Below are 71,600 nucleotides of genomic sequence, written 5' to 3'. Positions count from 1 at the left end.
TTTATTTGATTTGTTTTGTTTGTTAGCCCTGCTATCTTCTTTTCTCCTCCTTGTCCAGTTTTGTAAAAAAAAAAAATTAAGGACATACTGGACACCAAATTAAGAATCAAGCTTTTGGGGAATCATCTTGTTGGTATAAAAATGGTCTTTTTTGCATTTTTGTAGATTCAGCTATTTGTGTGACAGGCTGCTAGTTAGGACCTGAATCAAGTATTTAAAATTGGTTCATCCCTTCAGTTAGGTGCCCTTTTTCTAATTAATTAATTTGTTTTTTTGCTATTGCACAACAACACTTTAAAATAAATTAAAATAGGTCTTGTTCCTTGGAAGCAAAACATAAAGTACAGTAGCTTAGCATAAAGAGTGGTGTGGCTTTTTTGGAGGACAACAAACAAACTCAATTGTGGGGTTTTTATTATATATATTTAAAAATAAACAGCTACTCTGTTCTGGTAAAACAGCTTGGATTTTGATTTGTGAGCAGCTTGGTTGAACAAACAGAGCTTAGCTAATCATCTCTTCTTTCTGTAAATGTCTGCAAAAAAATCTAACTGGATGAATTTCCAAGATGTAACTGGACACTTTAATGTGTCCAATGTCTTTTAAAATAGGTCAGTGTCACTATTTCTGAATTGTATGTTATCTTCAGCAGTCTTTATCACGTTGAGAGGAATGTAGCTACAACATACCATTTGGCAGTTCTTGCAGGGAAAATCTAACACTGAAGCGGCCCGTCGGCCTCCTCTCATTCTCACCCTCTTCCTCCTTCTTCCTCTCTGTTCTCTGTCCAGCTGCCATGTGTGTGGTTTCCAGACGGAGCTGAATGCCCAGTTTGTCAGCCACATGTCGCTCCATGTGGACAAGGAGCAGTGGATGTTCTCGCTCTGCTGCAGCGTCTGTGACTATGTGTGCATGGAGGAGACCGACATGAGGAACCACATCAGCACTGGGCACACAGGTACAGATAGCTGGCCTGACTTTTGGTGGTGACAGCACTGATGAGAGAGTCTTTGATTTTTATTTTTGTTTGATTGTTTGTATGTGTATTGTTGGAGTGAGCTGATGATCAGTTTATGGAAGAAAATGTTAGGAAAGTTCTGCAAAAAGAAAAAATACGCTCCAACTCATCAGCAAAGCATCAAATATTCACACAATTTGCTTTTTGTTTTGTTTTTTTTCTGTTTTTCCTAAACAGAAAAAGCTCACCCTCTGGCGAGGCTGAAATATTAGACTTTACTGTTTCAGCCTCCTGCTCTGTCTCATTAGCTGTTGGAAGGCTAATGTTAGCTGCGTGTTAGCATACTGCTGCCACGCTACTCGCAGCTTTTTGAATGATTCACATTTCACCGTTTCCCTCCTCGTCTGCTCTCCTCGCGTCTAGTCCCACCCACAAGAGGACGCAAGGAGTCCAGGCAAAAAGCGTCCTTGAATCTGAACCTCATTTTTAAAGCGACTGGTTATGTGTGACATGTGGCAGAGATGCTTGGCCTTCCCGCTGTTACACTGTTACAGCCTACTGTTGGATAGCAGATGTCAGATGAGACTACCGGCGTTCAGGAAGAGCTTTTATATTTCAACTTAATAACTCAACATTTCATGTTATTTTCTTATTACTTTGAATCTTGTATTTAATTAAAAAAACAAAACACTTTTGGCTTCTGAATGGCAAAAAAATGACTTGAATTGATGAATTTCTTTTCAGCAGCAGAAACAAGCTTCTCATAGATGCACTTAATGGATAAGGAGGAAGACTTAGTTGTAGAGTCCTCCTCATACCATGGGCCAGATTTACTAAAGGGGGGGAAGGCGCTATACTCCTGTGGTTAGTTTTACGGGTGATTTACAGATGTTGCGCTCTAAATCACTTGCGTCTTTTTTTGAATATCGAGCGCGAAACATGTCTTTTTTCCATCTGAAATGTTGGTGTAATTGGCAGTAAATCAAAGTTTTTGTGCATGATTTAAATATTCCCCTCCAGATATTATAGAAAGGAACTAAAAGAAATACAAATATAATAGGCACAATCTTGTTGCTGCACTCTCTTTTTTTTTTTAAATACAGTCAATATTTTCTTTTTCACACCTAAACCTAATTTGGTGTAAAACGTATAGGTGTTATCTGTGTCTCACGCCTCTGTAATATGTCATGGGTGCAAACGGTGCCACAGAGGATACATCTGCGCACCCTCAATCAGGCCTCCTCCCTTCGTTCCTGCCTCCTCTCAGTGCGTTCTAGGAAACGATAGATGTTTCAGAACGGCACACCAACATGATTTCCCGGTCACAGGTAGGAGGAGATGAGGAATCACGTAAACTCGATGGAGAACTCTTTCCCATATGGGCGGGACTTAACCGCACTCCGCGTCTTTTAATCTCCTTTCCGCTCGCTGTTGTTTCTGCGGGTCCTCAGACCTGTTCTGCAAAAGTACCCGATTCAGCTCCCGCAGAAAAAGAGATTTATGGAGTTATTTTCAAAATTACTCTCGCATGGAAGAGTGGGTGGTAGCTTACACATTGTGGCTCTTGGTCGCAGCTCAGAATATAAATACAGTGCGGTATTTGGACAGTGACACATTTTCTATTATTTTGGCTCTGCACTCCAACACATGGAGTTTAAATTTAAACAACGGGTGAGGTTAAAGAGCTCTCCCCCCCCTTAGCAGCGCAGATAGGGCGAGCAGGGCAATCGTAGGGCTCCTCCTCTGCTCACCTTGTCTGTATGTGAACAACTTAAAGGTAAAGTGCTCGGTAATAAGCATTTGAGTTGGCTGGCGTATGTGCGTTTTGTGAACAGATATCAAATTTGAGAGAAATAAAAAGCATAATCACAGCAATATAAACTCTGCCACTGTTTAAATATTTATGGGCTGCTTTTGTGTAATTAAAGGAAATCACTATGGGCTGTTTTAAGCAAAAACATCTTAATGTAACCCTTGATAAAAACACATTTCCGAGGACAGAGGGAAAGACGAGCGGCAGAGCTGGGTTTCATAAACAAGTCTCCTCCAATCGACCTTCTTTGGACTTTTAAAGCTGCTGGTCTGAACCTCTGGTGGTCGATATGACTGTTTTTGTCTAAAACAGCTTTGTCCAGTTTATTGCTGACGTTGTGCTCCTCTGCTAGTGCTCCTTGTTTGTGTGTGTGTTTGCTCCTTATGTGTGGGTGGGAGGGTGGGATTGTCCGGCCCAGACAGCTGAGGGGTCTTTCAGAGGCCACGGCAGCCTTGTTTATCTGAGAAGGTTGGCCCTTATCGTGCCTGAGGGGGGGAAAATCAATAGGCCTCGGGTCCTTTTGGAGACGAGCTGGGTTTACGATGCCACTTTGGCCATCTTTTAAGTCTCTCAGCGTCTCTTGGCATTTATCTCAGCTTCGCACAAGATGGACACCAGTGGCAAACGCACAAACGGTGGCGGGAGGGGGTACGAGCGACTTCAACTGTAGAAACGTGCATCCCGCCTTTTTTCGTGAGGATGTTTTAATGATTTGTCAAAGGTCCTGCCCATTTTTGGTGAAGTGTCAAAACTTCAGGTGGTCGGAGAGGGTGGGCTCAGCAGCCTGTCAGATGTTTGGACACACCCAGGCGCGAGATGGCAGAGAGCTCACCGGGTGTTTGAGCCGACCCCCTCCGGTGAAGTTTGCAGTGAGTGGGGGTTGGCGGGGGCTTGTGTGGGTGGGATTTCATAAGAAGGGAGGAGTGAAAATTTGCCTCTTTATTTCTCTTTATCATAAATGTTGCTGGACAGTCACAGAAAAGTTATTCTGTGAAAGAAAATTAAATATTTCTCAGTTAAGTGTGTTTTAAGGTCGAGTCTCGGTGGCTCAGGGCATTCCCTCCCCGCTTGCATCTTTTGCCATTAGCCTTTGGGATATTATAAGAGAAGGCCAGCAGATGATAAATACTGCAGCAAAGGAGACAGAGGCACGCTGTATTTAAAAGCTGCTGAGACCGTGCTGTGAATGACCCTGGTATATTTAGATTTGATTGAAGGCGCTTCGTCATCTTGTGATACCAGGCAGGGGGAGACGCATGTGCGCTGCATGTGCACATTCCTGTACATTTTGTGTGTGTGTGTGTGTGTGTGTGTGTGTGTGTGTGTGTGTGTGTGTACTAGGCTGTTATTAAAAAGGTAGGTCAACCATTTCAGGATCGGTGCAGGCTTTTCCTCCCTCCTTTTTTTTTCTTTTCCTCTCCCTCCTGAGTGAATGCCCTTTGTTGAGCTGTGCCCTGAGATGCTCCCGCCATCTTAGCTCCTTTGGCCATGACCCGAGCTCCTCGCCCCTCCCTCCCTGCCGCCCCCTCCGCTCTTTATTCCCTCTCTTTTCCTACTGAATTGCAGACTTACAGACGGGGATCAATAAAAGCACACTGCATCTTGATTGGACTGGCAGCAGGGCCTCAGTCAGAGCTCAGGACCATCGAGCCTGCCTGTTTTCATTCTGTTTGTGTATGTGTCCGCGTGCGTAACAATGGGGATCTAGAAAACCGATGATGTGTCGCTCACAGATTGTGTAGATTTTTATTTTCTCTTCACTGCCCCTGCAGTTTCTCTCCCCTGCTTATTAGATCCTACCAACAAACGTTTCTTTCTCTCTGTGCTCCGCCCTCCGGCGTCCAGGTCTGAACTCGAGAAGTCCCCTCAGCGAGACCAAGAGCACCTCATCCTCCCTCTCGGCCCTCAGCGACTCGCTCAACAGCTCGGAGGGCGGAGACCTCACCCACGGTAACGAAGAACTCAAGAGCCTGTTAGCCCCGCCCTCCTCCGCCGGCAGCCAGTCCAGCTCCGGAAGCCACTCGGGATCGGGAACCGAGGACAAGTCTGACAAAGGCAAGGGACTGTGGGAACTGTTGCACCCAAATACACTTTCAAAGCCCCTGAAATCTCCACAAACTGAATTATTCATTTCTAAATGAGCAAGAATCAGAGTTTAGGTGTTCTGAAAAAGTTGTTTAAAGTGACCAAACAAGCAAAACTGACATGTTTTTGAAACCTCGCTGGGGGGAAGTTGGTCAAACTGATCAACAAATCTCTTGGCTAAAAAGTTTGAGGGTACTCCTCTGATTGAGAAAGTGAGTATTAAAGAGATCCCGTCTCCATAATTACCCTTGTCTTTTGAAGATCTATTAAGACTAAATGCTTTGGTCAGGAAGGTGCACGCTGGGCGACGGGCTCAAGAAGATGGGACAACGCCCCCAAACCGATTCTGTCCTTCAAAAACACACTCATTAATTCTCAACCAAGCACAGCCAATGAGTACATACTAACTTGATTCACTTAATTGTATTCATATGTGGTCTCATCGAGGATGCTGTGAATTGTTGTTGTTTTTTTCCTTTTATTTGGATGCTCTGCAGATTTTATCCATGAAGGTTAGTTTACTCTAAATGAGAGTTTGTGTACAAAAACCATGTCCCGTGTTCTGAAGTCTGTCTGTACTGTAGAACAGAAAGAGGTTTTGTTACAGAGCGGTAAGGGGTCATTTTGTTGCAAGAACTGCAGGGTCGTGTGTTTTTTAAAGAGCTCGAGCCCTTTTTTGGACTCAGTCAGGATATTACAGCCGCTGCTGCATCTCCTTGGACGTCCACTTTCACGATCGGTCTCTCGTGAGCCCCTTTGCTTGAACAGAAGTGCAGAGGAATTTTACTCCTGCAGCCTAAGAGGGCATTATTAGTACACCTGACCTCTCCCTGTATCTGAACTCTCTCTCTCCCCTTAGCAGATGGGGAACCTCTGAGATTTCGTCCAAATGCAGATCAGCTTTCTACAAAAAAACAAACCCGGTCTTAATACTCACCGTTCTCCTCCTCCTCTTGCTCTCTCTCCAGGTTTCGAGTGCGTCTTCTGCAATTTTGTGTGCAAGACGCGCAGCATGTACGAGCGCCACCTCCAGATCCACCTCATCACACGAATGTTTGAGTGCGACGTTTGCCACAAGTTCCTCAAGACGCCCGAGCAGCTGCTGGAGCACAAGAAGTGCCACACCGTCCCCTCCGGAGGGCTCAAGTAAGGAAAGCAAGTACAGACAGAGGTTCCTAACTCCGCCCGTCCTTCCCCTCCCTTCCCCCTCTCAATTCACTACACACAAAAATCACATACTGTATATACACACTCATTAGAGTACCTCTTGGGGTGTGCTTGTAACTTATTATAAATGCAACATTTTTAAAAAATGCACAAGCATATATAAGCATTATTCATTTAAATAAGAGCTGATTGTAACCAACGCGTTTTTTAATTTGAAGATTATTTGGGCCGCATGCCTTTAATCGCCTAACCTCCCTTTTAATGGTTATTATCTGCGGCCAGCAAATGAAATGATACTTGATTCAGTTTTTCTCAACAGCCTGTCTTGGCAAGTCCAACTTATTAGACAGCGGTCTGTGGGTCTGCAGTGGCTGTTGTGAACAGAAGGGAGAGTGGAAAGGAGATGGAAACGGGCTTCCCCTCAGGGTCTGTTGTTCCTCTGCCCACAGCTAACAGGCATGCCAAGGAAAAAATATCTTAGGAAACCTGCATTCCACAAAACTACTTCCCTCCCTCCTCAAAATAACAGACACATGGTGCACTCTGCTGTTGATTATATAAAATTTGTTGGCACACCCCTAAAAGATAATCAAGCGCGTTACAGGCACCCCATAATCACAAATGTCTAAATCACTCGCAGTCTGTTCAGTCTAAATGCATGCAGTGGAAAGAATGAACAGCCTTTAAATACCAGTGTGAACAAACACACATGCACACTGCATATGGTTCTGTTATTTTTAATGTATTCTGATAAAGCAGCCTTGTTTTTATTATGCTACAGTCACACTAGAAGAAAACGGCAGTCGGAGACCGCAGTGCGACCAAAAGTATTGCGACTGTGCGCAATCAATTTGAAGTTGTTAAATTTTTAGAGACTAAGTCTGCAACCGCTTGTGGTCAGTTTTGCCTTCAAAGCAACTTTGGCACATCAAGATGGAGATAAAACAGCAATAGGCTGGAGTCGGTCGGCTATCCGTTTCAATCTAGCAATCAGTCAGCTAAATTGCAAATCTGTTGTCGTCTACATGCACAGAATTTCATGTTAACTACTTACGTTCAGAGTCCAGCGAGAGCCTCAGAAATATCTCCACAAATAGTGACGTAGTTGCCGCAGGACAAATATTTGACTACAAAGTGACATAGGCGCTCTGCGACTTCTGTGGCTTTTATAGGAATATAATGGAATGCAGCCAGTCTGCAACCAGTTGTGCTCATGGTTGCAGACTGACTCTGACTGATTGTAAGATATTGGCAGTCTGTTGATAAACTAATCAGCAGCTATTTGTAAACCTTCACCAATCTGTCTGAGAGTCGCTGCACTCAGACCATGAGTGTTTTCAAACCGGTTGCCTCCCACTAGGAGACCTGTGCGATCAAAAGTGGTCACAGAGAGGCTGAGAGTTCTGCGCACTCAGCTGCCGAATGTGGAAAAAATTCAGCGCAAACACCGGACAACCACCAACTTTTCCTCTAGTGTGACTGAGCCATTAGCACCGACTGTGTGTACAGCTCTCGTCTCCTCACGCTTCCCTCTCCATCACCATACTCCAGTCCCACAGGAGCCTTTGTTGTACTGTGACACGTCCTTGTGACATTTCAGGCCTGTCAAGCTAACATAAAACTCATCTGCTGACCTCAGCACCCCCTCACAAACACACACACACACACACACACTGATAATGTACCAATGTACTTAAACACACCTTTAGCTTCGGCCATGTTAACGCCACTCTGGATACAAGATTCAAGCTTCTGTATGTGTCTTAAAAAGTAAATGCAGATGTTTTGTGAAGATTCATTTCAAGCAACATGAGCCATGTTTTGTTTTGTTCTCGAGTCTCTCACACAACTCCAGTCCCGTGCATGTGCAGAACCATCGAATATCATTATGAATACCGCCTCATCTTGTCACGAAAGACCTGTGTTGTACATTTTTTTGTTTTTTGTAGTTTTTTTTTTTTTTTTTCTGTTCAGCCATCAGTGAAGTTCTCAACATTGCTATAAATGTGTGGAAATGGTAGCATTTCACTGAATGAAAACAGGAAGCTGCTTAACAGAGTTGCACTGACTTTTATCTCATCTGAAAATACGAATGCAAAAATGACACAAGAAGCCCCTTCATAGCTCGAAGACCTGCACGGCGTCTTTTAGTCGTTACCTCGACACGTTGCTGCTAGCTGTAGTGCGAGCGATTAAATGTAAAGGACTTCTTGTTTAATGATTTAACTGTTTGTCTGGTGTACGTTTCTGAAGCCAGATTGATTTTTTTATGGTACAGTATACAAATAATATAGACCTGGATAGAGGACATTTTAAACGGGAAGAACAGAGCTCTTTTGATGTCTGCGTATTCAATTCGCTCCAGCTCGACTCGTATACCTTACTGTTAACATCTGCATATGTGACCTTCTGCCAGACTCTTACTTTCTTTAAGCCACTTTGATATTTACTAATAAAAGCAGGCAGAATTAAGCCAACTAGAAAAACGTTAAAGAACCTTCGGGGAAAATTGCTTTTCGATTGCCTGCATTTTCTTACCCCCTTTTGAGCCCAGATCAATACTTTTTTTTTTTTTTTCTTCACCCTTCCCTCCCCCCTCCCATCCTGTGTGTGCACACACACATGTATGCACTCGAGCAATGTAAAGTGTTTCTGTATATGTAGGAGTGTGTAGAGAGGGAGAGAGGGCCTTGACCATTTCGAGGTTTTTCTGAGGTAATTCTGTTCTGCAGGGTTTGTGAAGCGCTTTGGGGCCCAGAGCAGATGAAAGGTGCTATTTAAATGTAAGTGCCACTCCATTCCTTCATTTCCCTTCATGTCCTACTGCTCCAATCTTTTTCTCCTGCCTGTCATCTCCCCTACCCCACACTGCCTCACCTTCCTCCTTTCCCTCCCCTCCCCTCTCACACATGCATACCTGGTCACTTCAATTCTTTCACCATTAAACTTCCACACATACCACCACGTGCACACAGAACTGTACATTGTACTCAATTTTCCTTTATCTGTCCTCCTCCTCTTCATCATTCTCGTGTTATTAAGTTTCAAGGTGTCTTACATGGCTGTGGACATACATGTTCCTTTCAGCTGTCTTTTGCTTTTGTGTGTTGTGTCCTCCCTCCCTGCCCCCCTTCCCTTCCTCCCTCCGTCCTTCCTTCCATTAACCAGGTGCCCTTTTTGCATCTACTCCACCAATCGTCCAGCGGCCATGGAGTGCCACCTTAAGACGCACTGTAAGATGGAGTACCGCTGCCGCATCTGCCAGGGACTGTGGCCCGACCAGGCCTCGCTGGAGGCCCACATGCGCAGGCACCGCCTGGGCAACCACTACAAGTGTGAGCAGTGTGGCTACTTGTCCAAGACGGCCAATAAGCTCATCGAGCACGTGCGCGTGCACACGGGCGAGCGGCCCTTCCACTGCGACCGCTGCTCTTATAGCTGCAAGCGCAAGGACAACCTCAACCTGCACAAGAAGCTGAAGCACGCGCCGCGCCAGACTTTCGGCTGCCAAGAGTGCCCTTTCACTACCACACACCCCTTCGTCTTCAGCCGCCATCTCAAGAAACACCAGAGCGGGGGAACGGGGGGGATGGACGGAGCCTTAGGGGGAGGAAGAGGCGGAGGAGAAGAAGAGGAGGAAGACGAGGAGGCGGTAGGGGAGGAGCTGCCGATGGAGACGTCACCGGGTGGCTCGTCGTTGCAGAAGAGCCAGGAGAACTTCCTGTTTGGCGGCGGCGGTGGTAGCAGCAGCGGAGGCAGCGGGAGCAACAGCCCTCTCATGAGCCTCACGGCATCTCAGGCGCTTCAGTCCGTCGCGCTGTCGCTCACGCTGGGCAAGTCCCAGCAGCTGGACCCCGCCGGCCCCCGGCACGGTTTGGTTAACGCCAACGGCGTTGGCGGCGCCGCCCCAAGCGACCCCAGCGGAGCGAGCGTTGCCGGCGACGGCGGCAGCCCCTCCCTCTTCCTCCCTTCCTCCCGCCACATGTTGGAACAGTACAGGAACTGCGACCGGGCCCACCTCATCCCCCTCACCACCCTGTTCACCCACAACAGCCGCTTCACATTCCACTCCCAGCTCCACTCCAGATGGCGGCCGGCCACGTCTCCTCTCCTCTTCTCCTCCAACTTGGCGTCCCCCTCCCGCTCTTTCCCCTCACCCTCCTCCCACAAACACTCCTTCCTGGCCTACCTGGGACTGATGGAGAGGGCCAAGACTGTCTGACCTCACCCGCCACTCCTCCTCCTCCCCCGCTTCCTCCTCCTTCCCCTTCCTGCTCTTTCCCCTCACTCCTCGGACGGTGGTGTGAATGACACTTGACCACTGCGGCGGGAGCAACCCTTTTTTCCAATCAGACCAGCAGAATAAGCTGGACCAGAGAAAAAAAAGAAAAAAATAACATTTATAAGAGAAAAAGGCTGTACATGCTAAAATGCATTTATATATAAAAAGCTGCTTTTCTTATCAGTTCTATCAATTGAATTATTACTACTTCAGCATCAATTACTACTCTCTTTACCTGTGTTTTTGTTTTTTTGTTTTTTAATATTTTGTTTTTGTTTGTTGTTTTTTTCCCCTGTTTTTAAGCATCTGAATGACCTGGACCCAGCTGCATTACCTGACGGAACTAACGTCTCTCACTTTTATAGCTAATTTTTCGTTAGTCGTTTCGAGGAGACAAAAAGACGAAAAACAAAACTCGCAAGTGCTACAATTTTAGTGCATTTTTGTCTATCGCTATTATGCATCGGAATAGCATGCCTGTTTCTGTGTTTCAAACTAGCTTTGACGTCATTAGGAAGCGAAATTCGAGATATCCTTGAAGTGTTAGCGGTGCAATTGTGGACAGAACCAATGAAACGGAATGCTTTTCAAAAGCAACGCCTCAAACCACGCACTTACTTATTTATCAATCTTGTACATAGTTTTATAGCCCTCCCCCTTCCCATCTTTTTTTTTTTTTTTTTTTTTTAACTTTTATTATTATTATTATTTTTTAAATTTGTTTTTTTTGTTGTATAATGGTGAAACGGTATTGTGCGTAGCTGCTGGCTGATATCGATTCCATCTCAGAGTTAGTAGTTATTTCTAAGCTCAGAAAAAAATATATGTAAGCTGTGACGATGTAAATATGGAAAATCCGACCTGTCATCAATCAATCTAAATATGAAATATTGCAAAAAAAAAAAAAGTTACAAACATCCGTTAGTCTCTCCTGAGACGGGATCGATGTCAGAGCAGCGTCACATGCAGAACTATGTATCACGCACCTATACTTAGAAGAGATATGAGATAACTGTTTTGTGGAGGTGACCCGCTCTCGGGTTTAGCGAGCTAGCCCGCAGCAGGCGTCACCACAGGCCGATTCAATGGTGCTTTTTGGAGCTTTTGTAATTTTTTTGTGTACAAAAAAAAAGGAAGAAAAAAAACTGTTCCAAAATGACTTGAATGAATGTATTTTTGTTTATGTACATGGAGAAAAAAAAAGGCGATACAGAAGTGTGAACAGTCAAGAGACGTCTTCAGTGCTGGTAAAGGCGGGGAAAGTTAGTGTTTGGTGGCCTTTCTGTGTCCTCGTTTATTTTTATTCTCATTTTTTTGTCCTTTATTTTATTTTTAACTGAGCCTTTTACATCATAATAAATCTTTTCTACTAGCGTTCATAGAGAGCCCGTGACGAGGCAAAGCTCCTGTAGGTGCCACGATGAAGCCAAGCCGGGCCTCTGTTAGGCCGGCAGACACGGTACTGCTTTTAGTCCCCCCGCCTCCTTCCCTCGTGTCAACCTTTTGAGTTTTAATTGCACTTACTTTAGTTACACTTCAAGCCAAAAGCACTTAAACCTTTTATTTTACACCCCCCCCCCCCCTTTTTTTTTTTTTTTAAGTGCAAACTTAGATCCACCAAGTTAGCATAATGTGAAGTAGGCAGTAGTTGCTGGAAATGACTCAATCAACACCCCTTAGTTTCACATTTAGATGTTTCTGGCGGTGCAAAAGGGTCTGCCTCTGTGAAATCAGAGAAAGCAAATGAATACAAATTGCATGAATTAGACAGTAGAGGTCAAGCTCCCCCTGGGAACTAAAGGTCCCAGGCTAAATTGTGATAGCCAATTTTGCACAGTGCTGCACTTTTTGATTATGAGACTATGTATTTATCCGCGAGAATGCTCGAAAACAAGTCTTTTTTTTGTTTGTTTTTTTTGCAAAATGGAGCGGCACAAAAAAAGAGCTTTACCCGTCATCGATCGCGTTTGTGTTTCCTAAGTGGTCTTTAAGCCAAAATCCCTTATTTGTAAAGGGGTTGTTTTCCCTTATTATTTCCATGTGTCTGTTTTTACTTGTGCATTTTCTTTTTTAAAAAATGAAATATTGTTGCATGTTTATTTTGGGGTTTTTTACTTCACTTATGTAAGGTAAAAAAAAAAAAAAAAAGAAGAACGCATCGATTGGACAGAGAACGTAAATCGTCAAGACCAAATTGTAACTCGTGGCAGGACGTGATGTTAGGATGGAATCCGTCACGTCCTGCTCTGGAGTGATGCCTCGATTGTCTCCCCCCCTCTTCCTCTTCTTTTTTAAATTCCCGTTTGTTCCTTTTTGTTCTGTCGACGTCTGGCATGCTGTCTCTGGAGTAAAGGGAGCATCTCTCCAGCACACACACAGACACACATACACACACTTTCCTTGTACTATCTATGTTATCTTTTATACTCTAGTGCCACTTGGTGGAAGGAAACCACCTGAGACTTCTGAGAATGAGTCAAACTAATTGTCAGGGTCCAATAGAGGAAAAAAAACAGAGATAAATAATAAAAGAAAAAGAATGTGTCTCCTCTTGACACCTTTTTAAAATGTCTGCCTTTTTAATACAGCGTAATCATGAATGGCTGCACTTCTTTACATCCTCCCCCCTCCCTGTCTCCCCCCTTTAGTTTGAGTGTAATGTTTAAAAAGGCAACAGGGCTCTCTCCTTTTGAAACCCAGTACTCTTAAGCACTTATTCTCTTTATTTTGCCCAACTGTAAGCAGCACAGTGACCTTTTTTTCTTTTTTTTGATGCTTGACTACCTTTTTGAGCACTTCAGAGTATGCATGACATTGTCCTCTAGTTCTTTAGCACTTAATTGTGTTTCAAACTAACTCCCCCTCGGTTGCATTTAGTTAGCATCACACTGCACTGTCTGCAATCAGTTAGCTTTAAGTTTGGCTGTATTTTATGATTAGAAAAGGCTCAACTATCTTAACTTTTGGCACTCGGTAAAGATTGGTATGTGCTGTACAAAGCTTTTTTTTTATTACTCCATTGTTAAGGCTGTACAGGGTTGTGATGATAACTGGTAAATAGATCATTTGTACTTTTTTTTTTTTCTTTTTTTTTGGTTTTGTATTTGTTTTTCTTTGTTTGGCATTATTTTATGTTCAACTTGCCAGATCTAAATGTAACAGGATTTGAAAGTAAAGCTTACATCAGATATTATGTCGGCTGTCTTGTCTTTTTCTTTGCGATATTGTTGGATTTCGACGCTCACTTAACCGCACAAAACATCTTCACAGATGTAGGTTTTGGGAGCTTTTTTTCCCAATCAGAGACGATGACCAAGACTTTTGGCTGATTTCCCCAAGGTTGTCACCACAGCAGACCAATGTTGCGTGTTTGATTTGGTGACACTAGATGTCCTCCCATTTGTGTGGGCTTGATACCCAAGACCAGAGTTGGATTAGCTTGTGATCCAACGTTTTTCATACGCCACTTTGCATTCAATCATTAGTTATTATTCATCTCTGGCTCTCTTCCACAGTGTCTCTTTCCGTTTTCTCTCCCCGATGGCTCTTCTTCCTGTTAAAAGGGAGTTTTTCCTTCCCACTGTCGCCAAGTGCTTGTAGCAGGGTCATCTCATTGTTGTTTTCTCTGTTATTACAAGCTCTTAGCTTACAACATAAAACACCTTGAGGTGACGTGTTGTGATTTGGCACTACATAAATAAAATTGACTTGAATGTGTGTCTTCAAAAAAAAAATCAAACAAGGGGAACCTTTTGCCTGTGAGGCAGATGTGTTAAACACTACAGTTCAGAGCCATGCCAACAAAGTAGTTTAAATTATAAACTGGTTTCAAATCTGTTTAGAAACTGTGAATAAAAATTAAATTAAAAAGACATTAATACAGGCAGATATAATCCATCTATTTTTTTTCCAGTTACCTTATTTAAATTTGCAGGTGGGCTGGAGCCTGTCCAAGCTGTCATGGGCCGAGCATACACCCTGGACAGGTTGCCAATTTATCACAGTGGTAACCGAAAGAAATGAGAGAGCCCATTCACTCACACATGCATACCTACGGAGCATCCAGAAAGCATTCAGAGCGCTTCACTTGTTCCACAATTTGTCATGTTACAGCCTTATTCCAGAATGGATCAAATTCATTTGACACCTCATCGTTTTCCACACAATAACCCATCATGACAAAATAAAAAGCCTTTGCTTGCAATTCTTTCAAATGTATTAATACAAAACAAAAATAGAACACGTACATAAATATTCACAGCCTTTGCTCAACGCTTTGTTGAAGTGCCTTTGGCAGCAATTACAACCTCAGGTCTTTTTGAGTGTGATGCTACAAGCTTGGCAGAACCTCCATCAGGTTGGATGGGGACCACTAGTGCACAGCTATTTTCAGATCTCTCCAGAGATGTTCAAGTCCGAGCTCTGGCAGGCCACTCAAGGACGTTCACATAGTGGTCCCAAAGCCACTGCTTTGTTATCTTGGCGATGCGCTCAGCATCGTTATCCTCTTGGAAGAGGAACCTTCGCACCAGTCCAAGGTCCAGCGCACTCGGAAGCAAGTTATCATCCCTGTACATTGCTGCACTCATTGTTCCCTCAACCCCTCAGTTTCTGCTGCTGAATAACATCTCAGCATGATGCTGCTACCGCCATACTTCACTGTAGGGATGGGATTGGTCAGGTGATGAGTGATGCCTGGTTTTCTACAGACATGACACTGGGCAAAGACTTCAATCTTTGTTTCGTCACACCAGAGGATCTAGTTTCTCGTTGTTTCAAGTCCTTCAGGTGCCTTTTGGCAAACTCCAGGTGGGCTGTCATGTGCCTTTTAGGTGTTGTTCTTGATATCCTCCCTGAATAAGGTCCAAATAAGGTACCCCAATCGGGCAACCAGCTCTTTCTGTACCCTTCCCTAGATCTATGCCTCGATACAATCCTGTCTCTGAGGTCTACAGACAGTTCCTTGGACTTCATGGCTTGTTTTGTGCTCTGACATGCACTGTAGACTATGGGACCTTTTTATAGCCAGGTGTGCACCTTTCCAAATCATGTCGAATCAACAGAATTTATCACAGGTGGACTCCAATTTAAGCTGTAGGAACTTCAGTGGAAACAGGATGAATCTGAGTGTCATGGCAAAGGCTGTGAACACTTCTGTACATGTTGTATTTTAGTTTTTTATTTTTAATGACTTTGCAAGAATTTCAAGCACACCTTTTCTGCTTTGTCATCACGGAGTTTTTGTCTGGAAAAAAGATTGGGGTGTAAAATGAATTGAATCCATTTTGGAATAAGGCTCAGATTCAAACCCAGGACCTCCTTGCTGTGAGGAGATCTGAATAACCGCTGTGCCATCCCATTTAAACCATTATTTAATTTTGAATAGCATAAAAATAACACAGACTTTGTTTCAGCATGTGATGTGGGTGTGTGTGTGGGGGGGGGGGGGGGGGGGGGGTGTTTCTCATTTCAAATTTCACAGCAACAGTATATCTAAAAGGGAAAAAAGATTGGGAGAAGATTACCACAGTGCTGCATTACTTCATCTTTTGGTTCATTTGGGAAGAGAATGATTGCTATAGTTCTGAAAATGAAATGTTTTTCCCCTTTTAGCTTAATTTTATTTATTTATTTTTTAATATAGAACAAAACCAAGTGATAAAATTCAAACCAACAGCAAACTGCTCCTTAAAGTTCTTCAAAAAGTTTTCTTCAGGGAGAAAAAAAAATCCATCAAAGATATATTTAATAAAACGAATCCTTTGTGTTCATTCAAAAGAAACTCTGTGGTTTCGAACTAAATTATTCTGAATGGCTTTCTCGTGTCCTCTGTGTAACATTTGGTTTTCCCATTCTTATCCAACTTAGGATTTTAGCCTCCCAACAGTTTGGCGTCTCATTTGTGGTATTTTTGTGTTATGTGAGTGGGTAGCTGGGTTTTATACAGGTGACAGATGTGGAACGGACACCTGTCAGCCTGCACTGTGGAGCAATCCTGCTGTAATATGTACTTAATGTGATTTGGCATCATCTTGCTGAAATAAGCAACGCCTTCCCCGAAAAAGACGTCATCCGGATGGCAGCGTATGTTCCCAGATGTTACCAGTTGTTGCCCATGTCGTGGGCACTAATTTAGTAATTCTCTGAACCATCACTGATGCGAACTCTGTTCCCGACCAGCTGGTCTGTCTCCTGTTAGGGCCGGGGGACACACGGCCCACGGTTTCCAGAGAGACTTGAGGCTCAGAGAAGTGGAGGATCTGGATCTAGTCAGTTTTTTTATTTAGTCTTTGCATGTCAGTGTTTTAGATTGCATTTGTGGGATGCAGGGACACACTGTGTTCACTGATAATGGCTTTCTGAAGCTCACAACTGATACATTTCTGTTTTCAATGCAGCGCCCCCCCGGGCCTGAAGATCTTGGCTATTCAGCACTGCTTTCTATTCTTGTCTCTTTTTTCTTCCAGTTTTCTGAATCATTAAATGACATTATGTACCACAGATGATGAGATCCACAAATTCTTTTCAAATTTTAGGCCGAAAAGTTTTTTTTTTTTTTCGTGTGGTGAACCCCTGCCTGTTTTTATTTGTGAATTACTCGGCCTCTCAGGGATGCTCTTTTGTTGTCCCAACTTTTTTTGAAAGATGTTATCGAATTCAAAGTGACAACACATTTTTCAGTGGATGAAATTTCTCCATTTCAACATTTGCTGTTATCTTTGACCATTTTCATTTAAATAGAGGTGTCACATGGCTTCCATTCTGCGTTTATTTTCATTTTATACAGCAGAAGGTAGTAAGTGAAGTGGACTTGAGATGAGTTTGCTGAATTACAACATGACAAAGGCAGAATAATTAATCACTGTGCCCACAGTAGAGGTCATTTCAATACATTCTCATGTTCAAGAAGCTAGTTTGAGATGATGTGAGCTGTGTGACATGGTGTGTTGTCCTGCTGGAAGCTGCCATCAGAAAATAAGCACACCGTGGTCATAAAAGGATGGAGATGGCCAGCAAAAAGATTCAGGAAGGCTGTGCTGTTTAAATGTTGCTCAGTTGGTACTAAGGAGCCAAGAAAATGGACTATATTGCCAAAAGTAGTCACTCATCTGCATTGAAACATGTGAAATTGAGTGACATCCCATTCCTAATCAATAGGGTTTAATATGATGTCTCCTCACCCTTTGCAGCTATAACAACTTCGAGTCTTCTAGGAAGACGTTCCACAAGGTTTAGGAATGTGTTTATGGGAATGTTTGACCGTTTTTTCACAATTGCACTAATGTTGGACCTGAAGGCCTGCTTCACAGTCTCTGCTCTTATTCATCCCAAAGATAAGAGGGGTTGAGGTCAGGACTCTGTGCAGACCAGTCAAGTTCTTCCACACCAAACTTGCTCATCCATGACTTTATGGACCTTGCTTGGTGCACTGGTGCACTGTCATGTAGGAACAGGAAACACTTGTCCCCAAGCTGCTCCCACAAAGGTTGGAGCATGAAATTATCCAAAATATCTTGGTATGCTGAAGCATGAAGAGCTCCTTTCACTGGAGCCAAGGGGCCGAGCCCAGCTCCTGAAAAAAATCCCCACACAATAATCCCTCCGCCACCAAACTTTACACCCATCAGATGCAGTCAGACAAGTACCGTTCTCCTGGAAACCACCAAACCCAGACTGGCCACTGGATTGCCAGACAGAGAAGCGTGATTTATTACTCCACTGCTCTAGAGTCCAGTGGTGGCGTGCTTTACACCTCTGCATTCGACACTTGCATTGAGCTTGGCGATGCAAAGCTTGGATGCAGTTGTTTGCCCATGGAAGCCCATTCCATGCACTGTTCCGACCCTACCATCTGAAAATTGCTGGAGAAACTGAGACTCGTCGGATTAAGCAACATATTCCAAGCTTCTGTTGTCCAGTTTTAGGGAGCTTGCGTGAACTGTCGCCTCAGTTTCCTGTTCTTACCTGACAGGAGTGACACCCGGAGTGGTCTTCTGCTGCTGTCGCCCATCTGCTTCATGTTGTACATTCAGTGATGCTCTTCTGTAAACCTTTGCTGTAATAAATGTTTATTTGAGTTACTTTTCCCTCCCATTAACTCAAAGTAGGCTGATTATTCTTCTGTGACCTCCAGAGAGAACTCCAGCTCACTGGTTATTTTCTCTTTCCAACCATAGAGATGATTGTGTGGGAAAATCCCAGCTGTTTCTGAAATGCAAGCAACCACGCCAAGTAATTTAAATCACCTTTCTTCCCCATTCTGATGCTCAGTTCAAACTTCAGCAGGTCATATTGACCATGTCTACATGACGAGCTGCTGCCATGTGTTTGGCCGATTAGAAATGTGCAGTAATACGTACCTAATGAAGTGTGTGCGTCAGCTTACAAAGAGTGTGATTCCAAATGTGACGAGGCTGTCATCTTAACAGTTCAGGGTGAAAAAGATGAAAATGAGTGACTGAAAAATGAAATACTTAAATTGAAACATTTACATTTGTAACCGAGCAAACACAATCTGCTAATGAAAGCTGTGTTCTGTGCATGATGGGAAAGAACAGAACAGCCACTAAATGAAGCATGCAGTGAGATTGTTTTTCTCAGCAACAACAAACCAAGCCCTAATTCCTCCATCGCCATCTTGATTATGAACGCAAGCGCTGTGGTGGCTATTCAGCAATGCTGCGACAAATGTGAATAATAATAAGATGAAATAAGAAGTGAGAAAGATTACAAGTTTGTCTCAGACCCACAGGAGCAGAAATCATGAGCAGCGAGTTAAGGAGAAGCACCGATCATCTTTGAGGGACGTGGCATTCTCGAAATTTATAACAGCGCCATGCCATCGTAATAATAAGGAATAGGATCTGTCATGGGGTCTAGCTGGTGTTTTTATTAGACCGATGGGAAGTCTCTGCGCCTCTCCTTTCTGTGTTGTAGTAATGAAAGTTACAGCACGTTCTCTCCCAGCCAAAGGTTGGCCCTGCCTAATGAAAACAGATGAAGCAGAGATAAAGTGTTTGCCGACATTAAGGGACTCATTTATCACCGTTAGCCCCCGAGCTATAGAACACCTTGGTCTGGAGCTCTCCTTTAACAGGCCCTGCCTCACAGCACCCCGGTGGCACACTGCAGCCTTCCAGGCGCATGCACACCTCCATCTTTACCTCTCTTTTCCCCTTCATTCTTTGTGCTTCACACAGATATATATATATTTATATAGGTGTTGTTGTTTTTTTACTTCTGTGCAAATACACAAGGTTTATATAGGTTTTATAAGCCAAAAAAGAGAGTTTTTATGGAACCTTTATCAAATCTAAAGGATTTGGGAGTCCTTGCGGGACCTTCATAGCCGTTCGCCTCCCAATGTTGACCCTTTGTGGGTTCAACAGCCATCCGGAGCCGAATCGCCTCTGCTGAGGGGAGGGAGGGGGTCATGTTCTCATCTTAGCTGCTCATCTTGCCTGTGTATTAATGAATCTTTTTCGGCTGTGTTTAAAGCTGCTTAATTAAGTTCAAAGCAGCGCTCGGGGCACTGTGCGCCTGCTCGGCTGACCTCCCTATGAGTGGAAGTGTTGATTAGGAAGTAAAGAGACATGGAGGCACTGCAGGGGATGGCTATTGATTGAAAGGATAGAGAGAGAGGGGGGGAGGAACTCATTTGGATTGTGGTGATTGGAATATCAGACTGCAATTTTTTTTATATAAATATATATAACTGATCTTCTGAATAACAATAACTCAATCCCCTGCGCTGACAGTTTGGTGAAAATTGCCAAACTTAAGTGAGGAATTTTCTGCGATAAGACCAAACGCCAGAGTTTTCCCTCATCCCAATAATAGCCCTTCACCCCCAGCCCGAGCTGTCTGCACGGTGTCGACCTCTCGACACCACCTCGTGAAAGTTGGCCGCTGTGGATCGATAGCGTGTTAGCTTTTTTGTTTGTAGGTTCAGGGCTGCCTTGGCTTTATTACAGCTGCCGAGAGTCACGGGGGAGTCGTGCGCGGCTTTGTGAGAAAGGAGCTCCCTCTTGTTTGCCAAAAGTGTAATCCCGCCATGACCCGCCGCGACCCTGCCCTGAGAGGAAAGCTGCTTAGACAGAAGTGCGTGTCTGTGGGAGCTCCCAGCTGCCTGGCCTCTCTCTCCATCTCTCTGTTTTTTCCTCAATACATCCACCTCACTCTGTTTTTTCCCCCCCTCTCCTTACTTTATAGCACCATCTCTCCTTTTTACCCCTCACGCTCATCTCATATATCCTCACCGTTTATTTCATCTCGCAGCAAACTTCATGCATTCCTCACTCCACATCAATACTTCTGAGACTCCCCCCTCCTCCTCCTCCTCCTCCTCCTACTCCCCCATCCTTCCACTGTCGAGCTTGTGAAGAAGGCGAGGCTTTGCTAAGTGCAGACAGATCTGATTTTTTTTCCTTCCAAAGGAGAAAATAAACACACAAAGTCTTAGACAGACTTCAGTACAGTGGTGGTGGTGGTGGTGGTGGGGTGGGGTCTGCAGAGCAGGACCAGTGGTGCAGGAGGGGAAAGAGAGAAAAAGGAAAGGGAAAATGACCTCTGGAATCGATTTGGCATGGGTTGAAGCCAAGGCTAAAACTGTGCGCGGCGAGGCTCCGCTGAGGCTGCTTGTTGATTTGTAAATCTATTCATCTCTGACAAAAAATTAGGCACAGAAATGAAGTGGTAAAAATGGGAAGCTCCATGTTGATTCGAGCACTTAACGCCTGCAGAAGTTGTGCAAGTTTTGGTTGCCAGCTACTGGAAGAGCGGCTGATTTTATGCAGAAGAGCCAGCCGATGATGTCACATGTTCCAAAAAAAAAAAAAAAAAGGAAAGAAAGAACAAGAAAGAGGGGCAGTCAGCACCTGATGCACGCTTCAGATCATCCTTGCGGGATCGCCTGGAGGGTCATTTCACTGGGATGCTCTTGATTTGGACACGCATGGTGGGGACGTGGATTTATAATGCAGGTTTTGGTGCCCGGCCCAGGGGGCATAGCATCACTGCCTGCCTGCTCCCCCTGCTGCGCCCGCTCCCCCGTCCTCCAGGGTGAGACATCACTCGGCGGGGGTCAGCAGCAATCTGATTCAGGAAGCACTGCAGGGGAGGAGGGGGGTGGCGGGTGGGTTGGAGGAAAACTGGGGAGCGGAGGTAGGTGTGGGCGAGTGGGGGGATTACCCACAAGTCTTTGGGCTTGGCATATCCAGAGTTAGGGCAGCCTGAATCAGCAGGAGGGGGACAGATCATAACCCCCTGCTGGCTGCTGCCTCAAATATAAAGCTAATGCTTGGCCACTCCAACTGGATGACAAACACATTATAGAAGGGAGAACGAGGGAGGAGGTGGTGGAGGAGGAGGAGGGTGGTGGTAATGGGCAGAGGGAGAGCAGCTCTACTTAAGTATGATCGTGTGTTTGAAATAGATAGGAAACAAGCCAGGCTCTGCTGTTACCATGGCATTCTATGACAGTCACCAGCCATAGGTTACTTAGTTTCTATGGGTAACAGCCCGTGCTGCACTTCACATCCACCGTGACACTGAACCTACAGATATCGCCCACCGAATCTCAGCAGCTCACAAGAAAGAAAGAAAGCCTCCCCTGCATCATTCAAAACATCCACACGCACCCCGGTTGTTTCCCCCCCCTCTCTTTACCATGATGATTTCAATGATTTTGGGGGTGGGGGTGGTCTGCTGAGATCTAAAGTGAGGAGAGAGCTTAACAGAATAGTCCAAGGTCGAGCCCAAACTAATCAGGCTCCTCATTTCCCTGGATGAAGTAATGAAGTAGAACGCTGACCCCTGGCTGACCCTGGGAATCTGTAGCAGCAAACTGGCCTGGAGACCAATTAGGCAAAAGTAAACGGAAATATTAAAGCACGGCATTCATTTTTTAATAAATATAATCCCAGACTCACACACTCACACACACACACAGACACAAAAGCAGCTTCAAAGCTCAAAGAAGGGCTTGATGTCTTACAGACTGTCAGGGAAACTTAAATCTTGCAGGGTAAGAAGCTTCTTTTTCTCCCCCCCCTCTGAAGACCAGGGTTGATTACAACCTGGTTAGCTCTCCTAATTATCTCCTGCACTTGAGCTTTTTTAATGATTTCCATGATTCAATTACCCCTAACTGAATTCCTGTCTTCAATCAATTAAAACCAAAGCTGCGCGCTCATCCATCTTCCAATCAGGACACCGGGAATCCCTCCATCCATTCTCATTTGAGGCGAGAGAGCGGGTCAGACAATTAACAGAGTTTGCATCCATCCATGTCTCTTTCCCCCCACCTCTCTCCTACTTCTAACCACCGCTTTCAGTCGGTTTAAGTGTGGTTTAACTTAAACTATAAATAACTAACTATTAATAGGCACTGGCAGGAGGTTCCTGCCAACAAACAAACGCTGCTCTTGTAAACGTGTTCTGCTGCGAAACCCTGAAGAAATACACCATCGCCTTTCATCCGAGAACCTCTTTGTCCCGCTCCACTCTGCTGGCTGTTGTGTTGCCTAATGTGAAGGTGAGTGGAGTGACAGCGGCCTTCTTCGCCTCTCAGGAACGTTCCTGACCGCACAAAGACGCCCACACTTTTTGGCACCATCTGCTGGAACCCTGAGAAACATGGAGAAGAAATCATGCTTATTTGTAACAATAACAATAAAAAGCAGGTGTGGAGGTGGGGGGAGAATTTCTTCCTGTTCCTTTTTTTGTTTTTTGACATCTTAATTGCATACCTGCTACTTTTTGCCAGAAAACTTTGATTGATGAATGCTTGCAACTAAATTAGAAGTAGAAGTAGAAGAAGAAGAAGCATAGAAATGGTTGCCAAGGTGCCCAGATAGTCATTTAACCCTCATTGGTTGAGAGGGAAGCCAAGGGCAGCGGCAGCCTTTTCACATGCTGCTCTTTCCATCCCCATTATCTCCTCTGTCTCATCCCCGCGACCTTTGGTTTCCTTGAAAGGCTTTTGCATTCTTTTAAAATGAAAATACCAAACGGTGCTCTTTCTGCGCAGACGCGCGGGATGGTGCTGCAGATTAGGTTTGATGTTTTATCGTCATGGCGGCTCGCTCTTCAGGAAAAAAGAAAAATCATTTAACAGCAGTGCCAACTGCAGAGAGCAGAGCATTGGGGAGTGTTTTGGTCACGTTTAACATCGGGGAAGATCAAACACAAACGGAGGCCTGCTAGACTGCAGCGGCCTTGCGTGGGAATCCCACCATGATGAAGTCTGCGGCAGAACCACGGCCCCAAACGTCCCCATCAGCATCATGTTACTGGGAGGCTTCAGATGTCTTCATTCAGAGGGAAGCCTCGAGTACGTCTTTCCTCAGAGTCTTAGCTTCTTTTTTTTTTTTTTTTGTCCTTTTGGATGGCAGCGCACATTCCCTGGCACGATTTTCAATAGCGCTCCCCCTGGGGTAGCAGGGGAATGGCTATCTCTACAATTACACTGACAGCTCTTTTCTAAAGTGCACTTGATTTATTTGATTTAGCTAAGATTAATGGTCCTCCCACCAAGCAGGCCTGGCTGAGATGCGCAGCACAACACAGACTTTACCGCTGCAGATGCACAGGTGTATGCCAGCACTGGTGTACTGGAGATCTGTATATATTTATACACATATGCACGAAAAGTCACAAATCCATGACCACTCTGATCCAATCTGGGTTTTTTTGACCTACGTCGCATTTGAAAATGATAACAGTAGACATCCACTAAAGAGTCCAGAACTGCCAAAATAAATCTAATTATTTAAAGAATTGTTATTTTAACTCATATATAATCATATTTACCTTTCTAGTTTTAAAAATATTGCAAAAACAATAACAAAGCAATTAATGTTGGATGCTTTTATGTATTCAAAAGCATATCACTGCAACATAAATATGTAATGTATTAAAATATACTTATTTTTTAAAAATATTTTGCAATCAATGCAAAGCTGAATCTTGAAAATCAGAGAAGCAGTCTGACAAAGTGAGCTTAAAGAAATTAAAAAAGCAAAACATGGGGCCAAGATTGAAAGAAAGAGATGTGAAGTAAAATCAGTGACATTTATCAGTCTGGAAAGGGTTACAAAGCTATTTCTAAGGCTTCAGGACTGCAGTGAAGCACAGTGAGAGCCATCATCATCAAATGGAGCGGTGGTGAATGGGAGTGACCGGCCTACCAAAATTACTCCAAGAACGCACTGATGATTCATCCAGGAGGTCAGAGAGGAATCCAGAACAACATCTTTAAGAACTGCAGGGCTCACATGTCTCAGTTAAGGTCAGAGTTCATGATTTAACAATAAGAAAGAGTCTGGACAAAAACGGCCTCCGTGAGAGTTCAAGGAGAAAACCACTGCTGACCAAAAAGAACACAAAGGCTCGTCTCACATTTACCAAAAGACTTTTGGGAAAATATTCTGTGGACTGATGAGACAAAGGTTTAACTTTTAGGAAGCTTTAAGTCCTGTTACAGCATACCTTAAAACTAACACAGTATTTCATAAAAAGAACATTATAGCAACAGTCAAACACGGTGGTGTTAGTGTGATGGTCTGGGGCTGTTCTGCTGCCTCAGATTCACTGGCGTAACTGATTGAACCGTGAATTCTGCTTTACCAGAAAATCCTGAAGGATGATGTCCGGCCATCGGTTCATGCCCTGAAGCTGGAGTCAGTTATTGCACCTCCTTCAGCCAAGGGTGGCACCACCAGTTCTTGGATTTTGGGGGCAATTACTTTTCTACTTAGGCCACGGTAGGTTTGGATAGCTTTCTTTCCCTTAATAATTGTAATCATTATTTAAACTGCATTTTACATTTTCTTAGCTGATCTTTATCTGAACATTAAAATGCTCTTGATACGTGTGACAATCAAGGGGACAAATACCTTTTTCTCCAGCATACTGTGCATTTTAAAACTGTAAGCTCTCCTATTGTAGCTGCTGTTGGCTGTATCCATACATTTTTAAGAAACTACTGCTCATCTGCAGACCTGCCGGAGACTCCGTGGGCTAAAACACTGTGAATGAATGTGTCAGCAGTATGAGCCGTGCTGGCCTCTGAGGCACCTGTCACACATGCAGGTGAGATGTTTTTCAGTAAGCTGTTTCTTTGTGTTTTTAACTAGATTTCATTGCTGTACTGGCACGCCAGCGCTGTGACAGGAGTGATTTCATTTTTGTGTGTTTTTGTTTTTTAATTTATGGTTTGATCTTATTTTCTGACTCCGAATTTCAAAAACAGACACGTGTTCCAGAGACACCTCCCCCACCGCCGTGTGCCAGGAAAAGCTTTGTGTGGCTAGCTGGCTGACAGTTGCCAGGCCAGTGGTCCGGTACAGTCCAGTGCTCCTGGCACTGACGCCTGCCCATCTGCCTGAGTTGACACGTTCGCTCCCACACCACTTGTCCAGGAGGACAAAATGTGCTACGTTGTCCTGGCAAAGCTCCCTGAAATGTCAACCTGGCGTAACAAACCCACGCCGTCCCCTTGGCCCTTGTAGGCCTGGTAGTGTTGGTGGGGCGCTGCCCTGGATCAAGCAGGGAGCCAGAAACATGCCAAGGTAACAACAACTGCTGATCGACTGCCGGGGCGCTACCATCTTGTCCAGTGTGGATCGAGTTTGCTCAGGATGGCTGTTCTCATTATGGGCCCTGAACCTTGTAAAACCTGGCGTTTCCTCGGCTGAAAGAGGGCAGCTGGAAGGAAAGGAGGCAAACCATTCCTTTAAAAACCGTTATGAATAAAACCCATTTGTGACTTGGCATCTCCTTTTTTTTTTCTTTTTTTTTTTTCCTTTACAAGCAAAAGACAAAGGATGGAGAGGAATAACACGCAGAACATGTTCTCCGTTGTTCAAGCAGATGGTCTTGGAGGTGCTGCGAGGGTCTGATGTTGGCTGACTCTGTCCCGCAGCCCCCTCAGGGCAGCAACTGTGAGTGGTCATTAACACAGGGAGCAGTCCATGCCAGCAGAGAGGGGAGGCTAGAAGTAGTTAACAACCACTATCCAGTTAAATCCTCTTTCTCCGTGCTAAACATGAGCAACTGCAGCCTTCCTACTGGCTGCCAAGGCTGAAAAAGCAGCACATCATGTAAGACCTTTAGAAAAAAAAAGACATTGTTTGGAAAGCACAAAGGAACAGAGCGGGAAAAGGTGTATTTCTACGGCACTGTGCCTCATCGCTCACTTGTGCTGAATCTAAGGTTACAGCCGGGGCTGTCTGGCAGTTATCCATACACAGTGAATCATGCCGTTCAGTGTGTGCGTGTGTGTGCGTGCTTGTGCGCGGTGAAGCTGTGGACAGGTATGACAGGGCTGACCTCCACGTGTTGCCAGAGAGAGTGTGTGGCCCAGTGTTACCTGTCATAACATGGGCTGCCTCGAGCCCCGGAACACCAGCCTGACCAGGCCACTGGGCAGCCAGAAATAATAGAGACTGGCAAGAGGGCAATGAGGGGTCACACAGACGGGGGGAGGAGGTGGTGGCGGTGGGCGGAGGGGAAGGACAGGGACATATGACAGGAGGACTTGCAGAAGCATGAAGGCAGGAGAGCGAGAGAGAAGGATGGAGTGAAGAAGAATTTACTCCAGCGAGGAGGATTGGTAAGGATAATGATGCGGCGGGGGGCGGGGGGGCAAGCGGGTCAATCAAGTAGCGGAGAAGAGGACAAAAGAGAGGAAGGCGAGGGGGGCGGCTACTGTTCTCGCTCCACACCGCCTCTGTGGAGAGTTAAAAAAAAATCACGTGTGAAGGCGGTGACAGTCGCCCTCTCCCACCCCCCACCCAAACAAGAAAAATGAGCCTCGCTTATGAGAAGCCGGTCCACGCCTCGCCTCGCTTCTCATTTGTTTTGGAAGCCAGTTTATCTTCGCGAGTATGATATTCTCGAGGTGCAGCCACTCGCCTGCAGAGATGGAACAGCTGAATTCACTTAGGCAGGCTTTGGCCAGCAATTAAAGTGCCGGATTAAGAGTGATTGCATTTTGTGTCCTGAGGAGGCGCTGCCTGCCATCTTGAGAGGTCTCATTAACATGGCTGCCGTAGGCTGTGCTGAGCACTGCCACAGGCAGTTAAAAAATAATGGAGACATTATCAACCTTAATGTCTTGTACCTGGAGTGGGGAAGATTTTATAATCACTATTGTGATGGGCCACAGGCTGCCAGTTGTGCAAAAGGGAAAGGTTGGATGAAGATAACCCTTTTTTCTGACCAGACCCCTGTGTGGGTTTTTTGATCAGCCACTACACATGGGGAGCCTGAGCAGCTGGATTTCATTAATTGAGTGCTGGCAGCGTTCTGCTCTGGCGGCAGGGGTGAGTCACACTGGTGGGATTGGTCTCTCTCTCCCTGATATCATCTTCCAACCATAACTACAAATAATTATTCACTCAAATCCATTACCGGGGGTCAATCAAGTTCCCCAATCAGTTCTAAAGTCCAATTACTGGCGCCAAGGCTCTATTCGCGCCTTCCTGCAGATGAAGGCCTTAGCCCACAGGCTGCCCAGTAAATTACACATAGCAAACAGAGGAGCGTGTGGGAGAGCGAGCCTCCTCAGGTGCGTAATAAAGCAGAGGTACACAGTGGTCTCTCCCTGGGGCATTCTGACCGTGCCAGCCGGCAGACTTCACCAGGTTAAATAGAATTAGCCCATGCAATGAGATGCACTTTGAATACCAAACCACCACGTCTCATCACTCCACAGGCTGGAGAGCACGCCCAGCGCAGCCCAGCATTAACATCCATCTCAGCAGCTGATATAATAAGACGTGTCGCCATGAGGGTCTTCTTATGAAGAGGCTGCACAGTGACCCACCGGAGCAGCATAATGAGTGGGGTGCTACATCTGCAAGCAAAGCGGGGGAAGCGAGGGGGCTCCTCGCATCGTTTTTGTCGCTGTCTCAAAAGTCGAGTCCCGAGCCTGGAGGAAATGCTTCTCTTTCTCTCTCACACACACTCATCTGTCACTACAGAGGGACAGCAGTGCAGCCAGGCGAGTCAGAGCGGCCGGGTTGGCAACGAGGCAGTCAGCTCGAGTGTGTGCGACAGGGGATGGATGGATGGCTCGTATGTATGTACAAGATGTGTAAGCGGTGAGCCGGACGGATGTTCGTGTGTGTAAGAAGGGGAAGAAAAGAAAACAAAAAAATAAAACAAGAGAGAAAGGAGAGGGGGAGGAGGAGGAAGGTGGGCGAGTGTGATGTTATGTGCTCGTGTGTGAGGAGGAGAGCAAACATAGAAGAGATGGCTGAGGCTTTGTGGATCAGCAGCCCATGACCGGCTGTCACACTACACATAGACACACACACACACATCTCCAAAAATGTGGCTGGTAGCAGGGCTGACATTTCCCTCTGTCAGGCTTCCCTCACGCTCTGATCTGAGCAGAAAACAAACTACTACGCTGATGCATCCTACAAGAGGAGAAACATGTGTGCCTCTCTGCGCTACAGTACACCCGCTCTGTTTACTGACATGTGTTGTAGCCTCATTTTTCAGCATTCGGGCTCTGAGGTTTTTTCTTGGAGGGGGTTAAGCTGAGTTTTTAGGCAACAATCACAACAGTTCTTAGTTTGCTCTTTAACCAAGGAAGGCATTTTGACTTCAGACTGCTGACACAATGAAACGCTGTGAATGTAAGCCCCCCCTCTATTAAACATGAAAAAAACAACCAGTAAAAGAAAACCTCATCAAAGAGCCTGTCTCTGTCCTCTGCTTACATTCAAGAGATCCGGCAAAATGCTAAACACATGTGGACGGGCCCTGTGTTTGGGCTAAGATGGCTGAACATGATCCGGCAGCATTTGAGTTAATCTTCCTTAGTGAAACCGCATGGTGTTGTTTACACTGGAGACAACTGTGTGTATATGCATGGATGCGTGTGTGTGTGTGTGCGCGTGGAGGGAGTCCAGAGCTGCAGAACTCACTGTTCCCTTTTGCAAAGCCAGAGCAGTTACAGTGTGTATGTGTTTGTGTCAGCATGATGGAGGAGATGGGTGTTACTCAGACCTAATGAATCCATCTGCATTCAAGGGGCATTCTTCCTCTCACACGCAGGCGGGAGCAAACGAGCAGCGACCTGGGAGCCCGTCCAGCGGTTGGTGGGGGCTTTCGCAGTATTTCCAAAGCAGACTAGAAAGTACAAGCACAGATTAGCACTGAATTCACCCTGTTTTTTTCCTTTGAGGAGGTTGAGAAAGCTGTACAATCACACACTCAGCCCTCCTGCTCTGTACTGTACCAAGCTTGGCTCCTTTCTGCTTTTCAGTGAGGATTGAGAGAGAGAGGGGAAAAAAAGCAGAGGATGGTTGTGTACAGAGAGCTGGGTCTACAGTACCTCGAGCTCGACCTCGAGGAGAGTGGCAGCTGTTGATGTCCTCACCTCTGAGTGACCCGGCACCCTAGGCAACCTCGATGAAGAATGGATGGAGGGCAGGAGGCGGGGGCGCTAAGAAAGGGAGGGCGGTTGGCACTGAGGGTTCAGTCATTAGGATAATGAACCCACAGCTGAGTGGGATTTGGGAGACCTCTAGTGGCTGAAGAAAGCACAAACTTACATTTACAGAGCACTGATGGTACGATAAAGATTATTTACATAGTGTATAAAAGCAAATGCAGTTCTTAGTGACCTGGAGGAAATGAATCACGCCTTCTTGATCTTGTGACTGCTTCAAACTACACCTGCCGGCTTTTAAAGGTGAGATATTTCAGGCATAAGTAAGTCAGATGTGCCATTTTGGTTACATAACAGTGATTCTTCCACACTAGCAGAAAGACAATATCTAAAATACAAATTCAGGAGCTTATTGTACTTTTTCTCATTTATGCAAATGTGTGCATATTTAATGAGAACATCTCATTTGCATATGATATCCATGGTGATACGTTTTATTTGAAAACCATAAATATTCGTTTTTCAGTGACGTGACATTACAACAAGCTTGAAAGGCCACATTCGGAGTAATTGTGTTTATTCCAAGCAAGAAATCTCCAACTCAGCTCTTACATGAAACTTCGTTTATATTTCTAAAGCTGCTTTTTTTTTAAACAGATGGATTTTATTTATACAGCATTCAGACACTGATTTATGAACATTTATTCATATTTTTCTGGTTTATCAAATGATAAAAACAGATTTTATAAAGACTCTAATGACCTTGGCTTTAGTCATTGTCCAATTCGATTTATGATCTGCAAAACTATGCCAATGACAGGGGTGACAATGCCTCATCAAAAATACACTTTCATAAAACTTGCAATACAGAGCATTAGACAGACCGGAAATTTTCATGGTGATCTAAACAGTTTTCTCTCTGTAGTCACCTGTAGCGTTTCTCCTCTATTGATCCTGTAAGTAAGAAATAACTACAAGTTTAAACAAATTAACCACTTTTTTTTTAATCACTTATTCAATTCAGGGTCTTGTTTCTCCCACAAAAAGAAAATTATTTGAAAAGGTAGAGATGAGTGAAAATTTCAAGTTATTATTGCAAAATGTTGACTTAATGAGTCAAACTTCTGGGTGAGTTGAAATTTTGACTAATAGATGACCTGTTTTATCTGCCCAGTGGCAGAAACAAGCTTCCGTATGCTTGTCTTTTTGGGAAAAGAAGCCTGATTACCTGGAAAGACCTCCCTCAGGCACGGAGAGGAACATCCAAACTCCACACTGAAAAACTGTTGGATCTGAACCCAGGACCTTGTTCCAGCAGGATTACAATCCTACCTCCTTGAACACACCTGATCTCGGACACTGAGCAAGGGTCGGGCCCGGTTAGTACTCGGATGCACCGCCTGGGAATACCAGGTGCTGTGAGCTTAGAGTGGCTGTGGTTCAGGAGGTCGAGCAGGACATCTACTAATTGAAAGGTCGGGGGTTCAACTCCTGGCTGCTCCAGGTCTGTGTGCCAAGATGATGATCCCGATGCGTTCATCGGAGTGTGAATGTTATATAGAAAGGACTTGGATGTACTAAAAAATGCTTGTGTTATAAAAACTGCTTTTAGTGCTCAAGTAGAAAAGTGCTATATAAGAACCAGCCCACAATGCAAAAGGTAATAAGCTCTCAATACCAGTTTAAGTGACTTACTGTGTGTCAGAAGTACCAGCAAGTTTACACAAATTTAATGCCACGTGTACACAATCTCATAATTAGACCAACGGGACAAACACAAGGGAGTTCTTCAACATCATTGTGCTGACAGCCTCGACTGTTGGACTATGATGGTTACAGAAACCAAACAGCCTGCCGACTTCTTATGTTTTATTTTCTATCTCATCGATATATTTTTGTTTTAGCATTTATTGGCATTTTCAGTGAGCTCAGGGGGTTTTACACTGTAAGTTAACGATTCTACAGTATTAGAGAAAAAACCCCAACAATCACACGACTCCCTGTGAGCGAGGAAACATCTGACAGAAGCAGGCTCAGGGACAGGCGGCCATCTGCCACAACCGGTGGGTAGCGATGGAGAGGAAGAGAAGAAGAAAGAGAGGATAAGGAGACAGGGCAACCTGGGACAAGAATGTTACAAAGGGGATTCTTTAGACTTTCAGAAAACTTGACCTCTGACCTTGACCTTCAGATCGAGGTCACCGGGATTTGAACACATCTGAGATTTTTAGTAGATGCACCTATGGCATCAATTTGAAAATCGAGTCATCGCATTCACACACTTGGACGTCCACGCCACCTGCTCGCCCGGTGGGTTGAAGACAATACTCCAGTGTGCGAATTCAGAAAATCGAATCAACAAACTGGATTTGAACTTTATGTGACCTCGCATTTTCTTCTGGTTTAAAGAACACTTACAACCCTACAGGACTCCTGGACTAAACCTGGAGGCCACAGCCAGGCTTTCCTTCAGTCTTCAGATGTCAGTTTGGAGTCTGGAAATTATGATGTGTACGTTTACATAAGTTTATATATTAAAAAAAAATAGCTGACGGATTAACAGACACTAAAAATAACAGGTGCAGCCTACGAGTACATAATGGGTTGGAAATACCCTGTGTATAGATTAGACTGTATAAGAATATGCCGCTGACACCGGCGTCTGCTGCGGGGTCCCTGAATAAAGCAGCTGCAGCAGCCTCTTTAAATAATAAAGTAATAAAGTAGCTGCACCGGCGTTATGAGTGCGTGACTTCTCTTTGTGTTCAGTCCTCCGGTGGTGTCCGGGAGCGCAGCGCAGTATGAACTTAATTCTGGAAATATTAAAGTGTGTTTTGCCTGAATTCGAAGCAACCGTACAGCTGAGTCATTCAGACGAAGCCCAGCGCTGACATTTCTGGCTCCGGAGAGCCGAAAAGAAATGTCATTAAATCTCTGACAAATCTCAGGGCTAATATTCGTAGAGGTAACATTAATCACTCGGCCCTTTTTCATATCGTGAGCAAACACGCAGCGGTAGAAGAGCTCGGCCAACTGTGCCGGCAGATTTAATGTAATTCACTTGTCCACTTAAGATTCAAATTGTTCTTTAATAGAAACCAAACAGTGGATTAAAAAACAAACAAAAAAAAGAAAAACACAGATTCAAAGCCTCGATGCTTTCCTGAGGAAAACCTGTTATTAGAGCAACATCTTCAGTAGTTCAGCAGCAGAAACACGGGGCTCTAACTAAATCGATTCTACCCAAGCCCGATCCTTTCATTGACGCTTTGTGGCTCGCAAATAGGCTGTTATTACTGGTATTACTGATCGTGAGGAACGAGTCACAGCTTTACTGTAACACGCCGTTCATGATAGTGAAAGATACCGCTCAAACTATTCTTCAACTGTAACCACACAACCTTTGAATCCTCCTTCACTGATCTCGTTAAAACTTGTCCGTAGTGTCCAAAAGAGACGGTCGCTTCCGCGTTTCACATCTCGGACTCTCAACGCATCTCATTTTTGCCAAACGCGAGTGCGTCTCGAGCCGCTGACGAGAAATGACGACTTTCAGCGCTCTTCCTGCTCTTGTGACTTGGATGAAAGCAATCAGAAAGCGAAGCCTCTGTAGACGGGGGGTGACACTCACGTATTTAAATTTTTAAATCGTGTGTTAAAAGAGCAGAGATCGAGTCTTTTTCTGCAAACCGCAGAGCCAAGGTCATTTTCTCGCTCTCCTTTTCAGTGAGTGATCCGTTCCTTATCTGACAGTGCAGTCCCAGTGATTACTGTGATGAAGAGGATGAAGAAAAGGCTCTGAGAAGCAGGTCAGCAGCCAGTCCTGGAGAGATGGCTCCTTTGGTGACCCTCTCCTCGAGGTGGGGTAGAGCTTCTCTGACACCGGGGTGATTTTGGAAATGGCACAGGACGCTCTCCTGGATCAGACTCCACATCCACACCTTCTGCTGGGCCGTCCGCCTGCCCTGCAGCTCACCGCTGGCCAGCGCGGCCTCCCGGTATGCCTCCATCTTGGCCCAGACCTCTGGGATGCCCTCGAAGGTTTGCGAGGAAGCCCGCACCACCTGCGGGTGGAGAAGGTGAGGGGTGGGAAGATTCATGATTCAGCTGTTCAAAATGAGCGTTTCACAGTCACAGCAAAATATACAGAACAGAGAAAGTTTTATATTGTTAATGGATTTTTATGCCTCCTGTAGGTCATGAAGTCTTTAAAGCAAATCATCATTTTCATTTCAAGGTCATGTCAGTAGCACGAAAATGACGGCAGCTGCCAGAGGTAAGTTCAGATCTCTGGAAGAGTATGTTTAAGAAAAGCCGCAGTTCCACTAATGGCCACTTGAGGCTGACCCCAAAACCGAAACAATCCCCATTGAATCTAATGTTAAACAGTATCAAAAAGCACATTTACAGCTCCATATTCTTTAGACTTCTATGGCAGTTTCCTCTCTTCATGACAGCTGAACAGTGGAGGATTTTGTTTTTTAATTTTTAAGACAAATCAACAGATCTGGATGCTGGTAAGATGTGGGCTGTTTGGGAAAAAAATGAAATGGCCTTTAAAATGGTAAATGGCCTGTACTTTTATAGCGCTTTACACTACATTCAGTCATCCACACATTCACACACTGGTGATGGCAGCTACATTGTAGCCACAGCCGCCCTGACAGAGGCGAGGCTGTAGGCCTACCACCAGTAGGCAACGGGTGAAGTGTCTTGCCCAAGAACACAACGACCGAGACCGTCAGAGCCGGGGATCGAACCGGCAACCTTCCGATTACAAGACGAACTGCCAACTCTTGAGCCACGATCGCCCCAAGAAATGAACTGAAACAATTTTGTGAACTAAAATAAAAACAGAGGAACTATCTTTAGCTTCAGCATCTGAGGCATTGATGAATGTGTTTACTGAAACTCAGGGCGTCTACAAGACTGTGAGACAACCGCTTTTGAAAAGTTTTGTTTCTCTCGTTCTGTATTTTTTTTTTTTTAATTGTTTGACAAACACTTTCCTTAAAATAATAAAAGACTGAAACTAATAAAAACTAAACAAAAACGAAACATTTTCAAAGTGTAGTAAGAAATACTTCTCTGAAAACTAACTGCAACTAAACTGAAGTCAAAATAAAGTCAAAATGAAATGAAAATTATTAGATAGTTCACATGAAAACAGTCAGCCCGTTGCAGGATTTCCATTAGTTTTACCGACAGTTGCTGCACTTTGTCTTCTCTGCATGCGTGCATACCTGCACAACTGGCTACAGGAAGGTCTTTTGCATACACCTGTTGGGTCTGACTGAGCTTGGATGGGGGACCACCACCACGTCTCCCCAAACAAACCACGCCGGGGTGGGAAAACAAACCAGAGCTCGACCCCATGCGACCAACAGATATGTGCTTTTAACTTTATACGTTCACTTTGATATACCGATGTGTGTTTTTATGTTTTTAAAATGTCTCATTTTTTCCTGTCGACTTCAGCTTTAATGTTTTATTTTTTAACTACAAGTGCAACATGCACTGCTGAGCCAACCGTGGCACATTTACATTGATGTTTTTCAAATGCCAGTGATGATTAAATCCTGAGCAGGTTACCGGTTCACCAGTACAGACTGCTGAACAGGAAGTCTTCTTGGGAAAAGCCAACCTGAGCTTCCTACAATACACAATAAATGTAGAGGCTATTATTAAAAATAAAGGTTTAACCGAAGACGGGCTTTAAGCTTCCCCCCCGCGATCATTAAGAGAACATTTTGGATGCGGTAAATGCATCAGAGTCTGGGAGTTCTGCATTTAAGGTTTTTTCCTTTCAGTGCACCTCCAGCCTACAAGAAGCTGTCAAGTCACTACGCAAATATCAAGCATTCGTCTGTCCTTAACACCTTGTTCACGCAGGCAATCCGGGGATAAATGTCACTTATGTGTTTAGTACTTCGACTGCACGTCTCTCCTCAAAGCTTAATGCAGATCCGAGAGCGCATGATGAAATTCAGAGTAACATTGAGTTTGTTGAAAGCGGGCTCCAGGTTTACAGGTAGACACAAAGCTCCATTCAGATGTGCAGATCCTTTCTTTACCGTCTTCTATTAAACACCAGCTGACAATCAAATTTGAGTCACTTAAACAGCTCAGAATATAAATGGCAGCTGTGATCAAAATCCACTTACACACGTTCCAGTTACAACGTTAAGGTGAGAAGAAGAAAGATCATGTGACTTACTGTACTTACAGCATATTCTCTCATATAAGTGATCTTTTTAAAACGACTTAATACATTCACAGACCGCCTTACCTCTGCTGGTATCTAGTTACACAAATGCTCGTAGTTCTCCAGGTTTTCAGGTGTTACACAAATCTTTCTAATATTCGTCTCTCCGCCGTCACATTGGTTTTGTTTCCGCTGGCCGCAACATTGAAAGCTTTAAAGCCGCTCTCACTGTTCCTCCGTAAGAAATCATCAAGAAGCCACTAAAAGCTGAGAGGGAAAACAAGCTTCTTGTAATCTGGATGTAACAGCTCTTAAAGAGGCACTTGAGGAATTTTGTATTGCATTTCTAAAACACCAGGGAACAAAGAAAACTTCAATGACCCTACGGCTTTCATGACATCTAAAATAGATTTGTGTTAACCCAACATGTCTTGGAAATGCCATTCAAAGACGTCGGGCTGTCCGTCTCCTGGATTTACAATAAAGTAGCCTTGAAGCTCAAACTGAAATCAAGATTAATTTATCTAATCTTACAAACCCAATATTAGAAGTGCTGTGAAGTTACAAAAAACTCATCTGAAACAACATTTAAATCTAAAAGCACCAAAATAAAATCAGAAACACGAAAGAGCAGAGACATAAAATCATAGTGTTCCTGATTTCTAATTTTTTTTGTATATTTGTCAAACCTGCATTATTTAGATCATAAAACACATTTTATTATTAGACGAGAATAACCTGAGTAAATACAATATGCAGTTTGTAAGCGATGATTTTGTTTATTAGATGGGGAAAAAGTCCAAACCTGTGCGGCCCTATGTGATAAAGTATTTGCCCCCTAAACCTGATAACTGGTTGTTCCTGGCTTGGTAGTAAGAGCCGCAATCAAGTGTTTGTAATAACTGGCGATGAGTCTTTCACATCGCTGTGGAGGAATTTCGTCTCACTCTTATTTGCAGTGTTGTTTTAATTCAGACACATTGCAGGGTTTTTGAGCCTTTTTAAGGTCACGCCAAGGAACCTCACTTGGATTTGAGACTTCGACAATGCAGCGATGTGAGACGTTGTGTTCTTTTTGCGTCAGCAGTGGTTTTCACCTTGAACTCTCTCATGGTTGCCTTTTTTGCCCAGACTCATGTTGAATCATGAACTCTGACATGAACTGAGACATGTGAGGCCTGCGGTTCTCCGAATGTTGTTCTGGGTTGTTCTGTGACCTCCTGGCTGAGTCCTCGATGAGCTCTTGGAGTAATTTTGGTAGGCCGGTCACTCCTGGAAAGGTTCACCACTGTTCCAAGTTTTCTCCATTTGTGAATAATGGCTCTCACTGTGGTTATAAGTCCTGAAGCCTTATAAACAGCTTTGTAACTCTTTCCAGACTAATAGATATCAACGAATTTATCTCTCAGCTGTTTTTAGTTTCTTTAGATTGTGTTGCTCTTTGAGATCTTTTAGCCGGCTTCACTTTATCAGACAGAGTCGGTTTAAGTGATTTCTTGATGCAGCCAGTCTGGCAATAACCAGCGCTGGGTGTGACTAGTAAAACTAAGCACAGGTTTCCAAAAATGTGATTAATCACAGTTCATTCATGATGTGCATGCACTGTGTATATGAATGTAATCGTTTTTTAAGCAACATGTCTAAAACCTTTTTCTAGTTTCACTGTCCAAAATCTGCCATTTTTTTTCTGACATCAGTGTAATCAGTCTTTGGGGGTTTTGGGTTGTTGGATGGACAACAAAGATTAAATTTAAAGACGACCCGTCGTGCTTCTCAACTCTGGGACCATTTACCTTTTGCAATTTCCTACATAACATAGACCAAAGGATTAAGTGATTGTGAAGAGAACCATAAAAGTCGCCTCACATGCCACCAAGAGTTTAATCATCAAGTCAAAATAGTATTTATGTCACCATCATAGTGCCACGCAAAGCAGAGCAAGAGACTAAATCTCTGCCATACGGTCGGGAAACAGACACGAATATGCACAACAAAGCCGAGCGTGAAGCATAAAGAGAGAGGAGCTGTAAGAGAAGCCTATCAGATTTTATGAGAACGAGCACTTTTCTAATCAGTGAAATGCATGACGCAGCAGCCGAGTATCCAGTGCATTGGGAGCGGGGGGTGGGGGTAATAAGGACTAGTAGGTGGGGGTGCTTCCTGGCTGCTTGCCCGGTGGGCAGATGCAGCACTGGGCTGGGAAAACAAAGGGACAGGGCTAGCCAGGCGAGCGGGTGAGGTGGGACACTGCAGCACTAGTGCCGTGATGTTATGATGACCCACCCCCACACTCCTCCTCCTCCTGGGTCAGCTGACCTCTCTGTGGGATATCTTGTTGGGTCCATGTGCTGCAGCTGCCCAGCAGAGCAAACACCAAACACCACCAAATCCTTGTTACCGACTCCTTGCATCATTACATCACTACACACACACACCTTAGGGTTCCAGGATTTGGACTGTCTCCTGAGCAGTTTGAGTGCGCTGGTGTATTCAGCCTGGATCCTCCTGGCCGGCACCACCAGGTCTCCGTCTGACTTTGTCACCACGACCAACTCGGCCCTTTCGATTATGCCCCTCTTGATGCCCTGAACAGAGATTTTGTCATTAGAGAGGAGGATGATTAAACGATGAAAACGCTGCCTGATGCCTGAGCTCCTCAAGGCTCCTGCACGCAGCTGCGGTCAAGTGTTTTCAAGCCTGAGACTTTAAAAGTCTTAAGGCTTTCTTTCTATTCAACATGGCTGATTTTTGCAGTCGATATCCAAAGATAGATGGAATCGAATTGTATAAATATTTTCTTTCTGTACAGAACTGTGCTAAAGTAAATGTCCGACCCTTAACCCTAACCCCAGGTATGAGAACTGGACTGAAAAAGCAAAGGAAAACTTTGAAAGTCCTTCAGAAAGCCTGGAGAAATATTGCTCATGACCACTTAAAAAAATGAGACTTTTGCACATTACAACACCTCTGATATAGTTAGGTTTTCTATGATTAGCTCAAATAATCCCATATAAAAATATACGGTGGTATGTGTAGATCATGAGCTAACTGTACATTTTGACTCTGAGTAACACAGGTTGATTATTAAGCACTAATTTACTGGAATGAATTTTCAAGCGTGCTGCTTTCCTCATGTGTTCATGTCCGAGTGTTTCCACATTACCAATAGTTATTATAATTAAAACAAATGCCACTTCAGCTACCTACTGTCCCACCATAATCACTGTAGCATTAATCATCATGAGGAAGGCTAATGAAGTGAATAATTTTCCTAATTAATTAAGTGGCGAGCATATAGTTATTGTGAGCATGTTTATCTTTACAAAAAAAACGTGGACACACAATCTGCTTTTGCTTATAAACAGTGCTTCATAAATATATTCATCAGGTAATTTAGTTTAGGTTTTATAATTCTGATGAATTTAAAGATCGTTGATATCAGATAATCAGCGGCTGATAAATGACAGCAGCTCAATCAAAAACTGGTTTTGTTCCCCTACACATTAGCACGAAATTAACAATGACTAAATTTTACTGGTCGATTACTTTGTTCCAGCTCCGCAGATGAGCTGAAGCAGGCTTGTTTTCACTGACCTGGAGTTCATCGCCCCCTGCTGGTGGAATCAGCAACACAAACATGTCAACCATGTCTGCCACTGCGAACTCTGACTGGCCGACTCCTGGAGGAAAAACAAAAAACAGAAGAAAGATAACAAAACAGAGGACTAGTTTAACGATCACTGCTGACTGATAACACGACAAAGTTTGATACGACACAGTATCCTCTCATCTGAAACTAAATCTACAGTCCTATACAGCCTCACGCTTTTCAAACGATACATCCAACAGTCACACTAAATATTTGCCTGCGTTTGCGTTGTCTGAAAATCTAAAGAATTTAAAGGAAAGCTGGTCCTGGTGAGGACTTGCTCAGTCATTCAAAAATCATGAAAGCTGATGAATAATCATGAGCTTTCACAAACTTCAGAGCGCTCACAGTGAATAAATTTTAGCCTGGAGATGCAGAGCAGGTGCCTGATGACTGGCGCTGCTATCAGACAGCACACTGAACAAATTATGTTTGCATAAAAAAAAAAAAAAAAACTTAGTACAAGCAGAAGAACAAATACTTGCTGAGATTATGGCTTTAACACGCTTACTCCGAGGGTTCGCGTCACAGCATCTTACCTACAGTCTCCACAAGGACGATGTCGTAACCTGCTCCCTCGCAGAGAACAATGGCCTCGTTGGTTGTTCTGGTGACACCTCCGAGTGTTCCCGAGGTCGGCGATGGCCTGATGAAGGCGTTCATGTCTCTTGAGAGCTCAGTCATACGAGTCTTATCGCCCATCAGAGACCCTGCAGCAAGAGGGATGAGTCACTTGGCAGCAGTTTTACTGTGCAGTGCTGCTTGTAATTACTCAGTGATTTCAGCCTATTCAAAGGGGACCTATTCTGCTTGTTTCCTGCTCTATATTTTATATTCTCTCAAATAAAAATACCCTGATTCATTTATGGAAAATAAATGGTTTAAAGCAAGCAGTTTTAACTTCTCTCTCTTTAAGGCCACCACCTGTGGTAGACAACTTTCTGCTGCCCTTTGCAAACAATTTTGAACAGCAGGTGGGCGGGGCTCTGCACCTGAAATGGTCGTGTTAAAGAGATCCCTGCTCAGTGACTTTACACCAAGAGCAGAAAGGAACAGTCAACATACCTCGTTATTTGAAACTTTGACCGATATGAACATTTATCTCCGTCATCGTATGTTTCTACACAAATCAGGAAAAGCACTTCAATACAGCCAAACATAAACAGCACAATATCCCCTGAACCTAAATCCAGCATCTTTAAACATTACATAAAATTTCCCTGTGCGCTGTAAAGCTCAAAATAATAATAGTTCATCTATATCACAGTAAAAGCAGATGATGAACGTGTCAGCGGTTACCCCCAGTGGTGCAGGAGGATGGGTCGACAGCCAGCACTGCAACTTTATGTCCACGTCCTGTCAGCATCTTCCCCACCACCTCGATGAAGGAGGACTTTCCTGCTCCGGGGGGTCCAGACAGACCTGAGAAATCAAAGAGACCTCGTCAGTTTGCAACAAACGGTGACGATGACACTTATTTACGTAGCACATTCCATTACATCAGTCGGTTATTGAATGTACGCGCAGATGTAATTGATCTCAAGTGAGCAGGCAGCTTGTTCCAAAGACGCAGAGCACAGTAATTGAACCCCTTCAGGTTACTTGGATCTGATTGTGGAACCAGTTAAAAGAACCTGATGACCTAAGAGGTCTGACTCGGTTGTCAGATATGTACTGGAAGGCCAAACCATTGAGAACTTTGTGAACATACAGAAGTGATTTTATATGGTAATGAGAGCCAATGAAGTGGTCTTCAATACTGGGATAATGTGGTCAAACTTCCATGTACCTGTAAGGATTCTGGCTGCTGTGTTTTGGATAAGGTGAAGACGGCCCATTGATGATTTGAGTGTTGAAATAATCTAACCTTTGTGATATGAATGCACGGAGTCAGTCTGAAATTGTAATTTCTAACCTTAGATATACTTTTAAGTGACAGGTAACCTTATTGATCTGGTTATCAAAAGTGAGATCACTGTCCAAAATGATGTCTGACTTGTTCACTGTGTGAAGAGAAATGAATGATAAATATGAACAGGTTTTTTTGTCTCTGACTTTTTTGGACAAGTATTTCTGTCTCGTCTCTGCTCAGTTCTAAAAGGTTTTAAGACATCCACCAGTTAAGGTCATTAATGCAGCTTATTAGTTTGTGAACAGAGGTTAGATCATTAGAGGAAAGTTACAAGTACAACTGTGGATCATCTGCATAAAAATGGTAGTCATGATTCTTGTGGGAGGGAGGTTAAACTGTAATGGATGGCACCAAACAGCCCCAAGAGCTGATTTCTACTAACCTAATTTAAATTTATGTGTTAAAGTAACTACACAGTATAATCTGAATATTGTTTCTACTTTCTGCTTTTAAAGCTTTAATAATGAAGAGTTTAAAATGTAAAAATGTTAAACTCTTTTTTTTTTTTTTTTGTTAAACACACTTCACTTTGGGGTCAAGTCTGAAGAAATCTGAAAGCAAAATTATGTGACTGTTTCTTTGCACCACATAGAACATCGGAGCCACTGCTGCAGAAACCATCTGATGAAGGATTCATGGCAGAGGTGACGTGTTTATACTACAAGGTGTGTTAAACATAAGGCCCTGGGGGCCGAACTAAAACACAAAAGGGTCCAAATAAGCCCACTGCAATCTTTGCAAAGCCTGAAAATTTCAGAGAATTCATCCCCCCCGGAAATTGCACCACTATCCTTGTGGTGGGGATTTCAGCATTAGGACATATTTACTGGCTGTGACTTTGTTTTTTATCGTAAAAAAAAAAGTGTGAAATGAGAAACTATTTTATGAGAAACTATTTTACAACAGCAGTTGTAAAATAGTCTTCATATGAAGGTTTCATGTCTTTATAGCTCCACTGTGATCTGTAGGTTATAATGCGGATACAATGGCAGTAGCCTTAGTTTAAATGTACTTATTTTAATACATTTTAGGTTCAAAGACACTTAGAGACAAGAAAAACTGAGTTCAGACAACCGCCACAGACTTAAGCCTACACACCTACTCTGAAGGCCACTGGCTTCCCTCCATTGCGGCTCTCCTGCTCCCTCCTGTAAGACAGGACCCTCTGCAGTAGCACCTGGGCCAGCTCTTTCTTTCTGGGATGCTGGGTCTCCACCAAAGTGATGCACTCTGCCAAAGACGCCCGCTGTCCTCCGATCAGCCCGTCATAAAGTTTATTCAGCAGTCTCTGCTCAGGCCCACTCAGGTCCTGTATGTGCTGGCTGGCTGCTGTGCTTTCAGTCCGTGTGTGCTGGCAGCTGTGAGGCGGGACGATGCTCCGGTACTGAGGGCGTGAAGCAGTGAAGCAGTGCCAACTGTGAAGGCGGCACGTCCCGGTGAGTGCGGGGGCAGTGGATGAGGAGATGTGGCGGAGGAGAGCGAGGCTAAACTGTCTCATTGTGTGTCAAAGGTAGGGCGGTCTGGGAGGGCGTACAGGCTTGCAGTTAATTTATCCAGCGGTACTTCCAGCTGAGGTGCTTACAAACGTCACCGTTACAGCAGTTATAATAGTCACCGTCAGGCTAATGTTTATTCTTTCTAACGTCAGCACGTAATGTACTCGTTGAAGGCAGTTGTTAAAGACGTAGTTTGGACAAAATAGCCGCAAAGTGTGAAAACTAAACTCACTCTGACCTCGTCCCAGTTGCTCGGAGACGTTACAGGTTACCTATCGCCATCGTTTCATTCATTCACTTCCGTTTCCGTTGACGTCTGACACCGCCCACCGCAGTATTTCCGTCGGTTTATTTGGAAAGTAAAACGTTTCCCAAATACATCTAAAATCTGCCACAGAAGTTTAAATGTGCTATTCGTTACTTTTTTTTCTTTGTGTGTGTGTTTTTTAATAACAGACGAAAGTAGTTAAATGAACATTTAAATATGGCAGTTGGCCATTTTAGCCAGCAGGTGGCAGCAGATGTTAACCTTCACATCTTATCAACTTCAGGGTTAATTCCCTTTAAAAAAAAAAAACAAAAAAAAAAATCAAACTTGATAATACATGCATGTGTTCCGCGTCCTGTGCCACTTTAAATTAGTCAGTATTTCTGGCATGGATCGAGTCTTTAACTACTGTGGTCCCAGGCTTTGGAGCAGTCTGCTTCAGGGTGTGAGCAACACCACCATTTTTTCCCTTACAGCAAAAAGTACTAAACTTATTTTCAGCTTGGCTTTATTTAGATTGTCCAATCATTTATTCATTTAATTTTAAACAACTCCCTTATTAAGCAGGGATCACCTAACTGGTAGCTATGGATCTTGGGAGGAAATTTTGGGAAGCAAGGCTGAGATGTTTTGGACATGTGCAGAGAAGAGATAGTGGAAACACTTGACAAAAGATGGTGAATATGGGGCTCCCACCATTATTAAAGTTGTGCAAAGATTGTACTTATTGTACTCTGGAAAGAACTCTGGGTTTTAGAAAGATAGCTGAATTCAGTATGAACCTCATTAGAATGCTTCACTGTGCTGCTGGAGCTTGAATAGTGGACCATACGTGAAAGTAATGACAACTCATTAAAAAAAAAGTCCCTTTTTAAATTGATTTGATCACAAACAGCAATTTGTTATCATTTTACTGGTAAAAAGAATCAATTAAAGGGGGACTGGAGAAGCTGGTTCAAAAAGCCTTAAAACAACTAAGATGTGTTGAATACTTGGAAACATGTAGCACAGTAACAGGAGCTGGAGACCAGTGAGAAACAAAACAACAATTACAGAGAAAATAAAATAATCTATAAAAATATATCTTATAATAAACAAACAACTATTATTTTATCCCTGCTGTTTTTTGAGGTCTACAGTAAAACAAGTTTTCCTGTTTGGCTCAAATATAGCAATAATAATTTATACAATGCCATTTATGGCCTGTATGTTGTGGTGCTTTAAATTCAGTTTTGTAAACAGTGTTGTATGTATGCTGTATGTCAATCACATGAGGAAGAGACTCACTGAGTACACTGCAGGCCTGAGACAGTCAGGCTAGTAAAACACTGGGATTATTCCACCTGACATGCTCGTCTGAGCAGCCTACGGGAAACATGCAGCCTTGTGGGAGGCGGCAGCACTAACCACACTGCAACCATGCCACCCACATCACAAAGTCAAATGAAACTGCTACACTCAAACCATCCACTCACCAACTTCCAGAAGACCTTTGAAGGTTGTTACAGTGCCATCACAACATTTCTTTAAAAAAAAAAAAAAAGTGCGTTTGTGTGTGTTGGGGGGTATTTTATGCATTTCCATGCAATTTACTTGAAAATGCAATTATGCTTAACACTGGTGCAGTTGGCTTTGACATGCTCTTGTAATTGTGCGTTTCAAATTGAAGGTCTACTTCCAAATATACATACAAACACAGGAGGAGCTCTTCCATCACTTCAGAGGGCATTACAGTGACTTGCATTCATTTCCCACTTGACTCTTACCTTAAACCAAGTCTACTCATTAAAAACCTAATTAATGAGAGGAATTGCAGTTTGTCCCCAGAATCTGACTGGGTGCAACAATTTATGTCCCTACACAAGTACAGGCGCACGGTGTACTTGTGTGAAGTACAGGATGAAGTGAAGAATCTGGCATCATGGTGCCAGGACAACCACCTCCAGCTGAACGTCGGCAAGACCAAGGAGCTGGTGGTGGACTTCAGAAGGGGTCAGCACAGAGACTACAAGCCCATTATCATCAATGGAGCTCCAGTGGAGAGGGTGCAGTCCTTCAAGTATCTTGGTGTCCACATCTCCTCAGACCTGACATGGGCTGCCCACATTCAGGTCCAGACCAAAAAGGCTAGGCAGCGCCTGTATCACCTACGACAACTGAGGAAGCTCAGGGTCTCTCCAAAGATCCTCAGGATTTTCTATACAGGCGCTGTGGAGAGCATCCTCACACAGAACATGACATCGTGGTTTGGGAACAGCTGTGTTAGGACCAAAAAGCTCTCCAGAGAGTGATCCGTACAGCAGAACGCTGCTGCAGGATTGCTCTCCCCCCGCTTCAGGACACCTACACCAGGAGATGCCGGACTAGAGCAGCGCAGATACTGAAGGACCCGTCCCATCCTGGCAACAAACTGTTCCAACTTCTGCAATCTGGTAGAAGGTTCCGCATCTTCCGGGCAAGGACAGAGAGACTCAAGAGGAGCTTCTATCCCCAAGCCATCCGGTCCCTAAACACACACACCCGCCCTCTCACATCATCTATAATTGACTGAGACAGGACTCTTCCAGACACTAAACCAAGGCACAATGTACATTTCAATTCCTTTAATTTTAAATATGTTTATATTGTCTATCCTGTAAAATAGTCCGATGTCTATTAATATTAATGTACAGAATTCACCTGCTTGCTGCTACTACTGCACATTCACCCAGTGTGTGTGTCTATATATCTATCTATATATATCTATATCTATCTATCTATCTTCCTCTACCCCCCCATTTTTGCACATGTCGAGGAGCATGTCAGGCTACATTTCACTGTGTGTTATACTTGTATAACTATCCATGTGACAAATAAAGAACCTTGAACACACACACACACGCACACAGAAAGTCCCCAACAATACATGATGCATATTTTCTTAGCATGGGTGGCCTGTAATTAAACCAAGTCACACAAAGACAAACATGCAGAGACAGTGGTCATGAAAGAGACAGAAATATTGCAAGTAATGAAACAAATTTATTGACTCTTCCAGTAGAGACTTGATATTCATGGAATAAAACTGCTTTTCTGGGAGTTTTTACTGAGCAAACCAGACAGAGGAAGCGAAAACAAAATAAAACCAAAACAAAGAGGCAACATGTGAAAGTGCAAACAAAACTAAAAATGTTCAAAAAAAATACAAAAAGAATGTAAAGAGTACAATAGTTTTACAGCAAACAGGATTGCTCAAAGCATAAAAATAACTGAATGGCAAAAATCTGCATTTTATTAAAAGAAAATGATTTGGGGAAGTCAGTAGCTGACACCCTTTTTCTCAGTCATGATTAAAATCTGAATACTCAACTTTTCCCCATAACAGTCATTTAACACGTTTTGCTCAATGTAATAAGATGATGAGGCGCAGTCACTGAAATATTAATGTCCTCAATGCGACTCGACTCTGCATGACACATCAGATTCAGCTGCAGAGAATACAGCAGGGGACAAACTACACTGTACTTGTGTTCGCCTCCGCTTCATTTCATGTTCAGCTACCAGTCTTAAATGTGTAACACTACACTAACCAAACTAGGCTTTGCAAAACCAGACTGCACAGCACATAATCTAATAGTGAATATATCTAAACACTATCCGTTTTTTCCTCTTAAAATTCATTTGAAACACAAGATGAGCAACACTTTAAACTGTTTATGTCTGAAATGCCCTTTGAGTGCCATGCACCACACTAAATCCTACACTAAATGCTCAAATGGCCCTAAATTTTGCCCTCATATTATTCTTCTACTTGTAATAGTGGATTTTATGTTGCTGTTATACAGATAACTTTAACTGCTCTCACTTATTATAATCTAAAAAACATTTTGACAACCCAGCACACTTCTTTACATATCGGGAGATGAAAATTTTCCTGCTAACAGTTTACATTTCAGAAGCACATTTCATGCCAACCTGACTGCAGTTGGACAGAAAACAGAAACCAACTGCATTTCGGTGACCTGGAATGTCCCATAATTATTCTGACTACATGTGTATATCAGGATTTCCGAGGGAAGAATTAGATGCAAACTAGTTATGAGTCAGAATAGTAGAAAGATGGAAAAAAAATGTTGCGGGAGCAAGATCAAAGAGGATACTTGCATCAATATGAGTATGATGGTCTAATTATTACAGTTGGTCACAGAGATCAAGTATCTTCCAGTTGCATCACGCTCACCTTGCTAACTCCTCTCCCAGTCTGTAAATGTGCCCAATTCAGACATCCTTCAAGTAGAGAACAAACCCATTTAACAACCCGCCTAACCTCAAAGTCCCGGATCAGTTTGTGTTTCAGTCAAAACTTCAGTCTGACAAAAACACAAACCAGTCTGGCACCAGCTAACCCCTGTTCCTGCTACTTAAATCAAAATGCTGGGGTATGGACATCCACAGTGCCGAGCACAGTGAAGCCTAGGAGACGGAGGATATGGGGTTGTGAGGGGAGCCCATCTGAGTCAGCACCTTATCCAACCACTGCAGGGGGCCGTGCAGGTGAATCTCAATCCAGCAGGGTGTGCTGGTCACATCTTGGCGGTGGTACTCTGCACCCCAGCCCTGAAAAGCACAAAAACACGGGTTTTATTTTCTTACAATTTGGTGGTGATTTAAAAGAAAATGGAAAATGCTAATTATTTTTGGACTGTCTCATTCCAGATATTTTACCACTTTAAATTAATTTTCAGCTTAAAAAAGTGCCTTTTAAAAAAAAAAAAAAAAAAAAACCAACAAAAAAAAAACCCCCCCTCCAATGCAGAGTTTTAAAAACAGGGCACAGTTTAAGTGTGGCTTGACTGAAATTTCATGGTATAATAAATCTCCTGTCAGCTGTGAAAGACCATCAGCTGACATTAAAATTACAGATTATCTGTAAACATTAATGTGCATTTATTGTAGTTTTATGAGAATTTAATTTATAACAATGTAAAATTATACAGCGTAACCACAAAATAGAGACAGGCACATAGTTACATGCTTAACTGTAATTATGTTACACAGCATCAAACAAATACTGTGTGTGTGGCTGCTCAGCTGTTTGTACAACTGCTGAGCCATATAAACCTTTTTTAAAAGGTAAAAACTGATTAAAAGCAGCTAAACATCTATCGTCCAAAAACGTTAATTTTTTAGAAGGAAAATTCAAACCAGACTACCTTAACAAAGCTCATGCGGATAGTGCACATCTTGGTGAGCTCATAAACGGCCTCAAAGCCGTGGTTGACGGACTGAGCCAGCAGCTCAGCGAACTCCTGGTTGTTGAAAATCTTTAGGCTGCAGCCGCTGGGAATCTTGCAAACAGTCGTGGGATGGAAGCCGTGATGATAATTGCAGTTACGACTCTGGACGAAGATACTGCTGTCACTGAGACATTCTGCATACACCTCCCCTCCAACGTAATACAGATGGACGCCTAATAGAGAGTAGTACAGTATTAACAGGGTGGATGAGTCTCTTTTATCAAAAGAAGACAAACATCCGTGTGGTCAACCTGAAATCAACAGACTGGAATGTTTAGTCAATCTGTCGTTGCGTTTTACGCCACATCTCAGTTCCTGCTGACAACATGAATTGATTTAGGCTAGTCTGGCGACAATTGCTTCATTTTGGTCACCGACAGGTTTTCCATGTTGTACCTTTGCCAATGTGCCTCCTGGTATTCTCAATAGTAGAGTTGCGGTTGACGTTTGAGAGCAGGCCGAGGCAGAATCGGTTGCGGTTGTTGGAGGGATCTGTGAAGCCATCGACGAGCACACTGGTGGAGGAAGCCTGGAAGGCCTCTCCAACACGATTATTGAGCTCGTAGTAAACAATAGAGCACCAGTGCTTGGGTTCTTCATAGGCCACAGGCTGCACATCTGCACAGGAAACACATTAACAAATCACTAGAGTGAGTAGAGTACACGGTACATGCCTCACACCAGGCACAATTGTGAGGCGCATTTAAGAGTCGTGTGCAGAGAAGATGATGACAGGAAACCAAATATTTAATCAAATTCTTTCAGATTCTTCTTTCATTCAAATTATTCCATGTTGCCTATAACCATAAATAAACAAGCACATTTCCATACATTTATTCTGACCCAAATCAGTGTATTCTAAAGTGTCAAGGCCAACTGTGGTCTGCATGCCAGGGTTTATTGAGCAGGCAAACAGTCAAAAGACGGGACGTGAGCATGCTCGCTGAGCCTGGTATCTCAGGGTAAGCTGGTGCCAGCTGGCTTCACCCTCTCTCTGTAAGGGGAATAAATCATGTTTATTTAAGCGCATACTTCTCCCAAACTTCCTCTGTAGCGTGGCACTGGCTAGCAGGTGTGTTTTGTCTGTCCTTTTCCCAGAACTGGCCTACAATAGAAACCTGCTCCCCTGTACAGGATGCAGCTTGTGGAAGAGAACTGGAAAAAAAATCCCCAAACTCCAACTGCCAGGAATACTTTTAACAGCTCTGCTGTCAGCATGCATGGGCAGAATCTCTAAGCTTTAATGACACAAAAGTTCCGGCAGCAGTCAGAGCTTTATCAGCGTTTGCACCAGCAGATAACTGCAGAGTGCAGCCATTTACGAGTTTAACTTTAAACAGTAAATATTTTTTTAAAAAAAGGGTCAAAATCAAGTTCAGTCCCAGAGTATCACCTGATCACATCAGCTGATATCTTAGACCAGTGGTCTAGACCAGTGTGTTGCATTGTGCCGTGCATTATGAATGATGCACACTATTCGAAAATTCATGACAACCACATCATTAAAAGTTAAAATTTAAAATGAGAAAACACTAAATTATCCATTTTCTTCCACTTATCTTGCGTCGAGTCATAAGGACCAGGATTGGGTATCAATTAAAATGTAAAACAGATTAAACTAGTAGATTTGGTACAGACTAGTGACAATAGCAACAATTAGTTGACTAGTAGCGCATAATCCCTACAATTTACCTTTGTTCCCTCTATATTTGGGTAGTCTGAAGGTTTATTTAAAACCTCTCATCATCTACCATCAAACTTCTTTACAGCTGTAATCCAGGTCTTTGGATTACTGATTGAAATGATTACTGCTATAAGATATAAAATCTGAATCAAAGGGCTTTGGAGTCCAATACATGTCCACTGCTTAGTCTGTTACGCATTTATGAATGCAGTGCTCAGTTGCTGTCTGTCTAGCACAATAAAGTATACAACACAAAGTCAAGATAGCAGCAATTACTGCACCGCATTTTAGATTTAAAAGTAGGAGGCAATTAGTGAACCTTATCGTTAACAAGTTTTAAGTCATTACCAGCCGCAAAGATGACATAAGCCTAAGCTTTTATAGTCCCCATAAAACGGCTTTGAGGCCTGTCTTAATTTGCTGAGGCTTTGAGCTTCCCTTGAGCTTGCACCCACAGACAAAGCCTACTGTAAACTAGCATGCCCTGCCCACACGCCGTTTTATCTGACAGGATAAAGAACAGTGGCCTCACTGAAGTTTTCCTCTCACTTTGTGCATTTCCATGTGACCCCCCCCCCCAAAAAAAAAGAGGTATAAAGAAAAAAGTGAGCAGGTACAGACAGTGTTTTGCAGATATCACACAAAACGTGTGTGTGTGTGTGTGTGTGTGTGTGTGCGCGCAAGCAAGACAGTAACTACCATGGTTACCTGCCCGGTTGTTACTCTCCAGGGGCAATGGTGGAGCCATGAGGTTGGTGTCCATTGGCTGAGGGCAATCCTGGCTCATCTGCTCCTCTGGGGGCATGTAGGCAGGAGGGGGAGTCTCTGCATGAGGAAGGAGACAGAGCAAAGTCAAGTGAGCTTTAAAGTGGAGGAAAAGTGTAGGAGAAGAAAGAAAACAGAAGAATAATTACTACCTGGCATCTGGAATGGACTGCCGGGGTCAGAGCTAGATGGTGAATGAGGAAAGGTGACGCTGCTGCCACTTCCAGGTGAGTTTGGGTAACTGTTCCCAGGTGAATGTGGGAAAGGCAAGGTGTTTGCCTGACCAAAGGATTCTGGGAAGGTGGCATTCTGGGGCATGTGTGGCTCGTTCTGTTGTAAGGGGTTGCGAAAGCGAGGCAACATCGTATGCTTGGCATTAAACTCGCTGTTCCTTGGTACCAAGACAGGTGGCAGCACTGTAGAGGAAGAAACAAACAAATGGTGTTCAGAGAGAATATACCGAGTCGAGTTAAATTGGACTCCACCCGTTAGAAAGTCATATTATGTGACACTAAAGCTCTTGCAAATTACAATCCCCCCCATAGTTAATCATCTATAAAGAAGGTAGATTTTTTTTTCCCATGCTTCAGATCAGAGGTGGATGAAAATGACATATTGATATAAACTGGGAGATGTAAAATCTGCCAGCCAAAACAGCTGCGACAGCAGTCATTCAGCCTCATTTACTAACAGTATGTAAACACAAATGAGTACATAAATCGTACTTACAAACCTTTCATGCACAAATCAATTTACTCGTACAAACAAATTTAGAAGTGCCTTTGACTGCTTTTTCAATATCTACTCGACCAAGGTTCCAAGAGAGCCGAGTTGAGCAGAAAATGTGGCGTCAGGCTGCTTGCCAATGATTGGCTAGGGTAAAGTCATGGGATGAGCCCTGAGAGAGACTCCTTTACAAGAATCAAACCCACTATTTTTGAAACCCAGCAACAAACGGCTACAAATAATCCATCACCGTGATCCAAGAACAATGTACAAGGTAAAGCAATGGTAAATATTTTGTACAGGCTTCATTTTGGTGCAGAACTGCTCAAAGATCAATTGGCTAACATAACCGTAGCGTAAGAACATTCATAAGGTAACTTGTAGATGTAGCTTATGTCTAAAAAATGTTTTTATTTCTTACAAAATTCCTCATTGTGTAGGGCCCAAAGGAGGTCTGGGACAATTAAACAAGCATGTGGCAAATTATTTTAGTTTATTTTCTGATGTTCCAAAACATATTTATGTTGAAATGCACGTATGCTTTGTCTTTTTTTTTGCTGATAATAATAATAATAATAATGATAATAAATTTTATTTATGAACGCCTTTCAAGTCACCCAAGGACACTTTACAATAGGATAAAACACTTAGTAAAACAATGGCAGAATAAGAACAATAAAATAAAGCACAAGATAAAATGAACAAACAGTAGATTCACAGTGAATATGCAGATTTGAACAGATGAGTTTTGAGTTGGGATTTAAACTGGGGGAGAGAACCAATATTTCTTATTTCTGGGGGCAGAGAGTTCCACAGCCTGGGAGCAGATCAGCTGAAAGCTCTGCTTCCCATGGTGGTGAGGCGGAAGGAAGGTACAGTAAGCTGGATAGAAGAAGAAGAACGAAGTGAACGGGCAGAACAAGTGGTGGTTAACAGGTCAGAAAGGTAAGGAGGAGCGAGGTTATGATTTATCTAACACCACAATTACCCACTGAGGTAAATTCTTCTTTAATCCCAATCTTAAAAAACAAAAAAACAAAAACAAAGAAAGACAATTACTTTAAGCGCTCATCATATCAAGCTCTACCCACGTAGAAAAAGATAACATCTGAACTCAATAAGTTATTTGATGCCAGCACAACAAAGGAAATCTGTTTCTGGCACTTTCCATGACTCAACATTCTGCGCACAGATGTCGCTACGTATTTCAAATGTCAGCTTCCAGGCAGCAAGTCTTAGCCAGCAGTATTGGCCCAGACTCTCAGGTTTCTGCACTAAAAAGACATTTTGAAGCAAGCTGTTCTTGTGGAATTCATCACTTGGGGTAAATATCCTGGCTGAAGGCTGTTCAGGTGCAGTAGAAACCACAGATATACACTCCACTTGTGTCTATAAATACCTCTGCAGATAAATAAAGCTAGTGGTGAAACTTTAGATGAGACTCGGGTTGCTGTCTATATTCCTGCAGGTAGCCTGAATGTGCTGCAATAGGCCAATGGATCAATATATAAATAAATGTTTATTTTACAGGCTATTTGTGGAGCAGTCAGACAGCTGTGCTTTTATGTATAAGGTTGAAGGGAAATTGGCAGGATGTGTTTGAGTAGGTGGGCTGGGTTAATAGAGGAAAAATAGGGTGTGTTGTGGTGTTTGTTGTGGGGGGGAGTCGTGTGGCCAGACAGGTGCTGTGGGGTTAAATCACCTTAGCCCTTTCTTCCACCCGCTGTGAAAACAAAGTGTCTGTATGGCAGCCAATAACTCTTTCCTCCTATTGTGAGAGACTAAGTATCTTCCTGTTCCAGCCATCGTCGGAGAAACTGCCTGCAGTCATACGTGTGTGTGCGTGTGCGTTCTAATTTTTGTGACATGCGTCCAAGTTTGAGAGTGTGTCTGCCTGTATGTCTACATGTGTTCAAGAAAAAGGAAAAAAAAAAAAAAAAAGTAGAACCTGCAGTACTGAGCATGCCCAAAACAAAGCCCTCATTCTGCCCAGATGGAATTTTCTGCTACATACATACACACCCACACAGCACCATGCAGACAGCTGTTTTTATCTTGTCGGCTGACTTTCATTTTGTGTTTAGTAAAAGGCCAGTTTGTGTTTGATTTGTCTTATTTTTGCAGGTAGAACCCCAAAGCAGTGGACAAACCTAGGCAAGGAAATAACTGAAACTCGGATAGTACAAAAAGACATTATCCTGAGTGTATTTTTTTTTACCTGAGATCTTTATTTTTATTCTTTGTAAAGTCATTTTTATTGTTTTGGTTTGTTTTTTATATATATATATATATATATATATATATATATATATTCTATCATGATGGCCTAGTGACTATTAATAATAATAATATAAATATAAATATATAATATATATATATATATATATATATATATATATATATATATATATATATATATATATATATATATATATATATATGCTTTCCATGTGGCCAGCCTCCTGAACTTCTCCTTAATAATAATAATAACTTAAAAATGTCATCTCTCTATGATCATCCATGTAAATAAAAAGTTGTGTGGACATTCTGGTTAGGGACAAAATCTGTCAGAAAACAGGAAGGTAACTAAAACAACATACAAAAAATATACAGAACTGATTAAAGGAACTGATGAAAGGAAAATATAGAAACTTGAGGATCCTAAAAGTTTTAAATAGTTATTTTGTCATGATAAATATGAGATGGCCAGGAAAACGAAACCAGGAAATCACCATTAATCCAAACCACTAGGCCCAAGTGTCCTTGAATTTAAAAATGTGTAGATTTTTTGTTCATTTTACAGTTAGAATACTTGTATTATACTTTCAATCTTTTCTCTCATGAAAGCAATTCCTCTACCTTGACTCATGCCGTCATCTATACTTAAATTGCAAAGTATCCGAGTTTTGAGTACCTTTAAGAGTGAAATGTAAAATTTATAACAACACTGTCAAAGAGTCTGCACATCTTAAACAGGTATTAAGGTCAGTGTAGAGGCATGCCGTTCAAGTTACCTCGGGATTTCACTCACCTGGACTGTCCACTCGTTTGTAGTGGTAGGGATTGATGCACACATCCTTCTGTTTGGAGCCAAAGGGGTACTCGCAGCATTCCAGCGCTTTCAGCTCATGGTGGGACTGCAAGTCAGGCCAGCGCCACACCCGACAATAGATGACGTGGGGCAGGCCTTTCCTGTGAGACACCTGCAGCCGTCCATCCAGTGAGCGGGGGATTGTCACACAGTTACTGGGCTGACCCGGGCAGCTGAGAGCCCGCTCCAGCTCCTCCATGGCTCCCTTTTTCTTTTTCAGTTTCTTAACCAGAGCATCCACTGCCTTTTCCGCCCATTTCTCTTCCTCATCTCCCTGCTTCCAACCCAGCAGCCGTTTCACGGCTGGGCTGGTGAAGGAGAAGAGCGAAGTGACATTCATGTTGGCCAAGCCGCCCTCCTCCCCACTCCTAAAGGAAGCGCAACCAGTCGTTGGACACTGTCCAGTCTCTGAACACAAAGATTTAAATATTATTTGTTTGTTTTCTTATGTTAAAATCCTTGGCTTCCAAGATGCAAGACAAGGTCCTCTTCAGAGTCACTAGAAAAAAAGAAAAAGAAGTGTAAGTTAAGAAGTACAAGCATAACTTACATAAGTGTAAGTTAAAGTCCTTCACAAAAAGATGTACACGTCACTGCCTGCCCGTTTCACAAAGCTGCTGCAACTACAAAACATGAACATAAATCACCTCCTCCTCTTTAACGGCACAGAGGTAAAAGCCAGCAAGTTCTGTCAATATTAAAATTATATTAAATATTTTCAAACAAAATCAGATTTTGAAATTAATGTCAATTACTTTTGTGATTAGACTCATCGACTACTAAATACACTTTTTCCCAAACAAACATGAAGGTCATATTTAGTCAAGAACTTTATTTAAAGTGTGCAACTTCAACAGAAACAGCTGCATCACGTAATGCAGTCAGGGGTAGGGATGGGTATCGTTTAGGTTTTATCCGATACCGGTGCCAAATCGGTACTTTTGAAACGGTGCCGGTGCTTAAACGGTGCTTAAAGAATGGAGAACACAAAATTGGTCCAAAAACCTCTCATGTTCAGCTGTTTTTTGTAAAAAGATAACAATGTTAGCCTTTTCTGCAGCTATGGGGCATATATGGCATCACTCTTGGCTGGAAGCTTAAACAATGGAAAAAACACAAACTTTATCCAAAACCTCTCATGTTTAACTGTTTTCCACTTTTTCTTTGGTCATTTTAGCCTTTTTGGCCAGGGTGAAGGGAGCATCTGCCATCAAACAAGAAGACAGATGTAGCTATGATGATGTTTGCTAGTTCACCTTACATGCATTAATGTAATAACGTGGTTAGCCTACTCAATGTAAATTACACACGAACAACATTAAGCTACTCACGCAGAGAAGCACGGCTGCTGCTGCCATTATCAGCCTCATCATTTCTGCTACACTGGCAGGGCTAGGGGCCAGGACTCTCCTCTTCGTGTTTTTGGGGGATGCTGCATAACAGGCAACCCACCCGCAGTAGATGTGCACGGAGTGAGGTCTCGCAGCAAGCTATCAAATACGGTGCATTTCTGGGCTTTTAAAAAAAACGCTATGCGTCGCCAGGTGTTTCATCGGATTTGAGGTGTTACCTCCTTTGACAGTATCAGCTTAAAGCACTTGTTGCAGGCTGCTGAGTTTGCATATTTTGCTGTGAAGTACAGCCAGACTTTTGACGCCTTCGCCTTGGACTTTTTAATCTGTAGCTCTGCTCTAAAACAACGTACGTACCTGGGCCCGCCTACTATCCTCGGAAACGTAAAATGATTGGCTAGAAGTGTATCACAGCTCAGGAAAAAAAAAGCACCGAAATGTGCGCGGCTTTTCGGTCTGGTTACTACCGTTTATGTCAGAACGACACCGGTACCCATCCCTAGTCAGGGGTTGGCAAATCAAAGATTAAAAACTATTTAATTCCAGGTTTCCAGGTAAACTTATTATCATGCGTTTTTAGTGTATTATGTTGCTTTTCTGAAGGCCATTTGTATATTTTACTCTGACCTACCCAGAGACTATCGAGACCGTGCTTGTTAGATAACCAAACAAATAAATGTTTGTGTGTCTGTGGAAGTGCAATATGACAGCATATTGATTCACACCGATATGATCAAGGCTTTTAGAATTATTTTCTTTCTTATCTCTTATTCTCATCTTGTTTCTCAGCTTAATTTTCAGAGAAGATTAAACATATTGTGTACATACTATGAGATTTTATGATTCAACAGTGCAAAGACAACTTGCTAGGTAAAATAGTGTGCTTGATAAAATCCAATATGAGTTTTAAAAGGCTGTCTTTCAGATTTCAGAGGAAGGAAACCTCTAATGAGTAACCTGCTGAGGCGAGCAATCAAAAAAAAGCTTTAACACTGCACACCGGTTCTGGGCAGGAATCTGGCAATGTGTAGGACAATAAAAAGGAAGTGCATGTGAACCCCAGTATAAATGTGCCTATTCACTGGGGTCCCACGGGAGCAATTCAGTAGTCAGAAGGTACACACATTTTGGCTTTTGAAAGGGAAAACAAGAGCACATTCAGCACTCCTCGTTCCACCTTCTTTTCAAGTTATGCCTGAATGCAATTAGGCAGATAAAACAGAGTTATGGTTGAGGTTTGGCTGAGGATGAATGTTCAAATGTGATCCTTGAATCAAATAAACAGCGTGTCAGGAATCCACCAGCGTTTATCTGTAACCGATCGTGGGCGAGTGTGCATCACTCTGACAGTAAAGCCTGCAGTATATTGGATTTCCTAAGAGCAGGAACAAATACATCATTAAGACTGCTCTGTAGTTATTCCTGGCCCTTCAGATTATGGGATGAATAGTGATTTCTATCTTTGACAACTACTGCCTATGTAAGCTACCTCATACTGGCATCTGGGCTGGGACGTTTGATACGAACAGGTGCTATTTACAAAGTGTGTGTGTTTGTGTACATGTGTTGTGGAGGCCGTGGACACTTACTACTGCCAACCACACTGACTGGAAAGCTGCAAGTTACAACTAAAATTAACTTGAATATAATTGGCTCATCTAAAAAGTAATACAAAGCTACAATCATTGAAAGGACGGGACATATGGTGGGAAAACTACACCTTTATATTGACAAAAGACTCGCCACCTTAACAGAAACAGGAAACAAGCTGTGGAGTTTTATCTTCTTATGTGTCATCGCCTGAACAACAGTGACATCACTTCCTTCTGCTGAGACTTGCAGACTTTTCCACAGGTGCAGGATGGAAAACAAAAAATGTTTCCTGAATTGACCATCCCTGACTCGTTTTTTCCCCTCAGGCTCTTTCACAATGAACATCTTTTCATTGTAGTGAAACAGTTAAGGAGGGGTAAAAGAAAATCCTTGGGTGTGGCCTCTCTTCTCACTGAAGTCAAATTAGATTTCTGTCATGTTACCCCTAATTTCATTTGCAAACTAACTCTTCTATTTATGAGGAACACGTATTAATACCAAGACTGTTACAGTTACATAAAAGCAAAAACTAGGTGTGAATTTTTTTTAGGTAATTAAAATTAACATTTGAGTAAAGTGGATGGCATTGTGTACTCACAATGCCTTAGTTTTGTTAACACAACAAGCATCAGGAGGCTTTGGCATTTAAGGTTTTAGTAAATTCTACGGATACCTGTATTTTCATAACTATTCTGAGCTCCTGCCCCTGAAAAATACCACCAAATTATAACTAGTAATAATCCTAGTTACTATTATACTTGTTTTTTTAAACAAGGAAAAACAAACAAATAACTGACTATAATTTAATGTACACTGGTAGCTAGGGGTGGGCAATATATTGAATATACTCATCTATCGAAAGTTTTTCTGCGGGTCTTGTGCCTTTGCTAATGTTGCCTTGATAATAACTACACACAGAATAAAACTACCACCTTTAAAAAAAATCCCAAAACAAATTATACTACTAAAATTAGGTTAAATATCACTGAAATGAGGACCACTGCATTTTTAAACACACGCAATGTCAGACTAGTTTTCTGTGTGGCTAACATTAGCAGGACTAGCCCCAGTAGCCCTCCCTCCTTGCATGCCAGCATGAAAATTAAAAAATTATTTTAAAAAGAAATTAAAATGACAATAAAAAAATATATATACACAATGACAAGTAGGGCTGCACGATTAATCGTTAGAAAATCGCGATCTCGATTCATACTTATGTGCGATCTCATTTCCAAATGACAACGATTTAAAAAAAAAAAAAAAAAAAAAAAAGACGACGACGATTGTACCGCATTTTGATCCGGGACGTAATCTGCATGAAAACAAGCGCTCACTCTTCCTGCTCAACAAATGACAAGGGCGGAGCCTTATACCACGTGATACAGAAGCTGTGCCGTGTGATGCTAAAATTAGCAGGGAAAAAACAACGGAGAGCACGTCAGGGATGACGAGAAAGTGACAGGAGAAAATCCGTCCCGGTCAACCACCCAAACATCAATAACGGGAACCTTATACAGCGCTTCCCTATACCCGTCGAACTCCCGCAGGCACAAAGAAATTACGGAGGCTATCACTTATCACCTGACCAAAGATATGGCTCCCATCAACACTGTGCAAAACGAGGGATTTAGGAAAATGATCAACACCCTAGACCAGGGGTGCCCAATCCCGGTCCTCGAGAGCTACCGTCCTGCAGCTTTTAGATGCATCCTTGTTCCCACACACCCGAATCAAATGAATGGCTTGTTATCAGGCCTTTGCCAAACATGATGGCATGCTGAAGAGTATGGGGCGCCGTTTGTAAAGTGAAACATGCTGAAATTAACGGCAACATTTTTCCACATTTAGCTCAAAACAAGTCATTTTTTATAACATTTAGTAAAATATTTGTAACTTTTCATATTTAAAACAGAATTTTAAATGTTAAATAAATCTAAATGTTAAATCTAAATGTTATATTTAAATCTAAATCTAAATGTTAAATCTAAATATTATATTTAAATCTAAATGTTAAATGTTAAATCTAAATATTATATTTAAATCTAAATGTTAAATCTAAATGTTAAATGTTAAATCTAAATGTTTAGGCTAACATGCAAATTTATTGCACGGATCAGCGGAAATACCAAAATAAAAGCTTTCCGAAAACCTCCGGTGCAAAAGTGTGCCGGTAGTGGTCAGACACGTTCTCACTCCCAAAGCGTAATAATTTTCGCTAGGTGACAAATTGTCAACATTTTATGCTTTCGGGTACCCAACACGTTCCTAAATTACGGCATCGGAAAAAGGAGAGCACATGAGAACCGTTTGGACTCAATCTACACGTTCGTTCATTTTCTAAAAATCGCTTTGGAAAACACTATTTTACGTCATTTAACTGCTAGTAAAGGTTAGGAATAAGGTTATAGTTAGATAAGGTTAGGTTTAGGGCTGGAACACATGGCTGGAACGTCTATTATGGCGGGACCGTCATTCCACTGGAATTCAGCCATAACCCGACCATGAGAAAGCACGTCCGGCGATTTAGCTGAAAACATCGGAAGATCCGTTTTGTCGGCCATCCAAAGGTTTAGCAGTAGTGCACTCTTAGCAGCTGCAGTCTCCACTTCACAATCGCTGCAGCACATGTCCAGCAAAATCGCTGGACATGCTAGTAGGCAAGAAGTGAAGCAGCACATGGCGGGGAGAAGCGAGGAAGAGAACAGACACAATTTTGCACCGGAGGTTTTCGGGAAGCTTTTATTTTGGTATTTCCGTTGATCCGTACAATATATTTGCATATTAGCCTAAACATTTAGGTTTAACATTTAGCATTTAGATTTAACATTTAACATTTAGATTTAACATTTAACATTTAGATTTAACTTTTAACTCATTCACTGCCAGCCATTGGCAGTGAATGAGTTAAACCCATTGACTCATACACTGCAATTGACGGCTATAGACGTCAATGGCAGTGAATGAGTTAACATTTAGATTTAACATTTAGATTTAACATTTAACATTTAGATTTAACATTTAGATTTAAATATAATATTTAGATTTAATATTTAACATTTAGATTTAATATTTAACATTTGATGAAAAGTTACAAATATTTTACTAAATGTTGTAAAAAATTACTCGAAAAAATATGTTTTTGTAAGGTTTTGAGCTAAATGTGGAAAAATGTTGCCGTTAATTTCAGCATGTTTCACTTTACAAACGGCGCCCCATAAGTGTCAAGCAACGGTGGAGTCGGAATTTTAAGCAGTACAACATTTTGCGGCAACAACAAAACGTGAGACATTTATTGTTTTTATGTTTATTTATTGTTTTTATGTTCAGTCTCAACTGTTACGAAGTTGATGTGCAGTTAATAAGTGCAATAAATATTTATACTGGAAAAGAAAATCGTGAGAGAATCATGATCTCAATTCTAAGCCAAAAAATCGTGATTCTCATTTTATGCAAAATCGTGCAGCCCTAATGACAAGTACAATTCTTACCAAAACTTGGGAATTCAGCTAAAATTCTTACTACCACTAATAACAGGATTTTTTTAAAAAAAACAAAAAACTGACTTATTCAAATAATTGTTTTGCTTACAAAATGAGATTAAGGTGACATCATCAACTGTCCTGGGGGTCTTTTAAGTAATCCACACCGACTGCACCCTACATTAACTAGTGGCTTGCTTAAGGTAAATATAATAAATGATATAATAAATAAAATAAATCAGAGAAAAAGGAAAAGGAAGAAAAAAAGGTTTCTATAAATAGTTTATATTTGAATATAATCAAAACCAACTCTTAATTTACACCCCCCCACCCCCAGGTCTACACATGTTTTATTAATCAAACACCAAGTAAAAAGAACATACATATGACCAAGCTTCTGACACTTGTCTTGCTTGTTTTAAACCTAAAATGTATGACGCATTTCTCTTGGTCTAAAAAAACTGAAATAAAAAAAATGGGAAAAAAAACCTTTGCTGTTACTGGCTGCCTGCTGCTGTTGTAGCATAAACTCATCCGTTCACATAACTATCAATACAAATTAAAAATCTCTAAAAGCTGACATACACTATATCTCTATGCTGGCCTTGTCTAAAGCAAATCTGACTGAGCACATTTTCAAAAAAAATTAAACAAAACATTTACGCGAGAGCTGAGGGTGCTGTGTCAAAAACAAAAACAAAAAAAACCCCACACTGTTCAAAAGGTAAACATCAGCATCATCTTATTTCTGTCAGGGTCACCACCCAGACATATAAGAAGTTATTCTGATTCATATCCAGCCACAGAGCATCTTTGATGGTCTCTCAGTAACAACCAGTGCTATTAGTACAAGCTCAGGACTAACTGCACAAAGACTAATTTTAATGCATTTCAGATGGAGGATTCCACAAAGCTTTGTACAGTAACATCTGGAGCAAACCTAACAATCCTGTACTGTCATTCAGCTGCAGATGGAGGCTATGTCTCTGAGATATTTCCAGCCCTGGCAGTCAATAACATCGACTGCTAGCCTGACCACATGCTTATTTAAAGGCCCTGATATGGCACTGTGTTTCTTCTTTGGACAATGCTAGTTTGGAGTTTTCTGTGAGGCAGTCAAAACAAAAAGGCGCCAATGCACCCCTCTTCCTATATCTATGTATGGACTAGGATGCCTGTATGACATAACGGCCTTTCTGTGAACCAACTTTCCAAATAAGTGTCTGAAAAGTATTTATGACCTGCAGCAACAGTATATCTGGTATTGTTTTTGTCATGTATGTGTGGTTTTATGTGGTCCTGGAAAACTCTACTGTACCAGGAACTATAACATAGGTGATGTTGAGTAATTTGGTGAGTATACATGTGCCTATCTACGTGCAAATAAAACTTTACAGGTATGTCACTGATATTATAATAAAGATCTCATCCAAAAACTCTGGCATTTTGCTGATAGAATGCACATCTCCAGATTCTTCTTCATCTCATTATTATTATTATTATTATTATTATTATTATTAATGTGAGAGACAGAACGTGAAAAACAAATCCATGAATCCACATGGTAAGATTTTCCTTGTTTGAGGTAACCAAATACTTATTTTCCACCCTGATTTATAAATAAATTCTTTACAAATCCTACCATGTGGATTCATGGATTTTTTTTTCACATTCTGTCTCTCACAGTTGAAGTGTACCTCTGGTGCAAATTACTGACCTCTGTCATCATTTTAAGTGGGGGAACTTGCACAATCGGTGGCTGACTAAATACTTTTTTGCCCCACTGTATAATCTGTACTACAACTATTGTGTAACTAAGCCATACATGGAGAACCCACCAGGCTTTATTTGGGAACATGCTGCAGGAATGTTTTTAAGCGCAAATTAATGCAATGCAGGAAAAAAAAATTAAATTAAATAGGATTGTTACATCATCACTTAGCAAGCAGATGGGGAGAATGTCATAGGATTTCACATTCAGGTTAATATTTCAAACACATTTTAACCAAATAAATTATTAAATTAACTCAATCCACACATGATCCATACTTCAAATTTCTATGTAACCATCAAACTTTGAGCATCATCTCTAATCTGTGACACAGGCATTAAAGAAAGATGCCTGCAGTGGCCTTGGCCGTTGCTCTCTCCTCTATGAAAATGGAAACTGATACTATCATTTAAACAGCTCCATAAAAACATTACCTAAAGCCAAGTCTGAGCAATGCTCTCTCACTATTGTGTTAGCGGTAGCTTGTTATGGCCATCAGTTAGCCCACTGGACAGAAACTGTGGCTAATGGGAGCACAGAGTGGGATGATGCGACACTGACAGGGGAAGGCTTTGACCCACCTGGTGCGAGCTGTTCGCCACTACACTAGCCCCATGGATCATTTTGCACTGCTCCAGTGTCTGTTAATCAATTTAGGCCTGGGCTGTGTAGGATGAGCAGGCAGTAATGATGCTCTCTGGACCCTCCCTGGGGATGGAGCATTATAAAGAAGCTACATTATTTATCAGCAGGGTCCTGGATAGGGCCTCCATTAACCCCCGCTCAATGGAGTCACTGGCTATAAACCGTGGAGTGCAGGAAAGAAGAGAGTGATAGATAAAGCGAAAGGAAGAAAGGAGGAATGATGCAGAGACAGAAGGAAAAAAGTGAGAGTGATGGTGAAGCCTGAGATCTAAGACATGCTGAGTGTTTGGGAGGAAGAGATATGAAGAACACTCACATATCTGGTCTCTTCAGCTAGTACTTCAACATCAAGAGCCTTCAAGGGGCATTACTATGTGAATCGTGACACTACAAGGATACACTACAGGCTACTTTACGAATACCATTTCTAACAACGAGGCTAGGATTTTTTTTTTTTAATGAGCCAACAAATCGCTTTTAAAACAGGAGACCAGCTGTCATTTTTAACATCCTTTTGAGAAATCAACATTAGTACTCAGAAAAATACTTAAAGTACTTGTCATTTAAATCATGTCGTTAAAAAAAAAAAGAAAAAGAAAAGAAAGAGCTAAAATATCTCTGGTTCCAGTTTCTTAGTCAGATGTCCTACAATTATCAGTTTCATATTATTGCAAGCTAAATATCTTTGGACTCTCGGCCAAACAAAAAAAGCTGCCCAGTTTAGCAATTTTATGCAATAAATAAATAAATAAATATAGAACAGGACATTTTACATGAAGAATATATATATATATCAAACTTTCCTTGTTGTACAGTCTTGCAAAAGCAGCATATCTTTGCATAACTGCATTGTGCACCTTGTGGCTAACATAAAGTAACATATCTGCTGTAAAATATGATGAGTTCGTTTTTCCAGGCTCCCTAATAACTACTTCTGTTGGTTGCAAACAGCATTAGGTGGACATGTACAATTAATCAAATTTTAATTACAATTTTGGCTTCAAACTATATTTAAAACAAGACACTTATTGTGCTGCACTAACAATTTGGCTTTCAGTCCCACTTACAATACTTTTGTCATTCTCTAAAAATAATTTTAAGTTCAATGAAGCCACTATGGCAATCGTGAGAAATGACTTTATAAATGAGCAGCCCTAGAATTAACGCCGAACAGCTAGACCTAGAACCAATCAACACAACAGTCTAAGAGCAAACCCCGAAGTAATCACAGTCATGGCATTGACCTGAGGGGCTCCGAAAAGTCACCAACACATCCACTGCTCAGCATCCTTCCAATGCTGATACAGAAAACTCTAGAAACCTGCACCAAAAGTGTCAGGATGGTTCAGACTCTGACGAGACTGAACTGGGATCAGATTCTTTGCATCCCAGACATGTCAGTCTACCACAGCAGACATAACTATCAAACACATGGGTTTTCATGGTGCTATTTCAAACATGTTCGGAACTCAGCGTTGGGTTTGTGTTGTGTTAGGGTGGACACTTCGCTCCAACACATAGCAGACATGTTATCCCAACCATACAGTGACACAGGGACACAAGACTTAAGGTTTAAATCTGTCATGTTTCTTCTTCTATTTATCCAACAAGAACAGTGCTTATCTAAAACTGTCAACTAAAGAGTTTATATTGGTTTAAGTCTCTCATAAAGGAAAACCTGCAACGTATGGAGACCTTGCAGTTTACTAGTTACCAGCAGCTGTTATAGTGAATGGATGATAGAAAATATCATGCTTTGCGTTCACTGATGCAGATATCAAGCTCATAAAAGCCTCTGATAATGACAGTCACATTCAAGAGGCTTCATGCTTATTTTTAAGCTGGAAAAAAAAGCGTAAATACAAGTTAAAGCACAACATACTGAGAATGCGATCACAGACAAGGACAAATTCCTGTCCTTTGAGTAATCTGATATGTCATCTTCAATAATGTCAAGAGAGCTAGCTCTAGTTGTTGTAGGTCTCTGCCTTCCTCTGCAATCTTCCCTCACATGCACACTCACACAGGCAGAAATTCGTAAACACATGGGGACACTGTCCTCTGAAGTGCACCAGCTGAACAGCCACGTTAAGTCTGCATACATTAACACTACAACAATATACTTTTTTAAAGCCTCAAATGGCAAGGTGTAATACGTGTTTACTGATTATAGAGTGATATATCGTTTAGTGGCATCCAAATATGATACATTTCAAGTGTGTAACGTTTTAAATCAAGAGATTTAGCTAATTAATTAGGTGATCATCAGAAACTTAAAGAGTAGTCTTGATAAGTTTATCAAGCATTTTCAGTCGTTTATCACGGGGAAAAGAACACTTGCTAAACCCCCAATTTCTTGCTTCTCAAGAGGAGAAGCTTGGCTCCTTTTCTGTTCAATGTCACCGTAAACTAATTTCTACACAGAACAAGATGAAGCCCTCGGGCGACTGGTGGCCATTTCTTCCATTTGTTTTTTTATGTTACAGACTAAACAGCTAATTGATGAAGAAAAATAACAACATATGACACAGAAAGACCACCCGTTTATCCGCATAATGCATGCCCCCCCACCCCCACCCAAAAAAAGCAAAGCAAAAAAAAAGAAAAAGAAGAAAAAGCGGTAGTTTAAAAATAGCACAATAATCATCATTCCCAGCTGCAAATGGATTACATAGTTAAATACGGAAGACCTCGTCCCGGTGAACTCTTTATGGTGATTTAAGGGGAATTAAAGGGAGTTTAGCTTTTAGATGAAAAGCTTCGCTTCTACAACATTTCTGGGAAACCTTTGCTGCTAAATTCCTTAAGTTACCCACTTTCCCCCCCCCTTTTGTAAAAGATTTGTACAAGACATTTACAACTTTGAGGCTAAATTTCCACTGCTGTCTGATAAAGTGTGCGCAAAAAGAGGGGAAAAAAAGTTTGAAGCTGCCAACTGACAGTGATGAGCGGATAAACGCTGGGATCTACTTCCTTTAAAAAGAGTCGAGCACACTATGGTTACCGAAATAAAACAGTTAAAGGCAGCTTTCATTTACAAATCTGTGAAGAAAGAAAAACTTTACCGCACCTTTTCTTCCTCTGTAGCTTTCTGTTTCTGTGTCGCTGGCTCCTCCTGTGTGCTCTCGCCGCCTGACTGTGGGTCTGCTTGGCCTGGCGTCAGTGAGTCGCGGAGCCGTCTCACACTCTCCCGAGCGCCAGTATCACACCGCCGCGAGATGCGGCCCCACCGGCAAGAGGCAGACCTACTTTTTGCACATCTAACATCTTCATCGAGAGTGTGGAAGTGGATTATGTAATAGCGAAACGGTGCGGTTTTAGTGCAAAGGTGTGAGGTTTCTTTAGTGCAAAACGTGTCTGTTAAGATAGGTGAAATGTCGGGGTTTTTGGGAGACGGGAAGAGAGTCTCCAAGTAATACGTCTAAGTAATAAGTCTTTAATCTTTACCACTCTGTTGGCTCCCTCAATACAACAGACATCAATCGGGACTAAATGGGGAAGTATTTTGAAAAAGCTCGCTTTTATCTATAGCAGTAATATTTCCGAGAGGCTGTTTTTAAGTGACACATCTCTGTGGTTTCTCTGTGAACTCCTGAACTTCAAGCCTACCTCTCTGTTTCCCCTCTCGCTTTGACTGTGACATGATAAGCACAGTTCAGCCAGGAGAACAAACGTGTCCCAAGAGCACAGTAAGCACAGGAACATGCTCATACACGCCACCATCTCCACCTCCTCAGACACTGATGCACGCTTTTTAGGGTCCCACTGAGTACTGCACGATGACACATGAAAACACAGCCTTCCTGCAGGACAGCAGCTGCAGAGGACATGAAAGTTTCTTGCACACGAATGAGCCCAATATGTGCATACTTGTGCCGCAGACTCTGAATTGACCATGAGGGCCAAGGGGAAGTAACCCATTATCTGATCAGATCTGAATAAGTCACAAAAGCGACAAAAGCGCGATATCTTATCTGAATGATAAGTAAACTTTAAACAGTCTTTTTTAAACAGTCAGAGCTCGTAGATGTTATTAGAGATCCTCGAAAATATGAAATATAAGTTGAAAAATGCCACAAAGTGTCCAAAGGGTGACCACAGGTTTATTAGTGTAATAATTTGCTCAAACATACAATGACGGCTTAAATATACTTAACACGGGCAGAAAACGAGCTTAGATTTTTGTTGTTGTTTTTTTCATTATATTTAAAAAAGTGTAGTAAGGAGGAGGGAGGAGGACTAGATTATCTTGAAGACAGGCGGAGGGAAACGTTCAGAGCGGAGGAGGCTTCTGGCGCAGGTGACGTCACGGCGCTGGCGACAGAATGTCTGAGCGAGGCGGGAGCGAGCCGCACGTGAATAAATCTGGGAAAACAGTGCGAGCGGGGAGGGTGGGTGGAGGTGGGGGTGTAAGGGAGGGAGGAAGGGACGGCGAGGATGATCGTGATGCTGATAATGAGAAGGGATAGGAGGAAGGGTCCCCAAAATTTGTTTTATTTACTAGAGGATTCCCCTCACACACGCACACACAGAGCAGCAGCACATTCATTAGACCTCATACATTTATAGTCCTATTAGGGAGAAAAGCCTACTGAGTTTTTACAGACTCTATGGGGCTTCATCGAATTTTATCTCATTAGAAGAGCAAAATTTAACCTCTAATATTCCAATTAAGGTAATTTAACTTTTATATTCGCATATCACGCTTTCAGATTTTTACACTGCTGCTTCCTAGTGCTCTGCTCTCTGGTGAAAAGCGGGCCCTGAACCAAAGTACCTTGCTTCATAATATCTCTGAGAGTGGAAACAAAAAGTGGAAACAATTCCACTTTGTTACACATGACAGCTCAGCTCATAAAATATTAGTCATTGTTACAAGCTTCCCAGACAGCTTAATGTGGTCAAATGGATTTCCACCTCGACAAGCGACCTTAACAAAAAGAAACAAATGAACAATGTAAAGAACACATTTCAAGTTTACAGGTTTTATGCTCTATTACAGACAACTCCAGTACTCCAGAGCTACAAAACTGACAGCTAAGACAGGGTTAAGCAACACCTGCCTATATTTTGCTTTATATTTTTTAGCATTGCAATGATATTGTCTATAAATGAATATGAAGCGCCTTGAGGCGACTTTTGTTGTGATTTGGCGCTATATAAATAAAATTGAAATTGGAAATTGAAATTGAAATAAATGTATAGATTTCAGAAGTTAGAATATTTTAAAGCCTTTTCAACACTGATAGGAGTATAATCTTCTTTGTCACTGGCCTGTGATCTAAAAACACCCACTGGATGCAACGGTAAGGAAAAAAAAAAGATGTTACAGATCCTCAAAAGATTTGCTGGCAAATTTAATTATTTAACAGACGAGTATCGGCCATCTTCTTTTTTATACAGCAAAAATGCAAATACTTGCATTTCTGGAGCGGTGGCTAACATGAAGCAAATTACATTTCAGGTCATACAAATTCACTCATGCAGTCGCTGGAAACAAGATTATGTGAGCAATAAAAATACAAATCAATTACAGTTGCTTATTTACCGTGCTTATGTGCTTATTATTGTATCAGTGGCAAGGAAACTACCCAAATGTTTATACAGAGGGTTCCTCATCATTGTAATGATGACAGTAGATACTGTAATGGCTGCAACTCACTTTGCTTTTTCCTTTTATGTGAGACGTACAGTGCTCATGCATATTCTGAACAGAGCGGTTTCCTGTTCTTACACTGGCTCTGTAGTGGCAAGGACTCAGCGTGGATTAAATTAGACGATATCTATTGTGGAGCCATCACACAGCAGGACACCAACCGCGGATGGAGACGAGGAAAGAGCAACAGAGGGGTCAGCCCTTTCCCAGTTCTCTTGATTGTCATGCATGTGAATTCAGCCTTAGGTCTGCTGAATTTGCACGAATAAACACACCATGAATCTAAATCCACCACCAGACATGGAGGAGATATATATGTTCATGAAAACCACGTGAATGGTCTTGCTTCAGTTTAGCTGTGTTTAAAATGCATCTGAAAACATCAAACAGACTTTGATCTCTGTTCACAGCAGTTTGGAGACATGAAGTGGCCACTTCACGGATAACAAACCAACCTTTTGTTGTGGTATAATGGACCTGCCAGTCTCCACTGGTGCTCAAGAGGCACAAAGGTGATAAGAGTTTGTAAATGTTTGCTGCATTGTCGTGGTCAGGTTTTCTTTTGTTCTAACTGACTCTGAGAAGGAGAATTTTACCTACTGTGAGCTCCTTTGAGGTCAGACACCTTAGATGGAGACTATAAATATGGATGAATAAGAATAGGATGCAGGCAGATAAATGCAAAGAGCAACTTTCATTGAAGTATTTTTTTGTCATTTATCTCCAAGTCTGTTATGCTGATATTTAGCATATGGTTTACTTATTAACCTAAATAAACTTGTTGGCATTATGAGAAAGGGTCTGCCACCTAGTGAAATGACTGTGCTGCATGTGATTGTTTAGATAAGGAGATTTAGCTCGTTAAAATCTACAGTACTGTGCAAAAATGTCGAGCAACCGCTTATTTCTTTATATTTTACTGTGAAAATGGCAAACATACATGAAAATACAGTATAACAATGTATGTAAGGGGGAAAAAAACTTTTAATCTGACTTAAAAGTGTCAATATTTGGTTTGACCAGCTTTATTTTTCAATGTACCCTGAACTCTTTTAGACAAGCTTTCTTCAGGAATAGTTCTTCAGGCTGCTTAAAGGACATTCAAAACTCTTCTTTGGATGTTGTCTGCCTTTTGTTCTGTTTGCTGTCAAGATGATCCCGCAATGCTTCAATAATGTTAAGGTCCAGGCTCCGGGGAGGCCAATCCATGACTGATAGTGTGACATTATGTGTTTTTCTATCGAGATATGCTTTTGCTTAACTGACGGTGGGGTTGGAATCACTTTCATGCTGAAAAGTGACACTATTGTCAGCCAGGTGGTTTTAAGACGGCGCTGAATGTTGAGTTAATATCTAACAGTACTTTTATATGGTCATATTTGCATAATGTTGATAAGATCCCTAACACCACTGGCTGACATGCAGACCCAAACCACAACATAGCCTCCATTATGGTTTATAGATACCTTTAGAACAGGGGTAGGCAACCTTTCTGATGGCGAGTGCCATTTAAAATGTCCTAGAAGTCAGTGTGCCATATGATTGCATTAGCAATAAATTTAATAACACTCTATATGAACAGTTACACACTATATAGAACCACTTTATAGAATTATATTTGTTCCCAGATGTTGGCAGCTATCAGCAAATAGTTATCAGCTATTTTGAAACAAAAAAAAACACTTTTTATCCATAACAAGAACTCCATAACAGCAAATGAACTGTACAACAGAAAATACAAATGCTATTTATGGTCTCCTCACAACAATGATAAGAAAAATAAACTGGGCCAATATGGCATGTCTGTTAATACAGAGACACACATGTTAATGTGATCTCTGGTCTCCCACTCAGAGACACAGGTCTCCGAGTGTCCAGCATTCAGACGGCTACCTGAGGACACCTCGTCATGTGAGAGAAAATCTGCTCACACAGACATGTAAAGCCAAATACTGTCAATAAGGCCTCTGCAATGCTCTGAAGACAGTTAAACTTGTCAGGTAGTGATGTCCAGCAGGTGAAAATGCAACTCCATGAACACTCACAGCTGTGGATTCCAGCATTAACTCAGCCAGTTAATGCGAGACAAATCTAGCTGCTCATTAAAGATTTCTGGTTTGATCAGAAAATAAAACATTGGTCCATATACCTGAAAGTCCCAATTTGCGATGTGCACCGCTGGCGCGGCCATTTATTTTTTGATGCACCTTCTCAGATTAATTCACTGCGTGTCGTGCCCAGGGCTGGACTGGGACAAAAAATCAGCCCAGCAAACCTCAGCTGATACTAGAAATTAATATTAAATAAATTTTAACAACA

At 42.4% G+C, this 71,600-nt stretch overlaps 3 protein-coding genes across 6 annotated transcripts in view; 1 reads left to right on the top strand and 2 right to left on the bottom strand.

Annotated features, from left to right (window-relative positions):
- znf827 (zinc finger protein 827) overlaps positions 1–13,498 on the top strand; it is a 75,561-nt gene extending 62,063 nt beyond the window's left edge. For 2 of the 3 annotated variants that reach the window (XM_042225995.1, XM_042225993.1), the window contains exons 11-14: positions 792–958; positions 4,617–4,826; positions 5,825–6,002; positions 9,192–13,498. In XM_042225995.1, the coding sequence (XP_042081929.1) occupies positions 792–958; positions 4,617–4,826; positions 5,825–6,002; positions 9,192–10,245 (1,609 nt within the window). In that variant the 3' untranslated portion in view covers positions 10,246–13,498. Of the gene's footprint in view, positions 1–791; positions 959–4,616; positions 4,827–5,824; positions 6,003–8,755; positions 8,807–9,191 lie in introns of all 3 variants that reach the window. The other variant, XM_005935070.3, reaches the window with a different exon arrangement.
- A 7,998-nt stretch (positions 13,499–21,496) lies between these two features.
- mmaa (metabolism of cobalamin associated A) lies at positions 21,497–43,407 on the bottom strand. Of its 2 annotated transcripts, none has more exons than XM_042225996.1 (6): positions 42,578–43,407; positions 40,867–40,989; positions 40,107–40,277; positions 39,513–39,598; positions 38,354–38,503; positions 21,497–22,932 (listed from the first exon to the last, which is right to left on the bottom strand). In XM_042225996.1, the coding sequence occupies exons 1-6, from the start codon at positions 42,975–42,977 to the stop codon at positions 22,873–22,875; spliced, it is 990 nt and encodes a 329-aa protein (XP_042081930.1). In that variant the 5' UTR covers positions 42,978–43,407; the 3' UTR covers positions 21,497–22,872. The 2 variants fall into 2 exon arrangements, with proteins under 2 accessions (XP_042081930.1, XP_005935136.1); XM_005935074.3 differs by lacking the exon at positions 21,497–22,932 and adding an exon at positions 30,274–33,777 and having other exon boundaries at positions 42,578–43,404.
- Positions 43,408–46,244: 2,837 nt separating this feature from the next.
- Positions 46,245–66,823, bottom strand: smad1 (SMAD family member 1). Its single transcript, XM_005935075.3, has 7 exons — positions 66,696–66,823; positions 54,726–55,284; positions 51,121–51,384; positions 50,912–51,028; positions 48,916–49,137; positions 48,436–48,692; positions 46,245–47,839 (listed from the first exon to the last, which is right to left on the bottom strand). The coding sequence occupies exons 2-7, from the start codon at positions 55,123–55,125 to the stop codon at positions 47,696–47,698; spliced, it is 1,404 nt and encodes a 467-aa protein (XP_005935137.1). The 5' UTR covers positions 55,126–55,284; positions 66,696–66,823; the 3' UTR covers positions 46,245–47,695.
- Between the last annotated feature and the right edge of the window lie 4,777 nt (positions 66,824–71,600).

Source organism: Haplochromis burtoni, unplaced genomic scaffold, assembly GCF_018398535.1.
Source record: "Haplochromis burtoni strain Fernald_Lab_line unplaced genomic scaffold, NCSU_Asbu1 Contig_191, whole genome shotgun sequence".
NCBI classification, from domain to species: domain Eukaryota; kingdom Metazoa; phylum Chordata; class Actinopteri; order Cichliformes; family Cichlidae; genus Haplochromis; species Haplochromis burtoni.
The sequence above is the reverse complement of the archived record's forward strand: the minus strand, read 5'-3'. Positions and strand labels throughout refer to the sequence as shown.

What these genes read in the sequence shown, in the direction of transcription:
- mmaa (XM_005935074.3), bottom strand. Translation starts at nt 42,977, where the DNA reads ATGAGACAGTTTAGCCTCGCTCTCCTCCGCCACATCTCCTCATCCACT. An exon ending in GCCAGTGGCCTTCAGAGTAG is followed by an intron (nt 40,990 to 42,577) that starts GTGTGTAGGCTT and finishes TTGATTTCTCAG; the next exon opens with GTCTGTCTGGACCCCCCGGA. An exon ending in CCAAATCCTGGAACCCTAAG is followed by an intron (nt 33,778 to 38,353) that starts GTGTGTGTGTGT and finishes CTCCACCCGCAG; the next exon opens with GTGGTGCGGGCTTCCTCGCA.
- smad1 (XM_005935075.3), bottom strand. Translation starts at nt 55,125, where the DNA reads ATGAATGTCACTTCGCTCTTCTCCTTCACCAGCCCAGCCGTGAAACGG. An exon ending in CAGGAGGCACATTGGCAAAG is followed by an intron (nt 48,693 to 48,915) that starts GTACAACATGGA and finishes ACTCTCTATTAG; the next exon opens with GCGTCCATCTGTATTACGTT. An exon ending in TCCGCATGAGCTTTGTTAAG is followed by an intron (nt 47,840 to 48,435) that starts GTAGTCTGGTTT and finishes TGTGCTTTTCAG; the next exon opens with GGCTGGGGTGCAGAGTACCA.